Below are 67,342 nucleotides of genomic sequence, written 5' to 3'. Positions count from 1 at the left end.
ATGAACATCAAATTATAAATTTACCCCTGCAAATTAGGTTCTTCATCCCAAATGGGTGGTGCCCCTTCCATTTTGAACAGTGTATAAGGGGTATTATGGTTAGACAACACACATGTATTTTGATTAAAAAAATTCGCCCATACCATATCTTGATTTATTTACGGAAAGTGAACACCCTAAACCTTCCTGCTAAATCATATGTCAACAGAGATATATCTGGATTTGATATAATTCTGACGTACTCATATCAAATAAAATGAACACCCCCTTAGGTTACACACTACTAGGAATGATCAATTGCTAAGAGCATCTGCAGCCGTGCGGATGCCCCGGCAGACTTTTCAAAAACATCTTCTGCCACATTATAAGGACCTCTCATTGCACTGCCATGTCATAAGGACATCTCATTGCACAATGACGGACATCCCCATGACATCCACAAAAAAATCAAAAATCGGGACATCCGTCTTGGCACCGCAATGGCGAGCGTCCCGGAAAGCCGCGGATGTGCGGTGTCCGCAACCGACGTCCGCGTCCGCCCCTCCCTCGCCTAATGGCGGACGTCCCGCGCGGATGTCCGGCACGCCGGTCCGACGTCTGGCGGGACATCCTCCATTGTGGATGCTCTAAGGTCATCCGCAACGTTGTCTCTTATCCGTCTCTCAACTGTCTCATCTCTTAACTATTAATGGGTCTCACTGTACTTTTCACTTCATCTCTTAACTAAGAGACAAAACCTGCAACCCTCCATCTCTTTTCCGTCTCTTAACCATCTCATCCCTTAATTATTCATTATATTTCATTTTTTATTTTTATTTCCAACAAATTCAATTAATAAAAACACACTTCATTAAATAAAATAAAAATTACAACTTAAAATCCTAAAAAAATACATAATTAAATTCGTTGCAAAATAAATTAAAAAAGACATAATTTAAAATACAATTTTATAGAAATTATAAAATCTACTCCGCTGGCGAATCATCCCCCGGAGGCGGAATACCAAGTTGTCCCGCCAGATACACAATGCCAGCATGATGGGCTTCAAATTGGGCAGACGTCGTGCGGGAAGTGTCCGCCATCGTGGCGGTGAAGTACATAGACATTAAGGAGGAGGAGGGCGGCCCTTGGGAGCCCGCCTGGCTTGATTCGCCTCCGCCCCTCCTCCCTCTAGCCGCCTTCGCCGCCTTGGTCCCTTGCGGCCGACAGCGCCCACGGGAGAACCCCCATGCATTGTTCGTCGTGCCCTCAACCTCCTGCGAGGCAACCTCTTGTGCGGCGCTGCCTGAACCGCCCCCACTAGACGAGTATTGGCCACCCGCCGTGTGCTTCGTGCGCTTAGAGGTCGAGCCCGTGCTGGACTGGACACCGCCAGCCCACCTTGCCTCGTCTTTGACGACCTCCCAAATATCGACATGTTTGAATTCTTTGTCGGTGTCGTCGAAATAGACTCGCAAAGCCGATCTTAGAATGTCGGGTCCCGTGGCTCCGCTTTGGTAATGAGCCGCTCCAGTCTTGTAGATGCCGCATAATTTTTTGACCTCTCTGTCGACTCGGTCAAAGTGAGCGTGGAGCATCTTCAATGTGCGGTGGCGGGACCCCTTCGGCTTAAAGTAAAAGCTAGAATAATGTAGTAAAGACTATCCTCGTTATTCTCACTTTTACTTTTACGATGTATCTACTTTAACTATTTATTATGATTTTTCCAAAACAAGTACTCCATCCGTTCCATGTTAATAGTGACATTTTTCTATTTTGAGAAATTCCAAGTTAATTGAGTAATTTCTATTTTCAGCAAAAACTAATTATTCTTTTTACTTTGTTATCTCTTCATCTCTCTTACTTTACTCTCTCTTACTTTTTCCACCATCCATTTAACACACTATTCTTAAACTCCGTGCCTAAAATAAATGTCTCTATTAACAAGGAACGGAGGGAGTATAAAAAAAGAAGTGAATCAACTTTCTTGGGACACAGGGAGTACTAAATTTAGAGTTTTAGATCAAACTGTCAATATAGGTGGTGTTCGGTTTGTTAGATAAAATAGTACCGAGATATAATATAGAATTGAGTTGTGAGACTATTTTAGTTGAAGGGGCTGACTATGACTAATTATCCCATGATTATTTATCTAGAATTGAATTGTGTTCTCTACAATATTCTCTCTTTTACTTTATCATTTCTCCACTTTAATTATTTGTTACCAATTTTTATAAAAAGAGAACAGAAAAGTCAACGGGACTCCTAATGGTGCGGAAGGAGTATTAGGCCTTGATTTAAAGATCTAATGTCTATCATTTAGTTATAGTTAGCAATTTAAGAGTGACACACCCCTATTATTTGCCTAATCAACACTATTATGTTGAGTAATAAATCTTAAGAAAACTTAATAAAATATGAGTCTCACTTACATGTATATATATTACTCCATCTGTTTTACTCTAAGTGAACTGTTTTCCTTTTGAGATGTCTCAATTTAAATGACATATTTTCAAATATAGAAGAATCACTATCTCTACTTTTTTCCCTCTTTCTTACTTTATTCACTCCACTTAACTCACAAAATAATACTGCATAAAATCTCCTGTCGTGGTAGAAATGTTCCGTTTGAAGTGGGACTAAGGAAGTAGTTTTAAATTATATGTGAGATGAATGAATTATGGAACGTATATAGTACTCCATCCGTCCCATGTTATTTGCACTATTTCATTTCGGCTCGTCTCAGACTACTTATATTATTTATAGTTTAAGTTAGAATTAATGTATTTATTTAATATGTTAGATTAAGTTAAGGGCCCATTTATTAAGTTATGTCTTATTACACTTAAAATTATAATTCTAAATTTACGGCCTAAAATGAAAAGTGTGAGTAACACGAGACAGAAGGAGTATAACTTATCAAATTAAACTTGACTATATCTAGTGAGGAAATAAAACTTGAGGCTAAGTAAACACTTTTCAATTAAACCCTAAGGACTCATTTGATATAATAGTAATACCAAGATAAAGATTTGTATATGTGTATTTCTATTTGTTTGGTAGCAAAGGTACTTCTATCTCATGGCCTAGTGTTGCGTTACAACACTAGGCCCGTCTAGACCCGATGAAAATACACTATTTCAGTCATTTATGTATCTCACGAAATTGGTGAGATATATCACTATTCAACCTAGTTTTTCACGCTACCCCTCCTTCATTCACTTACCCATTACCCCATCTCATCCCGTTTCTTCCACCACCCCTCACCCTATCACCCATGGCGACTCTGTAGCTGAAGGCGGTGGGCCTTCTGACGGTGATAGTCAGCTTTCTCTATTTCTCTGCAACTTCATTTCTATCCTTCGATGTGTGTGATGGTGTATGTGCGGTTGGAATTGGTTGTCTCAGGCGATAGTGAGGTTGTTTCTCGGCGAATGCCGTCGCACCCTCATTTTTCACCGCCGTTCTTGAAGCAGCGATGATTACAATTCTAGATCTGAGCCTTTTTGTTTATGTTCTGTGTGCTATGTTTCTCGTCGAGACAGTGAGTGATTTAACAATTGATATGGCTTCCGTTTTGTGCTCTGTTTTCTTTCATAACCGAGCATTTGTATCTGGGTCTTTAGAGTATCCACTATAAGGCGGACGTCTCCAATAGCCCCACCCCTTTTTTCCCACAGTCCCAATTTTTTTGTCCGCCCAAAAAAAAAAGGTTTCCGCCACTATAGGCGGACACTGCCAATAGCCTCAAAATTTTATAACCAATTTTCATTTTAATTTTTTCCTTTAGTTTTACAATCATCGGAATTTAAATAATTATAAAACGAGGTAATTGGGACCAAATATTCGTTGTATTGGCAACGGTAAAATTATACAACGAACATTTAAAATAAAATATAAATAAAAACGCCACCACCGTCTAATCGGTGGTGGAGTCGGATTCCTCCTCTTCTTCTCCGTCTCCCTCGCTGCCAACGGCCGCCGCTGCCCCAGGAGCCTCATCAGCCAATCGTAGACGGCGTTGGATCCGACGTATGAGGTTCAAGTATATATCCTTGATGAACGGGTCGGTTGCGGCCTCGTATTTGCTGCAGACTTCATGCAGTTGTTGCATCAACTGCACAACTAGGTTCTCCATCAAGACCTCAATGGCAATAGGAACTCTGCGCAGTGGTATAGGGGCGGGGTGCGCCATCCAGACGCGGCCGACGATCGGCGGGAGGAAATTCCAGCTTCTCTAGCGCATCGGATAGAGGCATGTTGTCCCGGAGGGCGTGCACGCCTAGCGTGTATAGCGGAGGGCTCTTCGGCTTGCTCGTCGTTCAGGTCGAATGATTGCGAGCCGATGCCGCTGCTGTAGTCCCCGGCAATGTTGTGTCTTGTACGCTTCGGCCCAGGAGCTCCAGCCTGCTCTTCCGCACAGATGGCCTTGAATTTCGGACAGTCCTCGAGAACTAGATACTCCTCCCACATTGTAAACTTCGGTCAGCCCTCCGTGTTGTATTGGCCCATCGACAGTGCCTTCACGTCAACTTCGCTCCGGCCACTCTCAGCATGGAGCAAGTTGTTCTGGTATATGCCCGCGAACCGCTTGGTGGCCGGCAGAATCCTGGACCACTTTTTGCGGAGCTGTTATGCGTCACGCGGTTTGGCGCCGCGAGGTTTGAACTCGTTGTACGCCAACAGGACGCGCTTCCAAAAGCTCCCATCGGTCTGATCGGTGCCCACTATAGGGTCCGATGTGACGGCATCACATGCCTTCACCACAACAATGGATTCCACTGAGCCGCTGCCCTCGTCGCCACCACCGCTGCCTGGTCCGTCAGCGCCGCTGCCACTGCCCGAGCCGCCACCACCACTGCCCGAGCCCGCCCCTTCAGATCCGCCGAATCTCGCAGCAACGGGCGTATCCACGCGTGCTGGCGGCGTATCCGGTAAGCCGGAACTAAGCAGACCCATAATCGTATCCAGTGCGTCTTGATCTGCGTCAGTGAAAGGAGAGTGGCTGGATTGGAAAGGGGTCTCTAGATGCGGATGGTTAAGGGCGTCGAGGTTGGGTCTGTAATCTCCAAACGCCGAGCGGCTTAGATTCCTCTGCAAATGTTGGGGCCTGGGAGAAGACCTCCACGGCTGAGATGGAGGAGGAGTTGGACTCGATGCCCACTGCGGGGGAGATTGACTCCAACTCCATGGCTGGGACGGAGAGCCACCATATCCCGACGGCTGAGAAGAATAGCTGCCATATCCCGACGGCTGAGAAGGATATCTGCCATATCCCGACGGCTGGGAAGGATTGCCGTCATATCCCGATTCGTGCGAGCCGGGTGAGTCGTCGTCTCCACCGTGCATTTTTAGAGAGTGAGAGTGTAGATAGTGAATGAATGGAGAGTGTGTGAAAATGGTGTAAATGGATGGTGGAGAAGTGGTATTTATAGGGTTAATTTTTGAAAAAAAAAACAAAATTGAAGGGGGCGACCTGCGCGCCTATAGGCGCGGCGATGGGCGACCGCCGCCTCCTCGCACATATCTCGCCGCTCGCCCTTCCGCCCCGTTTTTTTTTCCGCTTCGGGGCGGACGTCGCCCCCATTATAAACCACCCCGCAATCGCCCCCTCCGGGGCTATAGCCACGACTATACTATAGTGGATACCCTTACTTCTTTATAAATTTTGTTATACGATGCTCTGTGTTCTTCGTCTATGTAGTGTTGGAATACGTGTCTAGTTTTAGTTTATGCCACTCCACTCCAAACAGACGAGTTCATATAACAGTATCTGAGCTATTGCTTGCAACTGGACTTGTCTTCCTCTCTGCTTGCAGGGACCGAAATTCTAAGGCATCTGGTTTTTAAATTTGCTCAATGAATTGGCATCATGTTGCTTTCTTGACTAAGGACTCAAATAACCTTCACCTTTTTAATTAATCATTGGTTATGGCTAATTAGCCACGCATTGACAATAATGACAAAATTCGGCAAATTATTAATATCTTACGGTGCAAAGGAAGTTGAATTGATTAGTACATATTGAGAACAAGGGGAACAATGTCTTTCTACTTGTATTTTAGTACATACTAGTATTAACACTCGTGCTATACACGGGACATAAATATTTAAAACTATAAATACAAAATAAATTAATATAGAAAATCATAAATCATGTATGTCTATATCTTTCACCCAACTATTACATTAGTACGCAAAAAAATAAAATGCATATACAAAATGCACAAATACACACAACGTGACAAATGACAAAAAAAACACTACACAAACATCTAAATTTAATACACGTTTTGTTTTGTGAGAGATATATAACAAAGACACATTCAATAAAAACACGTGTAAGATGGGGAGAATCATCTGCTGTGTTATAATATAACATAGCAGGGGTTGCTATGGTTAAACGTAACCACTATCATATGAAAAGCAGTATGATGGTAGAATTTTAAACACGTAGTACTATAATTCTATTTCTCTCATTGTTTTTTCCCTATTTCTTTCTTTAATTAAATATCTGGTGGGCCAATGCAACTTTTTTACATGGAATAGAATAGTCTTACTACCAATAAACTTGTAGAGCTTAATAGAAAAAATAAATAAAAACAAATTAGAGAAGGTATTGCTTCTTATTGAATGGTTGTAGAGTTTGATCTTTAAAATAATTTAGAATCATAGCATAAAGTATCTAAATTGACCAAATGCACATATTAATAGTTTTTTAAATTTAAACTGAAAATATTGAATGGCTTGGTTGATAGTATGAGATAGTAGTAGTTTTTTTCAAACTTTTTGAAAAAAGTTTCCAATATTGCAACGACGATAATCGTGAGCAATATTGATAAGTTTAAGATTTTTTATCAAACTTTAATACTCCATCCATCCCATAAAAATATATTTACGTTCCATTTTCGTTCGTCACATAAAGATATGGTCATTTTCATTTATGGAAAGTTATCCCAATTTATTACCCATATACACCAAGTTATTTATAACTTATACCACCATTAAAACATTACTTCAACTACTCTTCCCCTCCTCTCATACTTTACAAAGTTTATCTTAATTTCCATAGCATATTATATGCCTATATTTTTATTGAACGAAGAGAGTAATGTACATAAATATAATATTTTAAGAAGCATAAAAGAGAAATAGGAATCAAAGTTATAAAGAACAAAATCTTATATAAAAGAAATCAAAATCAAATAAATTGTAGCTTTTCATACTACCTTTAGTGTCCACAATCTTATCTCATGACGCAAATTATTTTGTCACAATCTCATCCTATGAATATCATCACCCAAACACTATCATTTTACTTAATTAAAATTTTAACATTTCTTGAATATATGTACTATGCAAGTTTAGAGAATTTGTTTTTCTTTCATCCAAAATAAAATTATAATAAAATTTTATATAGTTATACTATCGTAATAATAACTTATAAAAAAACTAAATGTCTCAATAAAAAATACTCAAATTGCAACAAATATTATAATAGTAAGTACCAAATGGATTTTTAACACTATAGGTTTTAATGATTTAGCATAACTTATGAAGTATGGCCAAAGACTAAATACATAGTAATTATTTATAATAGATAAAATAAAATCAACTCAATTAGAATTATGTATACTAAATTTAACTGTAGATATTTTTCCATAAATATTAAAAATAAATAATAAATTTTACTATTTTATATTACATATGATAGTTTTAATATACTAAAGGGTTAAAAAAATATTTAATGAATTAATGTTAAATTTATTTATTTAATCATTCATGGACTCGTTACTCTTGAAATTGCAACACACAATTGTCAATGACTAAAAAAATATCTTTTAAGAAATAGGCCAACACGAGCAAACAAATACAAAAATAAATGTTTTTTCACAATTAATATATTCGTTTTTGCCAAATTTAAATTCAATACAGGAAAATATACCTAAACATGAAAAAATAAACTAAGAAAGATTAAAAAATACTTGAAAATTTTATCGTCCCTCTTGAGTTGAAGTAACACTAAATTTACGATCTAATATAAAGAAAATAACGTATAGTATGCATTCGTATTAATAAAAATGTTAAGTGTGATGCAATATTGTTATTGGTTTGATATTGATATTAATTTAGTTTTGCTTTTATCATTATTATTTGGTATTTTAATCATTGGTTATGGCTAATTAGCCACGCATTGACAATAATGACAAAATTCGGCAAATTATTTATATCTTAAAAAGGAAGTTGAATTGATTAGTACATATTGAGAACAAGGGAAACAATGTCTTTCTACTTGTATTTTAGTATAGATTGAAGTATAGATTGAGAACAAGGGTAACCATATCTTTCTACTTGTATTTATGACATAATCTTGATTTACAATTTTATCTATCAAACAACAGTATAAAATCTTTATATAGCCCTAATCTTGACTTTGGCTTTTATATTGCCCTAATCTTGACTTTGGCCAAGGACAGACCTAGTTAAGGCATAGAAGGACATTTGCCCCACCTTATATTTTCTACTCCATGTGCATGTTATCAATTGTAAAATTTATTTTTTTTAATTTCTCACAAAATGATCCTCCTTAAATTCTTTAAATTTTCTTTATGAATAAATTTGCCCTCCTCCCTCCTCAAATTCTTAAATTTTCTTTATGGATAAATTTGCCCCCTCTCTGCACATAAAAATAATAATAATAAAAGTCAAAATTTTCCGGGGTGCTACATCTTTCCCCTCTTAACAGAAATTTCGTCCCGAAATTTGGTCGTCTCACAAAAACAAATCGGGGTACTTCTCTTTCATCTTATCTTTTAACTCCCACGTCATAGTACTTTCACACTTTCTCACACATAGCACACATTTACAACATCATGTCACTCATGCTCATGTTCCAACATAATAGTATCATCACATTAGCATATTCACACGTAACTTCCATACACATGCACACTCTTGCCAATACACCCTTATCATATCATCATCAATTTTATACATCGATCTCACATTCTTTCAACAACTTAGAACATACCTCACTTTCTTTGGTTGAGCGTGATGCTTTGGATGTTGAGCCTTCGTGACACTTCTAGTCTAAAGTTCACTAATCTAGACTTAAGGTAAAAGAAGACTCTCGGACCAGAGCGAAAGAACGAAGCTCTGATACAACTTTGTCACGGCCGCCCTTACTAAGGATAGTGAAGACGGGGAAAACGTGACGAGGGGAGGGCCTAAGGAGCGGGGAAGAAGAAGGGGAAAACAATGAAAGACAACATCTTAAACAAAGCTTCAAAAGAAAAGTTTTAATCAATTAAACAATTAAGCAGCGGGTTAATATCTCAAGGTAATTAATGTCATAAAGTAGTGTAGAGCAAAACGAAAGACTTTATCAAGAACGATTCGAAACAAGGCAGCGGAATAATGAGATCTAGAGAGTCATAGGATGACGTCTATGTATGAAGACACAACGCATCCAAATTTCCTAAGCCGACTCAACATCCATCGCAACACCCCGCTCAACCTGCACATAAAGAAAACATATGCAAGGGTGAGTACTTGATATACTCAGTGGACACACGCCAAAATATTTGATAAAAGTTATGTCATCCATACCATAGTGAACTCGAGTTTTAACATTTTAGAAAAGAAGTATCATCGAGTATCACAAAAACATTTCATAGCCTGGCCAGGCAAAACAATCTCCCCACTTTCTCAACAATCAATCATTCACATCCTCTTACCATAGTGCGACGAAAGTGTGGCCACACTATTCGCCCACGAGACCGGCCGACTAGCAAGGACGGCTCACGATCCCCTCTGTGTACACAGCCTGATAGGGTTTGAGGCCCTACTCAGACCCGAATTCGTTTATCATAGCCCTATAGCCTAATGGAGCGAACTCACAAACTAGGCATCAAGCACAATCTCAACATAGCCCTATAGCCTAACGGAGCAAGCTCAAACGAACTAGGCATCAGTCAACAATCTCAACATCAAAACAATCACGACATGACATAACACTTTAAACCACCCTTATAGCTCCAACATCGAAATTTTGAAACGTAAAAGAATTTAGTAAAAGAAAGCCCACATCGCTTGCTTATACCACACAATCACGACTTTACGCAACCTTTTTCTCTTGGTACCCTCGCACGTACAACAACCCTTGTCAATATCACCACACAATCAGGTTTTTCATTATTACAATTATCATGCATGTCCTATCGTTCCTTTCACCGTTTTCTTAGATTGCCCATCCCCAAACGTTCATCAACAAAAACGAAACAAACACTCAAGCATACATCAACGTGTAACACATAGTCACATCATAGGATACGTTTCTTATTCACACATGTATCATTTATTCACTCAAAACTTGACAACAAGTATTATTTTAACATGACAGAAATCTGGCAGAACTGCGCAGAGGTTTTGTAGAAATCATTAAAAATCCATCCGACCTCTGTTGGGGCTGAAATTTTATCACAACACAGTATACACATTAAAGATCATCCAGTTAAAATTTCACATCAAAATCACATCTTTAGGTCGGTCAAATAAAAAACGAAACTTACTGGACGAGAATATAAATTCTGACAAAACTGCGCAGTTAACTTTAAAAATTCATTTAAAATTCATCTTTCGTCAAAAGAGGCTGAAATTTATACATAACACAGAAGACATCTCAAATTTTATTCAGTTAAAAATTCGTGCCAAAATAAGATCGTTTGGTCGGTCAAACACACGTCGGAATCTACTGTCCGAACATCACAGTTTTCATGCTTCACAAATTCGAATTATGGTTTATCTATCATTCATCCAAACACATATATTCATGCTTCTAACACATAATCATGCCTCAAAAAGATCTCACAACCACGTTCTCATATATTCACATATCATTCACCAATGAATCATCCACAACCTCACACATACACATACATAAACGCATATCCACATACTTTCTCATGCAAAACATCAATCCCAACCGATTAATTTTTAGATCTATGATTTCTACACTCACTATATGCATGAGGGAATTAAGAAACATGGGTTCAATGGAAGTGATGAGAAAGAGAATTCAAATATACCTTTCTTGTTCAAAAACAATCGGTAGGAAAGATAATTGATGCGATTCTTCGATGAATCTTGAATTTCCAACCCCAAATTGATGCAAGAACAAAGGATTGGTGAAGAATTGGTGGAGAAGGAGAGGAAGAGAGGAAAAAAAACGTGCGGGAGGAGAGAAGAGAGGGAGGCGAAAAATATGAGGGCTAGGGTTAGTGTTCTTTTAATTTATAGTCTATGATAAATCCCACAATAAAATAAAATAATTAAATTGTGGGGGAATAAAATAAATTCCCACAATTAAAAATGAAAGTAGGCGTGTGGAATGGGAGAGATAAAAAAAATACTTAAATCCTCAAATCAAATAAGAATATGATTTAAATTTGGTAAGATATGGTAAGATTTAATTGGATTTTAATTCAAGGAAGGAGACAAACAAGATACCAATTAAATCCACAGAATAATTCCTTCTCCTAATTACTAGGAGAAGTTGAAAATCTCAAGGGATGGCCAAGGAGTCGAAAATCATGTAGAATAAAATAGAGACAATTTGGTTTGGATTTAATTTGGATAAATATCCCAAAACAATTAATTAAATTCAAGGAGAAAATATTGTTTCCAATAAATAGGAGGGTCGAAAATTTCAATAGAATGGCTAGAACAATTATGCATGATCCCATTTAATTTAATTACACATTGAAAGCTTAATCACATTAACTCACGTAACTCACAACAACTAATTTCACATAATTAACTCAAACACATAGAGACTCAATTTCCAAAAAAGAAATTCTTATTCAACATCCACATAAATTAAATAATAATAATAATAAAGTCAAAATTTTCCGGGGTGCTACAGCAACCAAGGATGCCGATGATGTCGGGGTGGGCACCCGGGATGCAGATGACGCCGGGGTACCCGGGGATGCATGGGACGCCGGGGGGGCGGGGATGCAGGGGACGCCGGGGGGCTCTGACGTCTATCGTCCCAGCTTTGATTTTGGTACTGCTTCTTCGCACACATCGACCCCAGCGGAGACGCAGTTCCAGGGAATTGAGACCTTCTCCTTAGAGAAGTTGGGTATAGATCTCGGGGCACCGGACACTCCCGTGGGGCGGGGTCGGGGCGCGCCCAAGAAGAAGAAGGGGAAGAAGGTGGTCGGCGAGTCGTCGCAGCCGGAGGTACGGAGGAAGTGGACAGATGCGTAGAACGTCGCGCTGTCCAAGGGGTGGGTCAGTGTTTGCGATGACCCCCTCGCCTCGAACAATCAGAGGATCCTCAACTTGTGGGCTAAAATAGGAGTAGCCTACAAGGCATTTTGCCCGGAGGGGAGGCCACGCAGCGGGGAGGAGTGCCGGAAGGGGTGGGACCGAATCCGGGCTGGGGTCTCCCGATTTTCGGGCTTGTACGCCAACGCCATCCGAATGAAGTCCAGCGGCCAAACTGACGAGGACTGCATGAGGCTGGCAGAGAAACAGTTCACCCAGCCCGGCCTTTACAAGGACTTCACCTACTGGAACTGCTACGAGGTGCTAATGGACTCCGAGAAGTTTCGGGCAGGTGTCGATGCTGGCTGGCCGAAGAAGCAGCGCCTGAACTATACCGGTGATTACGCCGGCAGTAGTAGCGGCGGTTCCCACGACCTCCCCGAAGATGCTCAGGAGACCCCGTCCCCTCCCGCGTTTACTCGCCGCACTCTCCCGGTTGGTCAAAGGCGGGCGCAACGCGATCGCCAGAGGTCCCAGGAGGTCCAGTCGGCATCCCCCCTGTTGGCAGCTCGACAGTCGACCTCGTCTTCTTGGCGCGTCAACAAGCGCGGGCTCAGATGATCAAGATCATAGATCAATGGAAGAATGCAACTGACCCCGAGGAGAAGAGTTTTTTTCACGCCGTGCTCGTGAGTATGCGAGAGGATTTGAATCCCGGCGCGGCACAGGTGGGGGGGCTCTGACGCGGGCTCAGATGCCGCAGATTTGGGGGGTCCCGGATAGCGGCGACGACGACGAGAAGTGAGGCGGCGGCGGGGGGCTCGTGTGTGGATTAGGAGTTTTTTTTTAAGTAATGTAATTTTTTTATTTGACTTTTTTTAATTAATGTACTTTTTAAAAATTTAATATTATTATTGAATTTTCCCGTATATGTATCGTAAATTTAATTCCGTATTTTGTGTGATTGTTTAATTATTTGTTTTTAGTGCTGATGATGTGGCTGAGCTATGGCTGGGCTATTGCTTGTCCAGTTACTTGTCCTGCTGATGTGACAGGAGGAATTTAGTGTTGTTGATGTGACAGAGGAGTTTGTGGCTGAGCTATGGCTGGGCTATTGCTTATCCACGAATTATTGTGGATGCTCTAACTATTTTTAATACTATAATGTTAAGCTAATTAAATTTTCATCCATTTACCGCTGTAGCAACATTTACGCTCAAATCTTCAAGTGGGCGTAAGCTGCAAAACTTAGTGTCCAGTATCAGCATCCTGCGGCGGCGGAGGATTAATGGCTGACGAAGCGGCGGAGCAGACGCCTGTTAGTCCGGAATGCGCAGAAGACAGCGTCAGCAACTGGCCGGCGGTTCAGTACGACGTCTCTCCCTACAAAACCTACCATTTCTTCCATCAGTTCAGAACTAACGAATCCAATCCCAACAATTTTCTCAAAGGCGTCAAATGGTAATCCTCCTTCCAAAACTTTGTAATTTTGTTGAATTTGGCGGCTTCGCACTTAACATTTCCTTGGTAGGTCGCCGGATGGTTCGTGCTTCCTGACCTGTAATGAAGACAATACCCTCCGAGTTTTCAGTTTGTAAGCTTGTGGACTAATGTCTTCTGTTTGTCTTTGGAAAGCTGCTAAATTTTATTTCCTTTTTTCTTCTCTCTTTCTTGTTAGACCTTATAATGACATTGGAGGTCCTGATGCTCCTACATCCACGCCTGATTCTGGTAATGTGCTTATCTTGATCTTTAGAAATTTCTGAAAGTTATGTTGGTACTTTTGTGCAATAGTGTCCAGGTTTCTAAATTATGGTTTATAGAGAAGGAATGTAGCTTCAGTGCTGAGTGAGCATAATGAAAGTTTAAACTTAGAGGTTGTTTATTTGTTCAATTGTAGAAGTTTTTACTTCAGCTCAGTTTTACAATTTGTTGTACTTTTGGATACTTGATGATGGAGCTCACATTCTCTTGCAGATTCATACGGGCCAAATGTAGTTGTGAGTGAAGGAGAATCTGCATATGACTATTGCTGGTACCCATACATGTCTGCTTCAAGTACATCTTCATGACATGCTTTTGTTGTTCCGTTGTATTATATTTTTGAATGTGTCAGTCACCGTCTTCAGCATATTGATTGTCTGGTATTCCAGATCCAGATCTATGTGTATTCGCAACATCTAATCGGGACCATCCTATTCATCTTTGGGATGCTAATTCTGGACAGGTGTGATCTAGTGGTTCTATGTATAATTGTTTATGTTCTTTGTATGTTTGTATGTAGATAACAATTAACAAGTATTGTCGAATTGTGAATTTCAGCTACGCTGCACATATCGTGCCTATGATGCTATGGATGAGATCACTGCAGCCTTTTCAATTGGCTTCAACCCTGGTGGAAACAAGTAAGCACCAACTATAAGGGGATGATATTTGATTCCAATTTAATCACTAGTTAGGTAGTAATAGCATTTCCATTGGGATCCTATGCTTGCCCTGTCTTTGTTGGTTTTAAGTATTTTCCTTATGATAGTCCTATGTCTTTCAAGAACTTCCATTTTTTTACACATGTAGCTATTTTATATTTTCAAGATATTGTTATTCTCATCAGGATATTTGCTGGATACAACAAAGCTATCAGAATATTTGATGTTCATCGCCCCGGGAGAGATTTTGAACAACACTCAACTGTTTTAGGAAACAAAGAGGGCCAATCAGGTGATTTTACCTAATTTACAGATTGATGGAACTTTGGAATGCATTGCACCAACTTTGGGTTGGCCCACCCTTCAGTACACTTTTATTTCACTTTAGGGGCTCGAGTCTTTGATATGTTATTTGTTGTGATCTATTTGTGTTTTAATGGAGCTGTAGCTATGTGGTGTTATGCAATAAATAAATTTACTTTCAGTGGTATTCTACCTAGCTTGTTTCATCTTATGGTCAGGTATTATATCGTCTATTGCTTTCTCCCCCACTTCTTCTGGTATGCTGGCTGCGGGTTCTTACAACCAGACTACAGCTATATATAGAGAAGACAATATGGAACTGTTGTATGTGTTGCATGGCCAAGAAGGTGGGGTTACACAAGTAAGTTGGTAGAGCCAGCTTCTGTCGAGTCATGTTTCCTTGAGTTCGTAGAAATGCTTAATCATTCAAAGTATGTATCTGCCAGGTTCAGTTTTCTAAGGATGGAAACTATCTGTACACTGGGGGACGGAAGGTAGAGTACCACCCCTTTTGACCGCATACTAAATTATTAATTCAAAATTAGATGGGCCTTTGATGGATGTTTTCTCAAATAATTGCAGGATCCTTATGTCATATGCTGGGATATTCGCAAAACTGTTGATATTGTCTACAAGTAGGTTTCCTACTCCTCTCTCTAAGTCCTCATACTAAAATTGGGCATTTCACTGCAGAACACTATGTGCATCATTAATATCATAAGTCCAGCTGTTGCACTGGTCTTGAGTTGATTTTCTTTCCTTTTACTTTTATTCGTTACTAACTTCTCTTCTGTATCTGGTTAGACTTTACCGATCAACCGAAGGCACAAATCAGAGAATACAATTTGATATTGAGCCTCTTGGTCGATATCTTGGAACTGGTGGCCAGGTACCTTTTTAGCTTCCAGATATCTTTTCAGGCAATTGATTCAACAAAAGTTAGGCCTCTAATTTTGTCCATGTTCTCTTATCAAGGATGGTCTGGTACATATCTATAATCTTCAGACTGGGGAGTGGGTATCAAGCTTTCAAGCCGCACTAGGTTCAGGCTTCAGCCATATCCTCTTGATCACAAACTTGTATTTCACTTTTTGTATTAATTAATAATCTCTTCATTGCATAGACACTGTGAATGGATTTGGTTTCCACCCCTTTCTACCAATGGCAGCCACTTCATCAGGACACCGCCGTTATATAGCTATTGATGACTCTGAAGAGGATAAAACTTTGAGCGGTAATATATATCTTGATGACTATGAATGATGCTAACGTTGTAACTGTTCTACAATCTACATTTCCAGACAGTCATATTTCAATGCATTCACTTCTTTTCACTGTTTCAGTGTCTTTGCAACTTAATTGATATGAGTTATTTTGTCGCTGTTTTCACATACGTTCACAATATCTTGGTGGTTTGTTATGTTAGGTGATGAAAATTGTGTGTCGATATGGAGCTTTTACTCTTCTGGAGGTGGTGATGCAGTTGAAGGTGTTACTGATGTTTCAAACTGATCCTACCGGGATCTCGTATTGAGCTATTTCAAGAGGAGTGCTCTTCCAAATTCCTTGACAAAAACTTGCTTGCCTTCATAAAAGGAAACAGAACAGCGCCTGAAATTTCTCTGTCAATGCTGTTTAATTTAATGCAATCCTTCAATTGTTAGTGATCTTAGTGTCAGTTTTTTGGGTTCTGGTCTTAGTACACGTGACAAACTGAAAGAAGGATGACAATCAATTAATATTACTATTTTATAAAATTAAAGAATTTGAGACTCGAGTGCATTCTCTGCGACTATAAATTAAAGAAAACGAGATAAGCCTATAAACAAAGACATTTCAACAGTTAAACCATGCAACATATCCATGGTTGGACACACGAAATTCAGTAGATATGGTCCTCTCACCAGAAACTACAATAGTAGCAGCTAAAAGCCAGTGACCGGCAACTAGCTCTGGAAAATCTAGCTGCTGCGATGGAATTGAATAAAAACATTAGCCCTCAAAGATACAAATAAACACTAATATGGAAGGCAACTATGATCAAACAATCTTGCTTTTACATCATCTCCATACAGTGTAGCCGTGTAGGGATGACAGGCAGTGGGCTCGTATTGCCTATTAGTCTCGGGATTTTCTTCACCTTTCGGCTGGGCCTCCCTAATTTGAGACTACGATTGCGTCGATGGAGGATCGGTAGATGCTCTCAATTGGAGGACGCGACATCTGGTAGACGGGCGTCGACAAGCCTTGAGACCCGAAGTCGGGTAATTCGACGACGAAACATGGTCATTGTTGAGATTGTTCAACCAATTATTCCAGTTCTATGGTCCTTGACTGGCCATATTTGTACAATGAGAATGAAAATTTTAAGAGAAAAATAAGTGAGATGAAGATATAGAAAGCTTGTTGGAGTGAAAAAAAGTGAGATAAAGATATAGAAAGCTTTTTGGTGTGAAAAAATGTCGTGATGAATGAAGTATTTATTGATAATTTTAGGATGAGTTGGATGATAAAAATTAGAAAAAATGGTAAAAAACAGTCATTTTTGGAAAAGTGGAATTTTTTTTATTAATTTTAATATTTTTTGAAATAAAAAAAATTAAAATCAAACTGTTATAATACGATGCCAAAAACACCAGCGTGCCATGTGGGGCGCGCTGGCTCGCCAACTCCCTCTCTCCGGCGAACCTCCACGAGACGAACTGATCACAACACTTTCTCGCCGAATCATGGACGAGACGCGCATTGGATGCCCTAATGGTGGACGGAGTAGGGGTGGATCTAGTAGGAGAGGACAAGTGGCATTTGCCCCTCCTCAATATATTCCACACAGTACTATTTTGTTATATAATTTTTAAATTTTTTTTGATATTCTTTATTAATGTTCCACCTTAAACTTATAAAATTTCTTTTAATATATTTTTGTCTCAGTTGAATTAAAATCCTGGCTCTAAGTTAAAAACAGCATAAAAAAAAGATAATGAAGAATGACGTGGCAGGCTGTGCTCCCATAAAAACGCTGACTATATTTAATGGAGTTCCCTTAAATTTAAATGGCAGCCTCAGAGCAGCACACGCTGTTACAAAATCTCCTTATTCTTGATAATATTGTGTGGATAAGATTGCTTTCTTGCATCTGCAACTCTAGTGATATCTCTCTCTCTCTCTACCATACAAATGTACAATACTCTGTTTTCACGTCCGTATTTTCACTTCCATGCAAATTGCATCTTCAGGTACACTTCTCACACACAACCTTCAGTTAAATTTCTTACATATCTTGGCTCTTGCGATGCAGTTAAATTTCTGGGGTTTCTGTTAATTATTGATGAGTTAATTGCTTGCTCAGTCCAGATTCTCGTTTGCATAATATATCGCTATCCCCTTGTGTGGCAACCTTTAAAAGTGTGAACAGTTGTTTATATGATGGATTTGATTAAAAAAAACCAAGCTAATTCGTTGTTTATTTGCTGGATTGATCAGAGTCATTATTAAGCTCGACATGTCATCTTCCTATTTAACAATAACGATTGGGAGTGTGAATTTTGCAACAAACCGAAAGGTGCTAAATCTTCGGGCATTTATAGGCCATTAATCATTATATGAATATCCTCCTGATCATTCACATTGTGAAAGAATCAGTGGGATTAGCCTAACTGTTTTCCTTCGACTTTGGGGAGTAGTTAATTTTAGATGCAAGTGATTCCATTAAAGGAGAATTTATCCCTGTCGTCAAAATCAGGAATGACTTGTGTCTTTGTAGGATTTCTCCAAAATGAGAACCATCTTTTACTAGGATGTTATGGTTTGTACAAGGAATTAGCATGCAAAATCAGCCAGAAAGGGTTACCCATTTTCTTTCGGTTGTCAGATATAACTGATGGCCGACTATAGAAGAGAAAGTATCCAGCCAATGGCAGTTGGAAAGCTGCAGAATGGGGCGATGACGAGCAGCTCCAAAGCTAGGCCATCAAACAAGACAGTAATACTTCATTTCACAAACTACTCATCTCATTGAAACTCTTCGTTCATTATCTATGCTATGCAAACTTGGACTTGTGGTAGTCTTATGGAAGGGTTGGGGCAGATCTATAAACTTTATCATTTGCAGCAACAACTCTAGTTTTATCTGCAATCTCTTTAATCTTGTTATAAAATCAGAGACGGATTTTGTGGGAACTTGGATGGATGCCTAAAAATCGTTTGAACTTAGAGAGGTTTGGAAATAGGATCCATTGAATTGATAAACAAGTAAAACTCATTCATCTCTTTGAATGAATCTCTATATTGTGTTGACATATTTCATCCAGGTATGTGTTGCTTGTGCAGGGGCCTCATACCAAAGAGAAGCAAATTCGTTCCTTTTCATCTCCTCTAAGTTCACACAACGAATCTCTCTGCTTGTCCTGCTTCAGTAATAACAGTTGCCAAACCGTTCGCTCAAGAACTAAGTTGATGAATGTTCTGATAGAGAGAGGAAAGCCTCGTGAAGTCCATGCCATTTTCAAAGCTTTAATCGAAGAGGGACACAAGCCTACTCTTGTAACATATACTACACTTTTGGCTGCTCTCACGCTGCTAAAACATTTCAAGTCCATTGCTTCTCTCCTTTCCAAGATAGAAAACGATGGACTTAAACCCGACTCAATATTCTTCAATGCAATGATCAACGCTTTCTCTGAATCTGGAAATATGAAGGAGGCGATAAAAATATTCAAGAAAATGAAAGAGAAAGGGTGTAAGCCAACAACCAGCACCTTCAACACTTTGATTAAAGGATACGGAATTATAGGTAAGCCTGAAGAATCTCTGAAACTATTGGATACCATGTTACAAGAACATGTGAAACCCAATGACAGGACATACAATATTCTCGTACGAGCTTGGTGTAACAAGGGTGATATAGAAGAAGCATGGAATATTGTGCAGAGAATGATTTCAGCTGGACTTAAAGCTGATGCTGTGACATTCAACACCATTGCAAAAGCCTATGCCAAACAAGGTGAAACTAGCAGAGCTGAAGCTATGATTATCCAGATGCAAAATGCAAAGGTGCAACCGAATGAACGAAGTTGTGGCATTGTCGTGAATGGCTACTGCAAGGAAGGAAACATGACTGATGCTTTGAGATTTTTGTACAGAATGAAGGATCTCAGAGTGCATCCAAACCTTGTTATTTTTAACTCACTTATCAACGGATTTCTGGAAAACAATGACCCTAGTGGGGTTGATGAGGTAATGTATTTCTATGTTTTGTTTTACCATATATGTTCCTATTATAGAAACATTTTGCATGATTACTTCACCAGTGGATAACATAGATTCTTCATAAAGTATATGTCTAATGTGTGGATATCATGGGCGTTTCTGTGATGTTTTATTAGATATAGTTGCTCTATTAAGTTGACATCATTTAAGCAGTGGGTATGCTGCATTATCTGTCTAATATTTACTTTTGATCTTATGGAATTCTCCTTTTCTTGTATTGTTTACTTCTGTAATGTTCTGTGACAGATGTTGTCATTGATGGAAGAATTCGGTGTAAAACCTGACGTTGTAACATTCAGCACCATCATGGATGCCTGGAGTTCCACTGGACTCATGGAAAAGTGCCAAGAAATATTTGATGACATGGCTAAGGCGGGAATAGAACCAGACATCCATGTATACAGCATCCTAGCAAAAGGCTACGTGCGTGCTGGGGAACCCGACAAGGCAGAGGGACTCCTGAAATCCATGGTGAAATCCGGGGTTTATCCTAATGAAGTAATCTTCACTACAATCATAAGTGGATGGTGTAGCGCTGGAAAAATGCAACATGCTCTCAGAATGTATGAGAAGATGTGTGAAATGGACGTACCTCCAAACTTGAAGACTTTCGACACTCTCATATGGGGATATGGAGAAGCGAAACAGCCATGGAAAGCAGAGGAGTTCCTCCAAGTTATGGAGGAGAAAGGCGTTCCTCCTCTGGAGAAAACAATACAACTCGTTGCTGACGCGTGGCGAGCCATCGGATTCTTGAGCGAGGCTAAGAGGATCACCTATGCATCAAATGGTAGCAGCAAGCTTAAGATCCCTCTTGAGCAGAATGGTTCTCATTCGAGTAATCTGGGAGAAACACTCGTAAGCCATCGAAACGGGACCGTTGCTGCTGCTGGCCTGAAATCGTCAAGATATTCTTGTAGACGCCTACTGATCAATCCTGTTTTTCTTCCCAAGGTGAAATTGTCGGTGGTATGGAAGATGCAGGTACAGTTCCATGGGCTAGATGCAAATTGTAGGTACACGAGTTCATGTAAACTAGTATTCTAAAATGCCATAGCTTGTTACAGTCATATTCAAGACATGCATTTTATGTTGTAAAAAATTGCATTTATAAAAGTTTACTTGATTATGTTGGCAGTTTGTGTTTATCTTGTACTAATTCTTTCAACAGCAAGATCAACTAGTTGGAGTTTCATTAATTATTTTTTCAATACCTACATTAATCTGTTGGTAGTTTGTGTTTATCTTGTACTAATCCAGAGATTTCGGAAAAAAAAACGGAATTTAATTCGTAGGTCTTTCGGAATTTGGGATTAAATTCGCAAATCTTTCTTAATATGGGATCGTGCGTTCCAAGGAAGATGACCCCTTCCTTGGGCGCACGGAATTTTATGCAACTTTATTTTGTGTGTTAAGTGGGGAGAGTAATGTAAGAGAGAGTAAATAAAGTAGAGATAAAAATGTTTCCAATTGTAGTAATGAGTCATCTTGATTGAGACAAACCAAAAAGAAAAATGAGTCAATTTTCAATGGAAATATGGGACGGTGAGAGTACTATTTTTTACTTCAAATAATTTCAACCCAAATCACCAAAACACCGCCAGCTCCAAAAATTAGCAATTGAAATCCTAGTACTTCTCCCTCTACAATTTGATTGTGAGGGAGCTGCAGATGGGGCAGGTGACGCTGCCATAGCGCACGTTCGAGGAAATGCAGGCGTAGTGGAAGGCGTGGGAGCACTGCGCCGTGAAGATCTCCTGGCCAGGGCCGGTGCCGGAGCTGTAGTTTAGAGGGTCGACACATAAGCATGGGTGGACCTACATGGTAAGTGGGAGGGGCTTTAGGCTTTAGCTCCCTAATGAATTCAATCTTTTTTCTATTATAATGTTTTAAATTTTATTCATATTCTATACACATTACTATATAAAAGCCTCTATTAATAATCTAAATTATCTGAAAATTTATTTTTAAATAAAATTTTTGAAAATTTAACCTCTACTCATTTTCATTTTTGCGTCCGCCCCTAGACATATGGCACACAATGGCGGCGAGCGCACCGACTAGCCGATTCCCGGCGCTGGCCGGTCCGCTCGCCGAACCATTGCAGCAGGCGAGCGCCAAATCAGCGAGCGCACGCCGATTCCCGGGCGCTGGCCGATGTGCTCGCCGATCGGCTGGCCGCCATTGTAGGCTCCCAATCGGCGAGCGATCGGCCAGCCGATTTTTTTATTTATTTAATTTTTGAAACACTATATATACGCGATTTGCACGTCATTTTCATTCGCACCCCTTGTTTTAACGAGTTTTCTCTCTATCTTAATTTCTGTACAAGAGCAACAACGAGTCTACTCCAGTGACGAGCGGGTCTCAAACTCTCACGGTACCCGTGGGAAGTGGATGAAGTCCGATGGCCGGGCACTACAACATGTACCCTTGACAGCAGATGATGCCCGAGATGGCATCCGGGGGTAGTATGCTGGCATGGCAGGGGATGCAGGGCGGGAAGGGGGTACCCGGGATGCAGATGATGCCGGTGTGGGCACCCGGGATGCAGGGGACGCCGGGGGGGGACAACGTCTATCGCCCTAGTTTTAATTTTTTGAATGCTTCTTCGCACACATCGACCCCATCGGAGACGCAGTTCACTGGGTGTGATACTTTCTCCTTAGAGGAGTTGGGGATAGATTTCGGGGATGCGGACACTCCCGTTCAAACGGGGGGAGTAGGGCGGGGTCGGGGCGCGCCAAAGAAGAAGAAGGGGAAGGGCAAGAGGGTGGTCGGCGAGTCGTCGCAGCCGGCTGATGATGAGAGCCCGGCACGGAGGAAGTGGACGGATGCGGAGAACGTCGCGCTGTCCAAGGCGTGGGTGAGTGTTTGAGATGATCCCTCCGTCTCGAACAATCAGAGGATTGTCAACTTGTGGGCTAAAATAGCAGCAACCTACAAGGCATTTTGCCCGGAGGGGAGACCACGCAGCGGGGAGGAGTGCCGGAAAGGGTGAGACCGAATCAGGGTTAGGGTCTCCCGATTTTCAGGGTTGTACACCAACGCCCTCCGCATGCAGACCAGTGGCCAAACTGACGAGGACTGCAGGAGGATAACGGAGAAAGCCTTCCCCGTGCCTGAGCTCTATAAGGAGTTTCGGGCAGGTGTCGATGCTGGCTGGCCGAAGAAGCAGCGACTGAACTATGCCGGTGATTACAGCGGCAGCAGCAGCGGCGGTTCCCACGACCTCCCCGAGGATCTTCAGGAGTTCCCGTCCCTTCCTGCGTTTACTCGCCGCACTCGCCCGGTTCGTCAAAGGAGTGCGCAACGGGCTCGACATGCGTCCCAGGAGGTCCAGTCGGCATCCCCCTGTTGGCAGGTCGACAGCCGAGCTCGCCTTCTTCGCGTGTCAACAAACGCGGGCTCAGATGTACAAGATCTTAACTGACTGGAAGACGACAACTAACCCCGAGGAGAAGAGTTTTCTTCACTTAATGCTCGTGAGTATGCAGGCCGATTTGAATGCCGCCGCGGCACAGTTGGGGTGCTCAGACGCTGGCTCATATGCCGCAGATTTGGGGTCCCGGCGGCGGCGACGGCGACGACGGCGAGGAGTGAGGCGGAGGCGGGGGCTCGTGTGTGGAGGTGGAGTTTTTTTTTTAATTAATGTAATTTTTTTTAATTAATGTCATTTTTTTAATTATTGTACTTTTTAAAATTTTAATATTATTATTGAATTTTCTCGTATCTGTGTCGTAAATTTAATTCCGTATTTTGTGTGATTTTTAATTATTTATTTTTTATAATTTTGTTTATTGTGGCTAGGCTATGACTGACCTATTGCTTGTCCTGATGATGTGGTTGCTTGTCCTGATGATGTGGCAGGAGGAGTTTTTAGTGCTGATGATGTGGCAGGTGGAGTTTGTATCTAGGCTATGACTGGACTATGGCGGACCTATCTCTATTGGAGATGCTCTTAGGCCATCCACAATAGGCGCCCAGCGACCGCCCAGCCGAGCGCCGGCGCTGGGCGGTTCGCTGGGCGATCTATTGCAGCCGCCCAGCGGGCGATTGGAGAGAGAAACCGCGCAGCGCTGGGCGGTCGCGTGGCGCTTGGCGGTGCGCTGGACGGTCCGTTCGGCTCTATTGCAGCGCCCGGATCGCCCAGCGCACCGCCTAGCGCGAAAAAATAAATTTTTTTTTTCGAAACACTATATATACGCGCTTTGTTCGTCATTTTCATTCGCACCACTTGTTTTAACGAGTATTCTCTCTATCTTAATTGTCACTCCTTTTTATTATTGTATTTTTTTTAAAATTTATGTACTTTTTTTTATTATTGTATTTTTTTTAATTAATGTACTTTTTAAATTATTGTACTTTTTTAAATTTTAATAGTATTATTAAACTTTTCCCGTATATGTCTCGTAAATTAAATTTCGCATATTGTGTGATTGTTAATTATTTCATTTTGTATATATTTGTTAATAGTGATGTGTATATTAGTGGCTAGGCTATGGCTGGGCTATTGCTGGGCTATTTGCTTGTTTTGATGATGTGGTAGGAGGATTTTTAGTGCTGCTGATGTGGCAGTGGCTAGGCTATGGCTGGGCTATTCCTATTGTGGATGGCCTTAAAGAATCCTTACTCGACCCGAACCCGTCTCATTCGGATTATGACCCGTATCCGACAAAGAGCCCACTCATTTTGGCAGCTGCTACAAATTCCATTCTCCTAAAGGATACCTTCTCCACCACTACCGCCAAACAAGAAATCTCTAGCACACTAATTTTGATCGCCGGAATAATCGTTTTACGGTAAGTCTCTGCCGCCCGATTCTCGGTTTTTTACGTACACGTATCCGTGTCGCTATTATTTATTTATTTATTTATTTCCGCTTTATTGTAGGGTTATAGTCGCTGGTTGATTTTATTGATTGAGGGATTTCGTGTGATGGGCTGTACTGTTAGAGAGAAACATATTCGTACTAATCGGAGGACCCGATCGGTTAAGCCCGAATCGGATCATTCCAGCACCATTAACACAAATGGTAATGTGGATAAATCTGGGAATTTGAAATCGGGGATTAGACCTAAAAATTACCACATGGCTCTGAATGCTCTGAAGCAGAGCCCGATGCTGATGCCAGCTGCAAATACGAGCTCTGTGTTTGAGGATAATGGGTGGGGTTACTGCACAGAGGAACAATTGGAGGAGATACTGCTGAAGAATTTGGAGTTTTTGTATAGTGAGGCGATAAATAAGCTTGTTGCATTGGGTTATGATGAGGAGGTGGCACTGAAAGCGATTTTAAGGAACGGGCATTGTTATGGTGGAATGGATGTTTTGACGAACATTTTGCATAATTCTTTGGCTTATCTGAATAGTGGGGGCAGTAATGAGGGGAATGGTGAGGAGCCTGAGCCTGAGCCCTCATTTGTGGACTTGAGGCAGCTGGAGGAGTATTCACTTGCTGGAATGGTTTGTTTGTTGCAACAAGTGAAGTCCCATCTGACTAAGGGTGATGCTATGTGGTGTTTGCTTATGAGTGATCTTCATGTTGGCCGTGCCAGTGTGATGGAAATTCCAGTTTTGCCATCCCCCAGTGGAGGTGGGAGCAGTAGTATTGATACTGCCATTGGGAGTGGGATTGAGGGTGTCTCCGCAAGTGGTGGTGGGAGCCCAGAGGGAGTTATTAGTAATGGGGGACCTGTTGGTGTTGCACCTGCACTCTGTAGGTTTCATGGTGGCTGGGGATTTGGGAATGGTGGAACATCAGAGTTTCCAATGCACGGAATGAACGGATTTTTGTCTTATGCATCAGAAATGGCTTTGCAGAGAGAGATTGAGTGTCCAAAGAGATTTAACCTCAGTCCATCAATGAAGAACCTATTGAAAAGAAATGTTGCTATGTTTGCTGCAGGATTTAGGGCAAATTCAAAACAGTTTCACAGCCAATCACAGGCCTGCCCCAGTTCTTTATCTGCTGGGAATACATCTGGTGGGTGTGGTACGACACCTGCAGTTCCAGTTGGGAACAGTGATGAATCCCAGTATGCAAAGAACCAAGATGTAGTTAACTCAGTGATGAGCAAGTTTCAGGACTTGAATCTTGATGAGAATAATGAACAAGTGTCATTGGATCAAAAAGATGAAATGATCCTTAGTTTGATCCATCAGATAAAGGACTTAGAGAAACAGGTGAAGGAACGTAAAGAGTGGGCTCACCAGAAGGCAATGCAAGCTGCAAGAAAGCTCAGTCATGATTTGACCGAACTGAAGATGTTGAGAATGGAGAGAGAGGAAACTCAGCGCCTGAAAAAGGGAAAGCAGACCCTTGAAGACACCACCCTGAAGAGGCTGACTGAGATGGAGAATGCTCTAAGGATGGCTAGCGGTCAAGTTGATCGTGCAAATGCTGCTGTTAGGAAGCTTGAGACCGAGAATGCAGAAATTAGAGCAGAGATGGAAGCATCGAAATTAAGTGCTTCTGAATCGGTTACAACATGTTTGGAAGTTGCAAAGAGGGAAAAAAAGTGTCTTAAGAGGCTTCTAGCATGGGAGAAGCAGAAAACTAAGATGCAGGAAGATATTGCTGCAGAGAAACAGAAGATCTCAGAGTTACATCAGGAATTGGCTCAGATTGAGGTAGCCACAAAGGAAGCAGAGGTATGCATAGTGAAAAGAGCTTTTCTAAAAATCAATCTCTATTCATATTATTTCTTCATACAAGAATGCTGGCAAATTGTTATAGCATTTGATTTCCCTAAGCATGCTACATGGAAATAGGTGATGGTTGAAAATATCCATATACCATATGTAATGATTTGACCATGCTCGGTGCACCTATATCCACTGAGAAATATTACTAACATATTCAGATACAGATTTCTCCAGATGCATATTAATAGCATACTAGCATATATTCATGGGTATATGCAATGTTATCAAATAGCGGATATGGCGGCGCCATGGCGCTATGGCATGGCGTTCGGTGGTGGAAACGCCATAGCACCCTGTCGCTGCCATAGCACCGCTATATCCGACATTTGACAACATTGCTTGTGTACTGCATTTAGGAATAGGGCATTATGCAAGAAACATGGTTGTTAGAGTGGTATATTATGCTTTATTAATTGTTTAAAGTGTTTTAGATGTTATATTTTTAATATTTTTTAATTTTTGAATTATATATAAATATGTATGTATTATTTTATTTATTTAATTTTTTACCGCCATATCCGCCATATCCCTGTGGCGGTTTTTAGGCAAACCGCCATAAGCCGCCATACGAGATTGATAACATTGGGTATATGTGACAGTGTGCAGACATATTGGGAGAAAGACTCTTGGCACCCATATTGAGAACATTTATGAGTCTCAGGGTCATGCATCTTGCCTTTTAGGATCTTAGTGAGATCTAATTAGAAATTGACATTGCTGCTAGAATTCTATCATAAAACCGACAACTTTTTCTTGGAGTTAAGTCTTCAATTCTTTTCCTGGAGCAACCGATCTGGTGAAGATATATGTTGTTTGATTATGTATTCTATGGTCTATGTAGCCATGCAGTATTAAGATATTGTTTCTTCTATGATTATCTTATAATTGTTTTACTAGGGATGGCATTGAATGTCATAACTGAAATCCATTACTTTGCCTGTAATGTATATTAGCAATTTTTTTATGATGTCTTTGATGTAAAACTAAATGGTTCTGCATGCTTCAGTTTTACTTAGCTTACATTATGTTGCATTTTATGCTAAATTCAAATCTTCTATTATATGTTGGGTTATGCCCATTCCATCTTCATTGTTTAACTCCATACATGTTTCTTTCTTCAACTATGCGGTTAGCTGACTTGTTTAAAGAAAGCTTTTTTTTTTTGGAATGGGTTGGTTTCTGATTTTACCAAATATAACTGCATACATGTTTCTTTCTGCATTAAAGTCAATAATCATCGATGTGGTTACCCAACTTGTTTAAGGAAAGCTCCTTTTTCGGAGTGGGTTGGTTTCTGATCTTCTCTTACCTAGAAATGCTGTAACTTGTTGCCCCATTTACTGTAAACTTGGGCTTACTAAAGTTAGTAGCAAATAATTTTGTGTGTTTGAACTTCCATATGAAAGGCAAAGTGGAGGCAGGAGCAGAAGGCTAAAGAACTAGTTGTCACACAGTTGGAAGAAGAGCGACGCCTTAAAGAAACTTCTGACTATAATAACAAAAGGAAGCTTGAGGCTCTGCGGCTAAAGATAGAGATAGATTTCCAGCGCCACAAAGATGATCTCCAGCGCCTTGAGCAAGAATATGCTCGCCTTAAAGAATCGGCACAATTAACTGAGGTAGAAAGTCAGGCCAATGGTTTATGGACAGAAAACTCTAATGGTGTAAATTCCCGAGGAGAAACCCTTGCAAGGTTGCTGCATGAACTCGATCAATTTGAAGACTCTTCAGAAAAGGAGGTCAGCTGTGATAGGGAATGCATGATTTGCATGAAAGATGAAGTTTCTGTCGTTTTTCTTCCTTGCGCCCATCAAGTGATATGTGCAAACTGTAACGACAACTATGGGAAGAAAGGTAAAGCTACATGCCCATATTGCTGTGTTCCAATTGAACAAAGGATTCGAGTTTTTGGTGCAAGCGCATAAATGCAATACCAGATCCAAATGTGTCATGCTGAGGGAGCTCTCTAAAGGAACACCTATGCGCATCTTTAATTTAAGCTGGTATATGAGCTTTACTGGTTTTCTTCCCAGAGATCTGTGTATAAATAAATAGCATACTCTTATGCGGCTTGTGCATTTGCTACATGATACTCTCCCACCTTGTGCGGGAAGCAGACTATTATGAGCTCTGCAATTTGCAGCTAATACATGTTTTTTTTAAACGTTAGATCAATACCTCAAATATTTAAACTTTTTCCAAATTCTTTGCCTAGTTAATTTTACTAGAATATTCATTATTGTTATAGGATTGGTGTTGTTGGGTATAACTAATGAATGCAGTTTTACTAGGATTGTCTTATTTTGTAGTTATGCACCACCACTATCCAAACATCTTCATTCAATCTTTTTTTGTGCTTATCACATGAATTCCAACTGGATCTTTTTCAGGACCGAATTTTTTTACAAAAGGTTTAACTGCTTAAATTCATTTTCTTACAAAAGTTTAACTGCTTAAATTCTTTTAAGTATATAAAAACTTTCTTTTGCAGCGTCACAAATTAGAGTTGTAGAAACAAAACAACTACTCTAGCTCAATGAAGATCTAAAGTCACAGGTTTGATGGAAAATGAGGCAAAAACCAAATTTAGGTATTTACACTATTACTTGTACAAAAGTATCATGACTTCCTATGAAAAAAAGCTATCGCTCTTTGATTGGTGTAAGTTTACTCTTCTAATGGTTCCAAGGCACGAAATATGCTATGTACATTAATGCAATACATAATCATATTATGATTTACAAATATGTTGCTCATATGTTAACATCAACCTACTCTTATGTGTTGCCCGATGTTATACTCATCCATGGTGTACAAACGTAAAATATCGTAAATATTTGTGCATGCCAATAATATTCACAATTGTATATATAGTGAAAAGAAAGCACTAGAAAATAGTATTCCCTTAACCCATGATACAGTAGCTCATTTTGCTATTTTGGGTGAGTGAATTGTTGAAATTTGACAAATTTTTTATCCTACATCGGTGGGTTAGGAATAGTTGGGGGGAGTTGCTACCTATAAAAGGAGCACTCCTCCTTCATTTGTAATGTACCTCAAACATTTGTATTCTCTTCTCCGTCTAAATATAAGCGGGCTCTGCAAATGGTGCTCGGAGACGTAGGAAATTTGGCCGAACTCCATTATCAAAGTTTCGGGTGTGTTCTTTCTTTATTATTTATTTTGTTTCGCATTTATTTCTGGGTTTATTTTCTGTTGGGATATTGTATTCAATATTATTTGCGGGTTTGGTAGTAGTGTTTTGTACGGTTCTTTTGGGTGTTTTTATGTTGTGATAAATACACCGACTGATAAATTCTGTTAGGAATCTGGTATTTAAGAGGGACAGTGTCCTCGCCAGTCTTTCCAAAGAATTTATTTGGAGAAGTGATTTTATCGAGTAGACCCCGTTGGGTTAACTTTGAAATTACTGAATCGGTTCATTTCACTATTTGAGAGAAAATTACCCGGTTTTCTCAACAAGTGGTATCAGAGCCAAGGTTCGTCCTTGGTTCTGTTTGTTTGTAATATTGAATACTTTATTTTGAGTCTGTAATGGCGGGTAATGATCAAGAAAACAAGGCTAGTTCTTCGTCATTGTGGTCGAGGTTTCCGCTGTCAAATATGAAATTGACAGTGGAGATATTTGACGGTACTGGCCATTTTGGTATGTGGCAGGGGGAGGTTCTAGACTCTCTTTTCCAGCAGGGTCTTGACATTGCCATTGAAGAAAAGAAACCAAAAGATATAGTAGATGATAAAGATTGGAGTACCATAAATCGGTTAGCTTGTGGAACAATTCGGTCGTGTCTGTCCAGGGAGCAGAAGTATGCTGTCAAGAATGAGACTTTTGCACATAGATTGTGGAAGACACTGGAGGACAAATTTCTGAAGAAGAGTGGTCAGAATAAGCTCCTTATGAAGAAAAGGTTGTTCCGATTTGAATACCGACCAGGTACCACTATGAATAAACACATTACTTTGTTTAACCAATTAGTAGCAGACCTGCTAAATTTAGATGTGAAATTTGAGGATGAGGATCTGACATTGATGTTGTTGTCGTCTCTACCTGATGAGTTTGAACATCTGGAGACCACATTACTCCACGGTAAAGAGAATGTGTCTTTAGATATTGTATGTTCTGCTTTGTATAGTCATGAATTGCGAAAGGCAGATAAAATGAAAGGCAAAGCAGTTACAGATGAAGCATTAGTGGCAAGAGGTCGTCAACAAGGCCGATCAAAGGAGAGAAGAGGAAGGTTCAAATCGAAAAGGCGAGTGGCCAAAGATGAGTGTGCTTTCTGTTATGAGAAAGGACATTGGAAGAAAGACTGCCCAAAGTTGAATAAGAAAGAAAAGGCTTCGCAAAATGCAAATGTTGCTGAATGCAAAAAATGATGCGGAGTCAGATTGTTCTTTGACGGTTTCAACTTCAACATCGCATCCAGACGAGTGGATATTGGATTCAGGTTGCACCTATCATATGTGCCCATCAAGGAGTGGTTCTTTGATTTTGAAGAACTCAATGGCGGACTTGTTTACATGGGAAACGACAGTCCATGTAAGACATCCGGGATATGCTCAATCAAGCTACGGAATCAGGATGGATCCACCAGAATTTTGAAGGATGTGCAGTACGTGCCCCAGTTGAAGAAGAATTTCATCTCATTGGGGGCCTTAGAATCTAAAGGCCTAGTCGTAATGATGCGAGATGGAATTCTTAAAGCAACTTCAGGAGCATTGGTGATGTTGAAAGGCGTGGGAAGAACAATTTGTATTACTATCAAGGTAGTACAGTTGTTGGGACAGTAGCAACTGCAACTTCGAGTAACAAGAAGGATGCAGAGGCGACGAAGCTTTGGCATTTGCGATTGGGAGAGATCTTTCTTCTTTTGTGCTAGGCGAGTAATGGAATTCCAATTTAATGAAGGAGAATAGAATCATTCTAAATGAGGGAGTGACGCATAATGGTTGTGCGTCGTTATTAATGAAACGCACAACCCTTATGCGTCTTTCTTTAATGACGCACAAGGGTTATGCATCGTTCAAAGACGCATAATGGTTATGCGTCGTACCATAATGACGCACAACCCTTATGTATCGTTCAGTCGGCTTTTAACCCTCAGAAGCCAGACGCAGCGCACAGAACACCCTTTCAATTCCTCTCTCGGCGATTTCCGGCGACTTCAGGCGATTTCCGACGATTACTCCATAAGATCCGGTAATTTGTTCATCAATTTAGCTACATTCATCATTATTCATGTTTATTTTGCTTTCATTTGTTAGTTTTACCCAATTTATAAAATTAGGGCTTGTAGGAAAAATGTCTATAATTGTCGTTGTTTTAAATGTTTTTGATGCAGAAATCATGCAAGTATTTGTGAGTTTGTATTGGGGTGGTAGAGTAGTTCAACTACCACATATGGGTATTGGTTATGAACCACCTCGTGCGAGGAGCTCCATCATATTAAATTCATGTGTTTCCTATTCTGAATTGGTAGCAATGATCTGTGATGCGATGAGAATAGATATGGACCAACACACAATTGAATTATTATGGAGACAATGTATAGTCTTTGCTTCCGGTATGAGTTATACATGTTCTGTGATTTGCGATGATGAAAGTGTAATGTTTATGTTAAACAATGCTCAAAATTCAAGTGGTTGTATTGAATTATTTGTTGAGTATTCACCGCTAAGGAGTGCAGAAATCCCACCAGTTGTTGATTACGGTATTGGATCATCTGCGAGGTTTGAACAAATGAGTTTTGACTGTGGTATTGGATCATCTGCGAGGGTGGAACAAATGAGCTTTGATCGTAGTATGAATGAGCAGAGAGATGTTGTAGAAGTTGTAGATGTTGCTGATGTTGGTGTTGGTTTGAATGATGAGGTAGATGTTGCAGATGATCTTGATGAGCCAAGGCCACTATCTGAGACAGAGCCAGACCCCGATCTCAGTGATGGTGATGGTGCTAATGATGTTGATGGTAGTTCTGATGATGAGATAGTACCATGTAAACCTGTTATGCAAGGTGAACAACCACTTCCGGAATACAATCCTAGTGGTTTAGATTCTTTCGTGAATTACCAAGTCATCCGTCCGGAGTATCGGATGATGTTGGTGGTAATGAACACAGCCTTTTGTATTGGAATGAGAATGAGCTGCATCGGATTGTGTTGGGAACAAAATTTGATTCCAAGCTACACGTGAAGACTGCTATAACTATGTGGAGTTTGTGGAATGAAAAACAGTTTAAGGTTGTTGAGAGCAAATTAAGAAGGTGGCATGCTGTATGCAAATTTTCAGCATGAACGACAGTAATAGGGGCAGGCATCATCAGCACCACCGACGCTGAAAAGCCGAGGGAATGTAAGTGGGAGGTTTCAGTTACACAAAGGTCGCATGATATGTGGTAAGTTAGGAAGCGGAAGGATCGACATACTTGTGTTGGCCATCGTGCTAATAGAGATCATGCTAACTTTTCATCCCCAATGATAGCTCTGTTGATTAGACATCATGTGCGACAATGTGCCGATTTCAAGGTCTTCTTAATAATAGCTGATGTTCAAGACAGATTTGGTGTGTTAGTCAGTTATAAGAAGGCATGGTATGCAAAGAGAAAGGCTATAGAGTTTGTATACGGTGGATGAGATGAATCATTTAGGCAGTTGCCAAGCTACATGTTTGAACTCCAGTCACAGAATATGGGCACAATTGTTGAGTGGAAGCATAACGAGGTGTTGATTCAGATGCGTACAATGGTGTTCAACTATGTTTTCTGGGCATTTGGGCCTGCAATATGAAAAAAATATATTGATCACGATAATGAGCTACTGAATGTCGGGGAGCATTTCCTATTTCAGTAACTCCGTGCCACCTACACATAATTTTAATGTCAAAAGTTACCAAAAAATACATAATTAAGTGAGTTAATGTAAAAAATATATTACTTGGTTCCACACGGGGTATACGGCGTGTGCATAGGCGATATCAAGAAGGCTGGCCTCAATGTAGGCATTCTTTCCCACGCCCACAGCTGCAAGAGTACCATAGGTCCACCCACATCTCTTCTCTGCCTGCCTACAGAAGCCTCGCACAAATAATGATACAGATATGCTAAAGCAGCACTACCCCAACTGATATTAGCCACTTCTTCCGGATCGTCAAAGACATTTAACCACATAAAGGGGACCTTGCACCCTGTGGTGTCCGGTAAAATAAGTCCCCCTAACAAGATCAGAGCATGTATACGTGCTCTTTGGATGTATGCATAAGCATGCAGCCCATCACCCAACGACATCGTCGCTTGGTGGATCAGAGATGTCATCAACAAACCACCGTGTTTCATTTCTGTCTCTGCGTCAGGTATCCATCCCAACACATCTCTACACTTGCTGGCCAATCTTCATATCCAACAGGGTAGTCACGGCCAGTGAAAACACGACCGTCTGCTCTCAAACCCCACAGGCTTTGCCTGTAAGGTTACGGTAACTTCACCAACTGGAAGGTGGAAACAATGTGTCTCAGGCCTCCAGCTCTCGATCAAGGCAGTTATAAGCTCATTGTCCATCCTCATCGGCCTTCCACATTTAACCACGCCTCTGAACCCCCATGCATCAAGCCAATACATCACATTTTCATGTATTGGCAATGCCCAAACCTTACTCTCCGTCCTACGAACTCTCAACACATTTGTTGTGCCATTCGCCAACAATGAGGCTGAAATGTGGTCGTTTTGATGAAATAGTAATGATGGATCCTCGGGTCCATAACATAACTGTTGTTCGGAACTTGCAGATGCCATATACTTCAAAACATTCACCCAAGATTCAATTTTTCATAAACACTCAAATCTAACTAAATTGCAACTTCAATTGACAATGACAAGCTATATTCCAATTTGGAGACTCCATCAAGATTCAAATTAGGCAACAAAAGGGTCGCGATTACAAAAACTTAATCAATTGCTTCTACCCATTTAATTATATGCATATGAAATACACAAATTATGCAAAATCGACCAACAAATCCATCAATATCATTATAAACCCTAATTTTGCTAAATTATATGCATATGAAATACACAAATTACGGAAAATCGACCAAAAATTCCATCATTTTCATCATAATCCCTAATTTCATCATAATCCCTAATTATAGGCAACAAAACAACCAAAATCGACCAAAAATCCGTCAATTGCATCATAAACCCTAATTTGGCTAAATTACGGATAACCTACACAAATTAAGCAATAAAGAATGTATTTAGCAAAATTGAAGAATAATTACCGGAATATGGTTGCAAAATGGTGGAAATTCACCGGAAATTGCTGGGAATCGTCGGAAATTGTTGTAGTTCGTCGCTGGTTCCGCGTCGGTGCTTCTTCTCTGTTTGCGTCTGAGATGCTTTTGCCTTCTGCCTGTTTTAAAACCCGACGGACGACGCATAAGCGTTATGCGTCGCTAATGAAAGACGCATAAGCATTATGTGTCGCTAACGAAAGACGCACAACCGTTATGCGTCGCTAAATAAAGACGCACAATGCTTATGCGTCACTAAATAACGACGCATAATGCTTATGCGTCTTTCTATTAACGACGCACAACCGTTGTGCGTCACTCCCTGAGTCGGAAGACAACTACAACTCTTCATTAAAATGGAATTCAATTAACATGCTTTCTCAAAAAAAGAATTTTTCCCGATTGGGACATGCTGGTGAGAGATCATTGCAAATTCTCGCCAAGCAAGGATTATTGAAAGGTACGAAGTCTTGCAAATTATAGTTTTGTGAGCATTGTGTTCTGGGAAAACAGCGAAGAGTGAAATTTGTCACTGCAATCCATAATACGAAGGGAATTCTGGATTACGCGCACTCAGATGTGTGGGGACCTGTCAAGACTCCGTCACTTGGAGGTAGACACTATTTTGTCACCTTTGTTGAAGAGCAAAAATGAAGTCCTTGCGATTTTTCTGAAATGGAAAGCTCAAGTTGAAAATCAGATGGGGAAGAAGATCAAGGTTCTCCGATCTGACAACGGTGGAGAATACAAGAGTGATCCTTTCCAAGATATATGCCGGGAGTGTGGCATAGTTCGGCACTTCACAGTGAGAAATACACCACAACAGAATGGAGTGTCAGAGCGTATGAATCGAACACTAGTGGAGAAAGTTCGTTGTATGATGTCTAATGCTGGGCTAGATAGGAAATTTTGGGCTGAGGCCATCACATACGCTCAACACATTGTCAATCGTTTGCCATGTTCTGCCATTGATGGCAAGACTCCTTTAGAGGTATGGTCCGGTAAACCTGCAACTGATTATGATTCTTTGCGTATTTTTGGTTTTATTGCATATTATCATGTGATTGAGTTGAAATTGGATCCACGCGCAAAGAAGGCTTTGTTTATGGGTTTCAATGCTGGTGTTAAAGGATATCGGTTATGGTGTTTGGAGTCTAAGAAGACGATTGTAAGTAAGGATGTTACCTTTGATGAATCTTCCATATTCAATAAGGTAAATCCAAATAGTAGTGATACTTCGCAGCACGAGGAGTATACACCGAAGCAGGTGGAGTTCGAAGAAGCAGTTGTGATCCCAACTACGAACACCACAAATGACTCTCCTACGGAAGAAGCAGAGTCAGATGATGAAGAGGTTCCACCCCAAGAACCTTCGCAGCAATCAGAGTCAATTGCAGTCAGGCAAACGAGGCGGGAAAATAAGAAACCTGCTCGATTTGCGGATATGGTAGCATATGCGCTTCCAGTTGTTGATGATGTTCCATGCATCTTTTCGAAAGCTATTGAAAGTTCAGAAAGCGATGGTTGGAAAGGTGCTTTGGAAGAAGAGATGCGATCTCTTCACAAGAACAAGACGTGGAAGCTGATACCATTGCCGAAAGGCAGGAAGACAATTGGATGTAAATGGGTTTTTGCAAAGAAAGAGTGATTTCCTGACAAAGATGATGTTCGTTACAAAGCAAGATTGGTAGCTAAAGGCTACGCCAAGAAGGAGGGAATTGATTACGATGGGGTATTTTCTCCTGTTGTTAAACATTCCTCAATTAGAATTTTGTTGGCTTTGGTAGCGCAGTTGAATTTGGAGCTAGCTCAACTTGATGTAAATACCGCGTTTTTACACGGTGATCTGAATGAGGAAATCTATATGACCCAACCGGAGGGATTCAAGGTTGCTGGTAAAGAAAATTGGGTTTGCAAATTGTACAAATCGTTGTATGGATTGAAACAGTCTTCAAGACAGTGGTACAAACGGTTTGACAAATTTATGAAGGATTAGATGTACACAAGAAGCAAATACGACCACTGTGTGTATTTGCACAGACTTCAAGATGGTTCCTACATCTACCTACTCTTATACGTTGATGATATGCTGATAGCATCAAAGAGCCAAGTTGAAATTGACAGATTGAAGGCTCAGTTGAGTAAAGAGTTCGAGATGAAGGATTTGGGGGAAGCCAAGAAGATTCTCGGTATGGAGATTATAAAGGATAGAAAGGGAGGCAAGCTTTGGCTGACACAGAAACAGTATTTGATCAAAGTACTACAGCGTTTTGGTGTAAATGATGATTCAAAATCTGTAAGTACCCCACTTGCTCCTCATTTGAAACTTAGTTCTCAATTATCTCCAAAACGGAAGATGAGCGAGAATATATGGCGAAAGTTCCCTACGCTAACGCAGTTGGAAGCTTGATGTATGCAATGGTGTGTACAAGACCAGACATTTCACAGATCGTTGGTATTGTGAGCAGATACATGCATGATCCAGGAAAAGGTCATTGGCAAGCTGTGAAATGGATTCTGCGATATATCAAAGATACTGTAGATATTGGTTTGTTGTTTGAGCAGGATAAATCACTTGGTCATTTTGCAGTTGGATATTGTGATTCCGACTATGCTGGTGATTTGGATAAGCGAAGATCTACTACTGGCTATTTGTTCACTTTAGCGAGTGCGCCAGTTAGTTGGAAGTCTACCTTGCAGTCAACGGTAGCTTTGTCTACGACAGAGGCAAAGTACATGGCCATTACTGAAGCTGTGAAGGAGGCGATTTGGCTTCATGGGTTGCTGAAAGAATTGGGTGTTGGTCAGAAACAACTTGAAGTATATTCTGACAGCAAGAGTGCTATTCATTTAGCAAAGAATCAGATCTTTCATGCAAGGACGAAGCACATTGATGTTCGCTATCATTTTATGCGGGAAATTCTCGAAGAAGAGGAAATTGTCATCAGAAAGGTTCCAACTTTGGAGAATCCTGCAGATATGTTGACCAAGGTGGTGACGAGAGCCACGTTTGAACATTGTTTGGACTTGGTTAATATTCTGCGATTTGGAGCTGGCGCTTGACTGCGCCAATATGAAAGCACCGCGAGTCGTCTGTTTGGGTGGAAAAGATTTGTGTTTGGTGGGATTTGAAATTTTTTCAAGGTGGAGATTTGTTGAAATTTGACAAAATTTCTATCCCACATCGGTGGAATTTGAAATTTTGTCAAGGTGGAGATTTGTTGAAATTTGACAAATTTTTTATCCCACATCGGTGGGTTAGGAATAGTTGGGGGAGAGTTGCTACCTATAAAAGGAGCACTCCTCCCTCATTTGTAATGTACCTCAAACATTTGTATTCTCTTCTCCGTCTAAATAGAAGCGGGCTCTGCAGAGGGTGCTCGGAGACGTAGGCAATTTGGCCGAACTCCGTTATCAAAGTTTCGGGTGTGTTCTTTCTTTATTATTTATTTTGTTTCGCATTTATTTCTGGGTTTATTTTCTGTTGGGATATTGTATTCAATATTATTTGCGGGTTTGGTAGTAGTGTTTTGTACGGTTCTTCTGGGTGTTTTTATGTTGTGATAAATACACCGACTGATAAATTCTGTTAGGAATCTGGTATTTAAGAGGGACAGTGTCCTCGCCAGTCTTTCCAAAGAATTTATTTGGAGAAGTAATTTTATCAAGTAGACCCCGTTGGGTTAACTCTAAAATTACTGAATCGATTCTTTTCACTATTTGAGAGAAAATTACCCGGTTTTCTCAACATGAATTTGGGACACATCACACATACACCTTCGATTATAAAAGTGGGACACATGCCTTATTAACTAATTCCACTTACTTTTCTTCATAATTCTTAAAATATGTGAGAGTCAAAACGTAACATTGCGAATACTAATTTACAACATAAGACACCAGTAGAATCTAAGATAGAGTTACAAATTAGGTGTTTGTCGCATTGCTAGAGCATCAAGAACCTTTGGCCTCTTATAGTTCTTCAACAACAGAGAGCTGCAAACCACGCTAACCGATGAGGCCGCCATAGCGGCGCCAGCCAGCCACGGCGGCAGGCGGAACCTAGTCCAAGGGAAGAGCGCCCCTGCAGCAAGCGGAATCCCTAGAGTGTTGTACCCTAATGCCCATATATAATTAAGCCTAATTCTCCAAAACGTTTTCCTGGAAAGATCTATAGCAGTTATAACATCCTCGAGGTTGCTCTTCATCAACACCACATCCGCGGCCTCGATCGCAATATCTGTGCCCGCACCAATCGCCACCCCCACGTCTGCTGCCACCAGTGCTGGTGAGTCGTTTATTCCGTCACCCACCATGGCCACCACATTGCCTGCAGCCTGTAGTTCCTTCACCTTTTGTGCTTTGTCTTGAGGTTTAGCTTGTGCAAAAACAACATCAATTCCCACCTCTTTTGCAATCGCATTCGCAGTTCCCAAATTATCACCTGTCATAATTATACTACTAATCTTCATCGATTTGAGAATGGAGATGGCTTCTCGGGCCCCCGGTTTCAATGGATCGGACACAAGAAGAATCCCATGCACTTGTCTGTCAAACGATATCAGAATCCCACTTTGGGCCAATCCTTCTGCTTCCTTGAGTTTCTCTTCAACATCTGTGGTGATATCGACGCTGTGATCCAACATCAAGCTCTTGTTTCCGATCAACACTTGTCTTCCTCGAACCACTGCCTTCACGCCCTGCCCTGTTATGGCCTCAAAGTCGCACGCTTCAGGCCATATGGGGCAGCTGCTTTCTTCTTCATTGTCTTGTTGCCAGCACTTTTTAGCGTACTCGACTATCGCCTTTGCTAATGGATGCTCACTGTTCACCTAATCACTCGTTCAAGAATGTTTATTTGAGAATACAAATGACATACTACCCCGCTGGAGTATATAAGGAGTAATATACGTACATACCTCGACAGCAGCAGCAAGAGAAGTAAATTCTTGAATGTTGATGTCTTTCAAGAGATTGGCATTGACTACGACCGGCGCCCCGATTGTGAGAGTTCCTGTCTTGTCGAAGACTATGCAGTTTACCTGTTGCGAAAGTGGAGTTAAAAATTCTAAATGAGACAATTAACAACGGACGGATATCATGGAACAAACCGAACCTTATGAGTGTTCTCCAAAGCATGCCCGCCTTTAATGAGAACGCCTTGGGAAGCACCAACTCCAGTACCAACCATGACTGCAGTTGGAGTCGCCAACCCAAGCGCGCATGGGCATGCTATCACCATCACCGATATCCCAAACTCAAGCGCAAGCTCAAACCCATCCATTGAGCCAGGAATCCAGGATTCAGGATAACCCTTCAGCTTCCCAGCCCAAAACCAACCAAACCACGTGCTTATCGACGCAACTATAACCTGCACCATTCAAATCAATATGTCACTTAACCATAATTAATTTTACACGCTCAGCGCAGCTAGTGTCGACATACGAGGGGGACGAAGAATTTGGAAATGAGATCCGCGAATTTCTGCACTGGAGCTCTGGCTAACTGCGCCGATTCAACCAGCCGCACAATCTGCGCTAGGGCACTCTCCGATCCTACCTTGGTCGCTCTAACGTGAAGAACTCCGTTCGCATTCAGCGTCCCTCCGATCACTGCGTCTCCCTTCCCCTTCGCCACCGGTCTCGACTCTCCGGTGATCATGCTCTCGCTCACATGGCTCCGGCCCCACACAATTACCCCATCACACGCCACTTTAGCACCAGGCACGATCTTCAACACGTCGTTCTTCTGCACCAACCGACTATCAATCTCCTCCTCCTCCCCCTCCGCTGTCATCAGGGTCGCCGTCTCTGGCGACAAATCCATCAGCTTCTCTATCGCCTCCGACGTCTTCCCCTTCGCCACAACCTCCAGATACTTCCCCAAGAGAATGAAGGAGATCAGCATCGCGCTTGTCTCGAAGAAATCCGTTGATTCAAAATCATCCGAACTCGCAGATCTGATCGCCGAATAAACCGAATAAAAGTAAGCAGCGTTCGTCCCCAACGCGATCAAAACATCCATATTCGCGGCCCCGCGCTTCAAAGCTTTGTACGCGCCGACATAGAACCGCCGGCCGATGATGAACTGCACCGGCGTCGTCAGAGCCCACCGCACAACCGTCCCCACGGTGAGCATATTTACGATTTTACCCTCCAACACGCGATTCACGCCAGGGACGTACATTAACACCATGGAAGTGAGAAACACAGGAAGCGTGAAGAATAAGCTCCATAGAAAAGATGTGTAGTATGCTTTGATTTCAATTTCGCGATCAGCCTCTCTTCCTCCCTTTCCGGAGAAGATGCTCACCTTCACATCCTCAAACGATTCAATCGTTTTAATAAAGTCTCGAGGTCCTACGAGATCGGGCTCGTAGGAAATCGAGAGCTTGCTGAGCTCGGCGTCGAAGGTGACCTCTTCGACGCCTTGCAGAGCCCCGAGGGACTTACCGATGAGTGTATGATCAGGGAGGCCGTCGAGGTGGAGGTGCACAGTACACCTCTCCTCGCCGGTGGTGAGGAGGACGCCCTCGAAGCCGGTGTCGTGGACAACTTGGAGGATCTGGGCGCAGTCGACAAGGCGTGGGTCGTAGTGGACTTGGAGGTGGTGGGTGGAAGGGGGGAGGGTTGCTTGTGCGACGCCGTGTAGGGATGATAAGTAGTATTGGAGGGTGATGGAGCAGGAGATGCAGTTGAGGTTGTTTATGAGGATTCGACAGATGAGATGGCGGTTGCCGTTTCTGGAATCTTCTCGTATCAATGTGGCTTGGAATCCTGCGTCTTCTATTGCTTCACGGATCTCTTCTTCCTGCATTTCATAAATAAATCTTGTTTTTCTGTCACCATCAAACATTTTTTGTCTCGAATCTCCGTTCTTAACTAATCTACAAAACTTACACTTGCCAAGCAACGCACGCACACCATATTCTTGCTATTTACTGTATCATCATCATCATCACTATTATTATTATTATTATTATTATTATTTAGTAGCATTAGTTAATGTTTTCAATATCCCGAAATGATAATAATTTATGAAATGTAATACGCATTGATTAATTTTAGTACTAGTATTTATAAGCATGTTATTATATGGGCTGGTAATTGAAAACCTATTAGCATAAGTTAAAATGAGGGAAAATGTATTGCATGGAAAAAATCTATTTAATTCGAATAAAGTATCTAGTTTCATGTAAAAAACAAAACATACTAGAGTAAAGTATTTTTTTTTATCAAAGATAAGCACCCATAACTTTGAAGTGAACTTGACGACGCCAGATATCGTTGTGGACAGCACTATTTTAATTAGAATTCTTTGTGTCAAAACTTTTTAGAAGAATAAAAAATACAAATCAGTTAAAGAAAAATAGTAAAAAATATAATTTGGCACTCTAATTTACGATATCCTATTTATGTAATTAAGAGAATCAGTGCATATTTACTTTACAAAATCTAAAAATATGAGAGTGTCAACATAAAGTGTTCAGCTAACAAATTATTTATACGTGTAAGTGGGTTTGGCCATAAAATATTCAAATGTATATTTGTACCTTATCTTCATATTTTTATCTATACTCTATGTATGGCATAAGTGTATGATTATGTTGTCTTATGGAGTAACAAACAAATCATAGCACTAGTGATATCCAGCTACTAGAAAAATTATGCTACCACAATTAAAATTCCTTTAGTAACTATATATATAGAGCATATTACAAAAACATATTCATATATTACCGAAAAGGCCAAACAAAAAACAATTAGCATCATAGTAATATGTTAGTAGACATAGAAAGAAAAAAGTTATTAGAGTTTGATCGAAGATCGAAACTAATTTAATCCTTTTCAATCAACACATAGTTATAACAAGGCTATTGCAATTTAATTAGCAGGTGCACATGCGTTAAAACAAATCTGAGTGATAAAACAAACTTACATTGACAAAAGCGGGGCAAAACACGACAAGCGAACGGTGGTTCAAGGCATCAACGGCGGCTTCCTTGATCCCGGGGAGGCGCTTGACGGCCTTCTCGACTGAGGCAGCACAGGCAGAACATGTCATTCCGGTGACGGAGAAGAGGGCCTTCGCCTCCAAACCCTCCATGCATTTTTCTTCGTCCGATGAGAAGCTCGTGCTCTTAGGGTAACTCGGCATCGATGGATACAGCGGCCGTGCCGACAAGCTCCCGTTTTCATTTCTTATGCATGCCGTTGACAGCAGCAGCTTCCCCGACATCTCTAACTTTCTCTCTCTCTGAGTATATGTCTTCTCTTCTCATTTAGAGCTATAGTTTTATTTTTATAGTTAAAATGTCGAAAACTTAATTAAAGATTATGATTTTGGAAAAAAAAGTAATGGTCCTGGTTGAATTGCGTTTAAATCAGAATCATGTTTTGTGGAATCGGTGTAGAATCACTTTGGGTTAAAGTGTTTGGTTTGGAGCATAGAATATTAGTTAAATTACTTTATAGAGGAAAACTATCATTTTTTATAGAAATTATTAGTGTTCTTCTTTGAAAAAGATATCTATATATATATTCTTAAGCTGCAAACTTTAAGCCATTATGTAAAGTGGAAAATAAGTTTAAAACAGGCCTTTGCAACCGCAGTTTGAGAAAATTGTGTCAAAATTAAATCTTTTACAGTATTCAGTGATACTAGTATATTTGCATTTAAATTTATATACAGTAGTATTATTTAAAGCCAACCTAGAATTGAATTTCATGAGGGGTTGTTTTTAGTGCAATTGATTAATTTTCACACAAGTAACTCTTATCTGATGCATATAGTATTACGTATATCGATGAGATGATATAGTAGTGAGAATAATACAGTCGAATTTCTGAAGGTTCGAAGACAAAAAGAAATTATTGAGGCTTGCTGCTTAGCCTTTTCTGTTGTTTATGATTCCTTTTGAGATTCAACATCCATATATATTTATATGGACAAGACAACACACAGAACCCCCACGATTATCGCTCTCCATGCATATAAAATATCATCTTTTCTGCTATGAGTTGTTGAGATCTGGATTTTGACATTTTGTTTTTCCATACATTTCCTTTTCTATTTTTTGACTGAATCTCCATTTTTATTTTGGATTTTATAAGTTTGGAAGTTTCAATTTTGGATAGATTGCGTCTTTCGTGAATCTCTTGAATTCAGTGAGTTAAGTAATAAATTTAGCATAAATTAAAGTGTTTAAATTATTGAATTGAAAATAGATAGGTTAGGGTTGTCAAAATGAGTCCTAGGTTTGTGAAGTAATAGAAGATATTATATAGAGTGAGCGTATATTGTTTCTATCTAAATAGTAGTACTACCAAACTTCATATCACCATATATCCAACTTAAAATATACAATCGATTGTAAAAATATACACATATATTTAGCAGAAAAGACCCAATAATCTTAAAGTATGCTTCTTTTTTGGTGAGTGGGAGGGGAGGGATACTTTTCTTGACAAGAGATTGGCCAATTTATTCAAATGCTAGATATAAAGTTGTTCCTCAGCTTAATTAATCTATTGTGCATTTCTACTTCCCAAAATAACATTGTATTTCAAATATGTATCGGAAGATGTTATATGCCATGAATGATTCTTTCCCTAAAATAATACTCCATGAAGCATATCGTATATAATTTGTCTTTCGGATAAGTGTATAGAGATGATAACAAAATTGAAAACAATACATCGAAGAAAGAAGAATGGGAAGGATTGAGGTTGCAGTTTATATCAGCAAAAAGTTGTGGTGGCCACCAATAACACTTTATGATTAATCATGCACCTTAATATTAATATTACTAAAAAGTTCAATTATTGGTCACACTCTAGAATTTATTTTTGGACAAGTATGATAGTGCTTGTCATTGTAATTATGCAACGAATTGGACCACGAGTGATACCAATATAGAGGCAATTAAAATTTGGGAATAAGCTAAAGGTTGATTACTTTCATGTATCGTTAAGGTGGATCACTATTTGCATTATATAAAGATGAATATTTTGACGTTTTACTCGATAAATTGATTGAGTCATTAGGGAAAATTTTGCCTATAAAAAATGAAGAAGGCTATCTTAGTTGTGGCAAAATCCATATAGTAGTACTTAGCTAAAAGTGTTTAGATATGTCAAAACAGTGAAACACTCATCTTTACATGACCGACAAAGTATTGTGATACTGAAATCAAAATGGAAACGTCACAAAAATAGTTGAAGCAAACGACGCAATTAGTTGCTAATAGAAGGGATTTATTTAAATGCCTAAAAGAAGGCTTCTTTATTTTAGTGGGAATTGATAAGCTCCCATTCATATTCAAGACAATGATTTGATCCCTTTGTACTACTTTATGAGGCTCACCTATGTTAGTGTCCATGGATCTAATTAGTACTACAATGACAATACAAATAAATCAAGAGAATTACGTGGACGAGACAATTTTCTCTTTTTTTTTCCCTTTCATAATGCACACATTTCTAAAGCAATGAAATGTGACACTACTAAGTAGGATTGGACCTTGTATCGTGTACGCCCACGATATTCGAAAAGGCAAATCGATTCAATTTGCTACTTTGAAAGTGAGTATTATTAATATTGACTAACAGTATGAAATCAAGAAAATTATTATAAACGGAGTATTTTTTTTTAAATTACCATTTGACGTATATATAGTAAAGGTCCAGATTCGTTGAAAGACTTGGTTACATGAACTATGGAAAGGCGGATGCAGCAACGCCTAGCCACACTCGATTAAGATATAACCAAAAAGGAAGTTGTGAAACTCAAATAGAATCGAAACTTGAAGACGTTGCTAAAAGTCAATGCCGTGCCGAATTCCAGAGGGACCACTCGGCTGAGTGATGGCGAGTCAGAGGCCATCACTCAGCTCAGCGTCCGGGTGTCTCTATGCACCCAAAACTCACCTAGTTAGGTAACAGCCTATTGAAGCTGAGAGCATCGCCCGATCAGTGGTTTTATTTATATACAATAATTAGTCAATCGTATTTAGCCATAAGCCGATTGTGGATCACAAAAATGGATTTTTATTAATTTTGTTAAATTGCCCCAATTTATATAAATGATTTTAATTGGCTTGTTTAAATAAATGAACTGATATTTCAAAAAAATGGGGAGATAGCAAACAGATGGGCTTACTCCAAAATAGCAAATAAAAATCCGGCCCAAAGACATGTCAGACCCAAAACCAGCTTAAGTTCTTAGGCAAAAATTGTAAACCTGATTTCCAAACTAAAACTCAGGTAGAGTCATTTCCATAGGTAACATACTCCCTTATTCCCATAAGAATATGCATTCTTTCCTTAGCTCGTCCCACAAGAATATGCACTTTTTAAATTTTGGAAAGTCTTTTCTCACGGTGTGACTCATTCTCCACTAACAATACTTTAATTATTTTTTCTCTTTACTTTTCTCTGACTTTACCAATTTTACATTAAAATTTGTGTTGAACCCAAAGTGCATATTCTTTGGGGACGGAGGGAGTAACATTTTTCTCTTTCTTATTTTCCTCTCTCTTACTTTATTCTCTCTACTTTATCACTTTTTACTTTATTCTTTCTATTTTTTCTTCTCTCTTACTTTTTTATCTATTTATTGAACACATCAACCTTCCTTCTTAAACTGCATAGCAAAAAGTTTCGCTTTAATTACGAGGGAATTGAGGGAATATTAAAACTGTGTATGAGTTGGTCAATTCAAATGTTAGAGAGCTAAATTAAAAAACTGTTTCTCCAGTATTATATTTTCTTCAGTGAAGTTACATACGGTAAATTTCTTTGATAGAGTGATATATTTAAAAATATATATTTTTCTCTATTTTAGATGTAGTTCGATTGGCTTATCATATTAAGTATTATCTATCTAGAATTAAATTCAAATAAAAGGATTATATTAAAGAAACAAATATTGGCAAAATGAAAAGTGAAAATTCGGCTTTACTAGTGAAACCATTACTGAAGTTCATTTCTGCAATTCATTATTATGTCCAGATTATTATTTATTACACTTTATTTGGCTTGATCTGCTTGAAAAGTGGAAAGATAAGTGTTTGATGTCTCTTCAATAGTTCTTGCTTATGATGCTTTTTCTTTTTCTTTTATTTTTGGTCTTTTGGTGTGACTGTGGTGATCAAATAAAAATGGACTGTGTTACTTGATATGTGTTGTGTTATTTGCAGTAAAACTCATAGTGAATTCTGTGTAGATTCTTTATGCTTCACTTTCATGTATGACTTCTTCTAGATTAAGATTAGTAGTGTTATTCCTCTCAAGAAAAGGAAAGAAGGATAAGATTTTTAAATTAATCCATTCCGTTTCAGCTACTGATTTGTATTGTGAATTAATTCAAGTTTCTGACTAGCTTAGGTTGTTATTTCCATTACTGAAGTTCATTTCTGCATCCAATTTCACATATCAGTTCATTTCTATTTCAGGTTCCTAAAAACCATTTCTCTGCAGTAGTTCTTGATAGCTCGGTAAGCAGCACGATGACTGTTGGAAACCTAAAGCTCGGGGTAGATGTTGTGAGTGCTCATAACCTTTTGCCCAAATACGGGCAGGGTTCTTCTAGTGCTTTCGTTGAACTTTGCTTTGATGGCCAGAGATACCGGTCCACAACCAAAGAGAAAGATCTTAGCCCCGTGTGGAATGAGACTTTCTACTTCAACATATCCGATCCTGCCATCCTCCACTCTCTGGTTCTTGATGCTTACGTCTATAACAATGTCAGAGGCATCCAGTCTAGAACCTTCATCGGAAAGGTTACCATCAATGGGACTTCCTTTGTGCCCTACCCTGATGCAGTTGTCTTGCATTACCCTCTGGAGAAGCATGGTATTTTCTCACGTGTTAGGGGAGAGCTCGGGCTCAAGGTTTACATCTCGGACGATCCATCAATAAAGTCATCTGCCCCTGTTTCCATGGCTGAGGAATCCCATTTGTTGTCAGAATCAGGTCACAGACCGATATCAAGCTCGGGCCATCATCATGCGAAGCATGAGGCGGCAAGGCATACGTTCCACAGTATCCCAAAACACGTTGACACTGAAGAGCAGACCTCTCTAACCGGAGAGCCTCATCATGTTACAAAGTACATGGGTGATGAGATGAAGGCTCCTGAACCAATGCCTCCGAAGCTTGTACACATGCACTCGGTATCATCAAGACAACCCGTTGATTTTGCTCTGAAGGAGACGAGCCCTTTCCTTGGCGGGGGAAGGGTTGTCGGGGGAAAGGTTATCCGAACTGACAGGGCAGCCGTAGGCACCTATGATCTTGTTGAGAAAATGCATTTTCTGTTTGTTAGAGTTGTGAAGGCACGTGAGCTTCCTGCCATGGACGACACTGGAAGCCTAGATCCCTTCGTGGAGGTGAGGATCGGAAACTATAAAGGAATCACTAGGCACATCGAGAAACAACAACATCCTCTTTGGAATGTAGTTTTTGCTTTCTCAAGGGAAAGGATGCAAGCATCTGTGCTAGAAGTTGTTAAGGATAAAGATCTCTTGAAAGATGATTTGTTGGTTTGGTCCGGTTTGACCTTAATGAAGTCCCATTGCGAGTTCCACCCGATAGTCCCTTGGCTCCAGAGTGGTACCGTCTTGAAGACAAGAAGGGCGAGAAGATAAAGGGTGAGCTGATGCTTGCAGTCTGGATCGGCACTCAAGCGGATGAGGCCTTCCCAGATGCATGGCACTCTGATGCAGCTACGCCCATTGACAGCTCAGCTGCTGCATCAGCTCTTATACGCTCCAAAGTCTATCACGCACCACGCTTGTGGTATGTTCGTGTTAATGTCGTTGAAGCCCAGGACTTAGTGCCAACGGAGAGGAGCCGGTTCCCTGATGTTTATGTAAAGGCACACATAGGAAGCCAGGTCATGAGAACGAAGCCAACTCAGGCTCGGAATTTCAACCCTGTGTGGAATGAAGATCTGTTTTTTGTAGCTGCTGAGCCTTTCGAAGACGATCTAGTTCTCACGGTCGAGGATAGGGTGGCTCCCGGAAAAGATGAGATCATATCATCCCGTTGAATATGGTCGAGAAGCGTGCTGATGATCGCATCATTCACTCTCGTTGGTTCAACTTAGAAAAGCCAGTTCTTGTGGATGTTGATCAGCTGGACATGTTGAGGCACCAGGCTGTCAACATAGTGGCAACGAGGCTAGGCCGGGCGGAGCCACCCCTGAGAAGGGAGGTAGTGGAGTATATGTCCGATGTGGACTCACCTATGGAGCATGCGGAGGAGCAAGGCGAACTTCTTCCGCCTGATGTCCGTCTTCAACGGGCTATTCGCTGTCGGGAGATGGTCCGGAGACATGCATGTGGAAGAACCCTGTGACAACAGTGCTTGTCCATGTGTTGTATCTCATGCTTGTTTCATTCCCTGAGCCGATCCTGCCAACTGTTTTCCTCTACATGTTTCTGATAGGGATATGGAACTTCAGATACCGGCCGAGGTATCTGCCCCACATGAACACAAAGCTCTCGCAGGCAGAGGCAGTGCACCCGGACGAGCTTGATGAGGAGTTTGACACGTTTCCTACGAGTCGCAACCCGGACTTGGTGAGCATAAAATGTCTAAACTTGGTTCAAACGACCAATACAATAAACAATGTAGTTAGATGACTATGCCAGCCAGAATAGGATTTACTTTTGTTATTCAGCTACTTCCTCGTTGCTTTGAATGTTCAAATTTCGATATTTATGCAAGATTGTGCCTAATCTTTTCATTACTTGAAGCTAATAATGAAATCTTAAAATGGATCTTATAGAGTAGTATATAGTATTTAGCTACATTCTCATGCAAATTGATTATTTGTGCACAATTATGTAATTAAGTGCCACGCAGAGCATCTTTTTATAATAAATGGTTAGGTGCATTTAGTCCCCCCAGCAAAGTACAAATACTCCTACAATGTAAACATAAGTTGAAATCCGATATGTTGTATCTAGTCAATTGTTCGTGTTCATAATAGTCAACGACGTGCTTCCATCTATCCATCCACATTTCTGGTGCGTCCCACACAGGAAAAAAGAAGAAGAAAGAAAGTATAGTGATTCCACCAACTATCAAAAATGGCTGTTTCTGTGTCTAGGAAGAAGAAGCAGAGAAAATCAGAGGCTAATGAGCTAGGTTTCTTTGAAAAGATTATGGTGAAGGTGCCAGCAGCCATTTTCATGCTAGCTTTCATCTACATTTGGTCTTCTTCCACCACCATCCTCTCCGCCGACATTGTCCACCTCTGCGTATCATCTGAAGCTCAATAATCGCTCAGCCCAACTCTTCTCTCCTAAAAAACGACTCCTCTCCTCGGGCTGTTCACGGCGGCTGAGTTCTGCTTGCAGCCCACGGGAGACAGCCCCACGAGGAAATCGGTGTTTGATTCGCTCATGTTGGAAAAGAAGATGACATTAATATGCCGCCCACCTTCATTATGGAGAGTTCCTAAGTAGTGTAGAGTTCCTATGTTTTATAGAGTACCAACTACATTTAGTGATGTACTAGAATGTTCTCATTCACCCTATAAATACTAGGGTAATGAACATTTGAACGCACAAGAAACATTTACAGAAATACATCTCTACTTCTACTTCCATATCCAAAATGCCTTATCAATCTTCAAATATCTCTCTCGATCACCATCTTTAAGAGCTCATCTCCGGTTGCATTCCTGTTCTGTTTGATCCGATGGCGGCATACTATCAGCATCCGTGGCATCTGCCGGAAGATTGGGGGAAGTATTCAGTGTTCATCGATAAGGAAGAGGTCAGGAATAAGAATGTGAATGTGGTGGATAGGCTGATGAAGATTTCGGCCAAGGAGAGAGAGAATATGAGGAGATATATCGTGTATGAGCTCTTGCCTGGATTGGTTTATGGCGATTTCGATTCCAAATTTGTCAAATTTCAAGATGCTTTTTCGATATCCGTAAATAGTCTTCTCGAAAGAGCTACCAGATTGAATGATTTGTGAAAATTCTGTTTATATAAATCATCTTTGTCTATTTTTTTCATCCCCAAAAAGTCTATATATGGTTCACTTCACCATTGTAATTATCTTCAATCTTCGTTTACGGAACTGTAAATTTAGTTTAAACAGCGGAACCAAATGGCTATCCAATCGAACCAACCTCAATCGATCCATGATTTCATTGTTGAAGGTATAATCGGATTCTTTTTCACTTCTCATATATTATTAGTGTTGCTCCTCTGCGCGATTATATGCATCCCTGCTCGGAGACTGTTGATCACATGATATTCGTTTGTACCACTCGACTGTTCTTTCAGTGGACTGAAATCATTCTTTTGTATCGATGAAGGTGGAAGTGAACGGTTCCAATGCTGCCTCGATATACAAGTACTTGAAGTCGGCTTGTTTGGGGACAAAGATGGACATGTTGTTGGTCGCTATGCTCCTATCCATATTCCGAATTTCTCGTCCAAGTACATGGACGGGGTCGCTAGAATAAATGGTGCGACTAAGAACGCTACCTGTATCCTTTGAGTTTTCATCTGTGATGTTGTCTGAAAAAAGCTTCAACATTTTCAATATGTATATCATTTGTAAGATGTTTAACATGCTCTACTTTTATCAAAGAAGGATTTCTTGGACTGCATGAATAAGTGTCGAGTAGATCTTATGAAAATTGATCATTTCGAATAGGATAATTCATATACTCCATTTGAAAAAGTAAATAACAAAAATCGCAATTTTGCAAAAATTTGATTTATGTCGTGCTCGTGCTTAACATAATTTGAAGACGGAATGATAAGTTAACTTGTTGAATTGTTACATATATTAGTTTAATTGAGGTGCAATTTTGGGATTAATCATAGTATTTCATATCTCAATTCTCGACTTACTGTGTTTCAAAGAAAATGTTGCTAACAAACAAATAGATGTAAATAGGACCTTTACCATAATTAGAGATTTTTAACTGAAAATGTCAAGGTTGGACAGAACTTGATTATCCCAAAAAATATCATTAATTAAACTATAATTCATTCAGAAAATGTTTATAACAAAGAACATGGAATTTATACCAAAGTTCGAGACTTGAATAAAGCATTACATGAATATAAAACTTCTTGCATTTGAGTTTCTTTAAGAAATAGTACTACTGCTGTATAAAATAAATTTGAGGGTTTTGCCCTTAGATTATCTAATACAAGTGAGTAATTATCATTCCAATATATTGGATTTTCTTCTAAACCACAAAATATCCTAAAACAATTAGAGCACAAATTTAATCCAAAGGCAGATTATTTACAGCAAGTAATATGCAAACTCAACAAAACACAGTGTTAGAGGTGCAATGCCAAGCTGGAATTCCAAGGCTGTCAAAAGGTTCTACAATTCAAGTTAGGTTTATAGCTACAACAATGGCCACAACAAGAAACAAACCCCGCCAATTTTACTAGGAAAAACAACACAACCTATAAAAATGTCAATCCACCCTTTCTCTTTTTCTCACTTCAAAATTCTCCATCCATAATTCTACTAAATCCCAAAGATAATACTACAAGGATGAACTTGTTAGCACGAAACTAGCTGCCTGACGCGCTTCATTTACAACAACACATATAGTATACAAAAAAACTTACATGTGCTTATTGCTGTCCCTCTCATCCGCGCATCAGGTCAATATCTGTCTGGGGATTTTTTACTTCCGCCCGAGCAACTGGCGGCCAAATACTTGTTGTTCCAGTGTTAGGTGTATAGCTTTGAGTAGCAGCAGCAGTTATTGGGGTCAACGACTTTTCTGCAGGTTTCTCAGGCAGATGTTTTTCATCTTCAGCAGCTGGCTCAACCTTGCCCTTTAGCTTAGTACCACCATAAACGAAACTGCATGCAACAACCTGCACAGACGATTCTCGACAAGTTAACTTAGGGCTTATAGCAGAAAGGAGTTACAAATTTTCTAGTGGACGAACTGCATGGACTATACCTGTACTGGGTTTGTTGCCACGAGTCTACCACCTATCGCGCCCCCAATGATGTGCCCGTCGGGACTGCAGACTGATATGCTTATTCCACCAGTACGATTGCGAGGACCTCCGTTTTCAGCAACCAAGTAGGACCCTGATAAGCAAAGTATCTCGAAACGGCCCTGACAAAAAGGACAAGCCAAATTAGCTTCTTGCAGACAAAGCTAGAGCAAAGATCTTGCGTGAGCTGGAAAAACAGTAATTTTGAGAAAAGCTCATGAAGATGACCGAGGAAAGACAAACAAAGATATTTCGAAACGTATTCAGGTCAATATCTATCAGGCCAGATGGAGTGAGTCAATTATCATAATAGCTTAGATTATAACAATTTTCTGCAAGAAGAAACAATTAGATGGGTAATGTTTAGAGTTCAAAAGCTAACTTTTTTAAGTGCGTGATCCTCAGAGCACGTTTATTGAATCAGTTGCTTATACAATTGGCTCTTGTGAATCGTATACAACATTTAACAAAACATGTATAGTTAATCAGCAAAAAAATAAATCATGCAAAACGATGATATTTTTCATAGGCTGAAGTTTGAACAGAAGGAAAAACTATCAGTTCTCATTGGACACAAATTGGTGTAACATCATTCAGCTATTAAAGAACCGCTGATGTAGTAAACTTTGAACTGCTAACCATCAAATATGATACTTTAAGAGCATTAGTAGGTAAAAGAATTTAGAGATATCTGTCATTCATCGCCAACAATAACACCATAAGGAAAGCAATTTAGATGTGGATATCTCTTTAGCCAAGATTACTCTATGTAAAAAATGAACAGATGCTTCAAAACCTCATAAGTAACAGTGCTATTAGAAGTTGTAGGTTGGCGGAGTGTAACTGCAGAAACTGATCCGTTTGCAGACATAATGCATAGAGCTCTTGGCCTCTGTTGTGCAAATGCCAGAATTTTCTCTGCAACATCCTGCTAGGAAGAGCAATCAATAGTACTTCTCTTGCAACATACTTAATATGATAGACAACATAAGATGTTCAGAAACTCAAAAGCGTAGTTCGTTAATGGCCAGAACAGAAATGATTACAGTAACTCGAGATGAAATATACCTCACCGACGCCGACATGCAAGACATGAGGTGTAAAGGCTAATCCAGCTGAGTTGTTCATCCATTCACCTAATCAAAGAAAAATCTTAAGCTCAACAAGATACCATCTAGATTACTGGGAGTATAAGTACAATTTATACTGCCGGGTACAACCAACAATTCACATTGATATCCCGGCAAAAGTGGAGCAACGTTTTCTCGTGGAGTCAGGGTAGTAATCAATGCATCATCAAAAATATATAGCATTTTTGGAAATGCAAAAATAGTGAAGAATGAAGCACCATGATCATGAGATCAGTACATCTATTACGGCCACTTTTAGTAGATCACAGATAAGAATCTAAATTGGGTAGTGAAAGTAACACTGCAAAAAAATCATGGAATACAACCTAAATCTTGAATCTATAGTATCTGTTTTTTCATCTCTTTCTAACCACATGACACCATTAATCTCAGTATAGATTGCAATAAAAAAAGGAAATGTGAAAAGAACTATAGTCCATAGAACAAGTAATCAACTAGAACAAGAAATTACCAAGGGGAGCAAGCTTCTGCTTCCATCCACTGCCAGGAGGCCGGCCTCGTCTTGCCTTTTCCGCAGGGCTGACCACCAAAGAGGAAGAAGGCTTAGGTGCAGACATAGGGGATAATCCTAAGCCCGTGTTAGCTCCATCCGGGGCATACTTCCTCGGCCTACCTCTCTTCTTCTTCTGCACGGGCTCGCCACCTGGCAAAGCAACCATGATGCTTCTGCCGCGAGAGAAATTCTGAGATGGGTTCTCAACATGGAATGATGAACTGCTCGCAGAAGCACCAGCACTCCCTGCATTGGGCTGCATCTGAATGCTTGAGTTTGCAAGATTCTTGAAAGCAGGGGAGGAGTGCATTACACCAGGCTGCGGGGCAGGGGAGGCGCCACCGCCATGAACAGCATGGCCAGGCCCTGAACCACCAGATCCACCAATTCCCCCTCTATGAAGGTAGTATGGTGCAGACCCTTGTAATGCCATCCCTTCTCTCCCATCCATGAGCAAAATTCAAACTAAATTATTCAAAATCCCACTCGTAATATACAAACTCCACAAATCTGAAACCGACGAAATAACACAAAACCCTAACTGCAAATGAGGAACATGCACTACAACACATAATTGTAACATAAAACCTAAAAAATGTCGTCACGGACCAAACCAGCAGAAATTACACTAGGCTCAACCTACAAAATTGCAGTAATGGAAAGAAAAGGGAACTCAAAAGACTGAAATTTGAAACAAATGGACTGCCTAGAACACACATCTAAGCTCATTCTGAAAATTGTGGAGAAAATCCCCTGTCCACCAGCTACTCAAATGACTTAGCTCAGAATTCCCCACTGATAAAAGAAGAGGAGACAACAATAAATGAAACCCTAGATTTAGAATGTGCAAGAAAGGGAAAGGGCAAGAGAAGAAGATAGAGGCGCAGAGAAGTTTTGGGAAAGAGGAGGGAGGGTAAAAGACAAAAGTGAACATGAATAGAAAATTTTGAGCTTTTGAATTAAAAGGGACTATGGACTCTCACCCTTTTTTGTTGTGTAGAATTGAATAAAAAATCGATGAAATTCAAAGGGATTGAAGGGGGCTTCACACTCCATTGGAGTACAGTTGGGTGCACCTACATACCTAGATGTCCTAAGGGCACCCGCAATGCGTCTCGCGGGTGTCCCTTATCTCGTCTCTCCGAGACGAGACGGGCGTGGAACGCGTTGCAGCGTCCAGTCTTGTCCCCAGCTCGCCACGCGCCTGCGCGACGTGGCGCGCGCTGGAGCCACGCGTGACGCCCACTCGCCGGCCCGCGAGTGAGCGTCGTCACGCTGACGCAATAAATCAATTTTTTTAAAAAAAAGTGAATTTAATAATAATAATAATAATAATAATAATAATAATAATAATAATAATAAACGGGCATATTACCGTTCAACGGCCATTTTTAATTTTTTTTATTCTATAAATACTCATCTTTCACACACACAAACACACATCTATTCATCTCAAATCATCTCTCTTTCCACTCCAATTTTCATCTCAAATCATCTATTTTATTCTTCTCCCAAATTTAAGTCATTCATTGATCCATTTGAGCAAATGCGTCGAATAATGGAAGAATCACTTGAAGAAGATCGACGTAGGGAAGCGGAGGAAGTCGCGCCGCCCCAAAGAAGATCCCGGACTTACATCCATCGTAACCGGGAGGAAGCCGCCGCAAGGTTAGTACGTGACTACTTCTGTGATAACCCGGTATGGGGAGATACCTACTTCCGTCACCGTTTCCGCATGCGGAAACCGCTATTTCTCCACATCGCAAATACATTAGCATCCCGGGAAGAGTTCTTCCAAGAAGGGTTCGACGCCGTTGGCCGTCTCAGCCACACGACGCTGCAGAAATGTACTGCAGCAATCCGTCAGCTTGCTACTAGACAAACGGCGGATTTGTTCGACGAATACCTCCACATTGGAGAAAGCACTGGGAGAATGTGTTTGATGCAATTCTGCAAAGGCGTCTGGGCAGCCTTCACCGACGAATTTCTCCGGAAGCCAAGCACGACAGATTGTCAGTTTCTGCTCCACCTTCACGAAGAAGTGCACGGATTCCCCGGGATGCTTGGCAGCGTCGATTGCATGCATTGGCAATGGAAGAATTGCCCTATGGCGTGGAGGGGGTCATACACGAGCGGCCACAAAGGCACCCACCCCACCGTTATACTCGAGGCCGTTGCCGACTACCGGCTATGGATTTGGCATGCGTACTTCGGGGTCCCCGGATCGAACAACGACGTCAACGTGCTCAACCAATCCGACCTCTTCGCCGAAGTTTTGGACGGTAAAGCGCTGCCCATCAACTTCATCGCTAACAACCGGCGGTATAAAATGGGGTACTATCTAGCCGACGGCATCTACCCGAAGTGGCCAACCTTCGTGAAGACGTTCAACAGGCCGGTGAACGAAAAACAGGCTCTTTTTTGCGCAGAAGCATGAGGCTGCTCGCAATGATGTGGAGAGGGCGTTCAGGGTTCTCAAAGCGCGCTTCAACATTATCAAAGCCCCGGCTCGTACGTGGTTCATGGAGAGTATGGTCGACATCATGTATACGTGCATAATCTTGCACAACATGATTGTCGCCGACGAAGGACCTGAGGCGGGGAATTGGTTCGACCCTGAAACCCTCAGAAGGACCTGGGGGTTGGTTCAACATTATCAAAGTCCCGGCTCGTACGTGGTTCATGGAGAGTATGGTCGACATCATGTATACGTGCATAATCTTGCGCAATATGATTGTCGCCGACGAAGGACCTGAGGCGGGAAATTGGTTCGACCCTGAAACCCTCAGAAGCTCTACCGCAAGTAGTCCACCTCGCAGTGGAGTGCATCCGTCTTTGCAAGATCGGTTGTCTATTCGGGCAAGGACACGTGATTCTACCGCCCACGCCCAACTCCAAGATGATCTAATGGAGCACATTTGGAAAAAATTTGGCAACCGGTAGAGAGAGTGAGCGGAAGAAATTAAATTATGTATTTTTCATTTTTTAGGATTTTTAATTATGGTTTTTTTTATTTTTTAAGAAATTTAAGTTGTAATTTTATTTTATTTAATGAAGTGTGTTTTTATTAATTGAATTTGTTGGAAATAAAAATGAAATTGAATGAATAGTTAAGGGATGAGATGGTTAAGAGATGGAGGGTTGCAGGCTCTGTCTCTTAGTTAAGAGATTGAGTGAAAAGTATAGTGGGGCCATGAATAGTTAAGGGATGAGACGGTTAAAAGACGTATAAGAGACAGCGTTGCAGATGGCCTGATCAGATGAAACATAAGTTGGCTCTCAAGTGTATATTCAATAATTTCTTTTTACTTCCTCAAGTCTTTGAACAGATTTCTTCATCACAGCTGTTCGAACTTTGACCATAGAATTCAGGCCATTTCGTACGGTGGTTTTTGGGGGAAATTTTTTTAATTAGATCAACGATTTTACGGAGTACTAACATTCTATGAGATAGTTCATGAAATATTTTATTTGAACATGAAAATTTTATAAATTGATATTTAATGCATTAAGTGGGTATTGAATTAAGTAGTTACAAGAGATATAATAAAATAGATAGGTATAAAATGAATTAAATACGGATAAAATAAAATAAATGAGATTATAATGGTTAATTTTTGCCAAAAAATTAATTGCGATACTTATATTGGGATGACAATACGAATTGCTTATTTTTGAATAAGGGAGTAGTACTAAATTAGCGAGTAGTAATCTCACTGCATGCATGATTTAGTTTATAATTTAATTTCTCACTCTACTATATTTTGATTTAAAATTATATAACAAGGGGTTTTTTCGTCCGAAAATTATATTTGAGTCAACTCGTTTTGACTAATTTGTGGTGAATTAAATCTGGATTAGATTAAAAACAGAAGTCATTTTTTACTTCTTAGATCCTAGATAAATTCATCACCTTTATATCTCAAATGCTTTAAATATTACTACTACTTCCATTAAGAAGTTTGAACTACATGTCAAACTATAAGTTCAAGAGAGCTCGCTATAGCCCTGACTTTTTTTTTATTATTTTCAGATCAGCATTTTATTCCATTTATTTTTATGGTCTATTTCTCAGCAACGAAATGGCCTATCCCACTTTCCATTTCGTTTTCACATCATCAATATTAGTATATTTCAATTTTAATTGTTTCACTCAAATAAAATGCAATAAAATGGTAAATAAGAAGTATATAGTGAGACTATTGGTGATGAATGTGAATAATGGGTTATGGAGGTATATATTGAGAGTTAAAAAAATAAAAATAATAAAAATCGATGCTCAATAATGGATGGCCGATCAAAGACCCTATGGGATTGGCCAAAGCCGAAACAACGACTCTTTGGGGTGATGGTGGAAAGGTGGATGGTCGGCCCCTCTTCCATAACGGGGGGCCGATGGGGGGAGCCAATTATAGGCTTAATTGATCGGCCCCATTGCAAATGGCCTAAAGAATATTCTCCTATAATGGTAATAAGACTTTTTTTAACATGTGCATTGTTTTAGGTAGGGAGTACTAAATTAATGCCATTAAAACCCAAAAACATCCTAACCCATTTAAAACTCGTTTTGACCGGCTCAGGACCCACATAACATCCAATTTGACCAATATTATCACCGTAATAAATTCACCAACTTTTTAACATTAGTACTATTATGTCACAAACATTTTATAATTAAAAATAAAAGAAAACTATAATTGGTAATTAATGATTTTTTTCAATAATTTTCTCGAGGGTAAGTGTTCCCTAAATTACGCGTATTGGTGAAGAAACTGGAGGAGTGAAACGAGTCAACACTTTCTTGATTAATTTAATGTCATAATCACTTTGCTTTTCGAAAGTCAGACAAACAAGGTAAAGGGTCGAGACTATGTCGATTAACAAGACCCATTCAAACATGAATACATCATTATAAGTTGAATTAGAAAATTATATTGTAAGTTCAGATCCAAAATCTTAGCAATAAAGTGAAATTATTACTTTATCAAATACTATGAAAATTGAAGAAGAATGTGAATCAAATGATACAAATTGACCTCTGGAAATCACATCATAAAAAAATGCACAATAATTTAATCGATGCATGCATAAATTAAATATCATTGCAATATAGAGTACATCAGTACTTGTTACGTAAGATTAAAATAATTGGGCTGTGCCTAATTATCTGCTGGACCTTTTTTGGGTGATATTTGGTTCTTAAAATATTTGGTCCTAATTGAAATTCATAGTGGATCTGTAAAAGTAATGTTGTCCTTTATAATAGTGGGCCGAATTCTCATTACGTATTTAGTTTTAATTTTAGTGCTACTAATATACTGACAGTTATGAAAAATACTATCATTAGGTTAATTTAAATATTATATTTAAAAAGTTGTCAGATTATTACTGGTAAAAAAAACATTTTAGGTAACTTTGTATCATAACTAAGAACTACATACAATGCATGATTTATTAAACGTAACTTGCATAACTACGATCGAGCATAGTTAATTAATTACTAAAAATTCTAAAACATTTTTTATATCCATTAAATCTTGAATATCATATTTTAAATGAATTACAAATTTTCTAAAACATTTTGTTATCCACTGTAGCCTTGAAAATCATAGTATTTCAAAGTCACAATTCTATTATATCCATATTATGTTATATTATATTTATATTGATATATAAGAATATAAATATTTTGTAGAAAGGTGATATTGCAATTATATACTCCTATATTAATATATGGTGAGAATAAAAAAATACTACTCCTTAATTAGAAAAAGGAACACAGAATGGCAATAATGAATATTATGTCGGTGGAAATTGTAATAAAAAATCGCACCTGACGTCCTAAATAGATCTACACACACCACACGCACACATCTGTATCTATTGTATATCTATCATTAATGTTCACCTGTCTCTACATCTTCTCCGAATCATTTTCTCTCTCCGATCTCCCTTTTTGAGCCTCACCTCACCTACACATGCATATGCAAAAACAAATGCATACACAAATTTAGCATCAACTACTTTCGCTTCTGCTGCTTTGACTAAATCAAGAAACCTCTTTTTAGGTTCTTCCTTTTTCCTGCTTCAATTATGGGGTTTTATTCAGATTTTTGTGGATGATGTGTTTTCTCTTTGTTTAATCTTTGATTTCCTGATAATGGGCCTTCGTTGATTTTGTCTCGGGATAAGGGTTTTGTGACATTGACTTTGATGGCATAGTGTATTTACTTTTCTTAGGTGAATTACTGAGCTGAAACAGCTTAAAGAGGAGCTGCTTTGCGCTAAAGTAGGGATTTTTGGATTCAGGAAATGTTGAATTTGATGCCTCGAGTTGACCAAGATTTGCTAAAAGTAACTTTCTTGAGATTCAACTTGTCCAATTAACTTACATTTATAGTATTTGTGAATAGTAATGAGATTCAACTTATTTGGAATAGAACTAGTTGAATGTTTGTTCTTTTACTTGCAAGACTTCAGTAAGACTCAAGTTTACTTTCTAAACATTCGACGTTTGTATGACTTCTTTACAGTTGTCCTTTTACAGGCAACTTCTGGCATGCCAATATGCTGCATCTGTTCAAATGCATGCAATAATGCAATTGACTTCTGACAATTCTGACTTATTGTGCAATCGAAATCTGTAGTTAATTGTATTAAGAAGGTGCGTTTTTTTATTCGTAATTCTTTATGTTTGCAGGTTTGTTAACTGAGGACACTAAATCAGCATTGGCGCTTGGGCACTTGTATCAAGTGTTACGTAAATGCATAGTGGACGTGTGGAGTCATAGCCTTTGAGGAACGGAGTTGTAGTTTTTGCATAGTGGAAGATTGAAATTCCTTATCTGTTTGTATTTAGTTTTATTTGTTGCATTGGGATGGGTTGTCGCTGTTCAAAGCTGATCTTGTGTTGTTTTAGTTCAGAGCATAATGGACCTATTCATGAAGCCAATAATGCTGGTTTGCCCAAATAACTCTCTATTAGTACTTTTTATTGATTCTCAAACACCAACTTAAGTTTGTGATGATGATGCAGAGAACGAGGAGAAAAGTGAAATTGGTGATTTACCTACATTTCGTGAATTTTCTATTGAACAACTTAGGACGGCTACATCTGGGTTTGCAGTAGAGAACATAGTTTCTGAACATGGGGAGAAAGCTCCAAATGTGGTTTATAAGGGGAAATTGGATAATCAGAGGCGGATAGCCGTCAAACGGTTTAATAGGTCTGCTTGGCCTGATGCGCGTCAGTTCATGGTGAGAGTGGACTCCATCTTAATGGAGATCCTTTTCATGATGCTCTTTTGTGTACTTAACTTGTTTCAGTGATATGTTATACTGCGCCTAGATTTTGTTAGGATCTATTCTTTGATTTCCTAGAGATACATGGAATTAGATATGGATTGCTACAGTTTCTGCAATTTTCTTATATTTTGATTGGTTGGACTATCACTTGGTTGATCACTTCAAATGAACATTACTTTATACACTTCAGGAAGAAGCAAGAGCAGTTGGCCAACTGCGGAACTACAGATTGGCTAATTTGCTTGGCTGCTGCTGTGAAGGTGATGAGAGGTTACTGGTTGCTGAATTTATGCCCAATGAAACTCTTGCAAAACATCTGTTTCACTGTAAGTACATTTTGATTGATGTTAAAGACTTGAAATGCTTCTGTTATGCCCAACTTAGTGCAGTTATTGGGGGGCCGGTCGTTAGATAAGATAACTAGATAAGAGTGTAAGGGCTTACCTGGCATATTCTGCTGGTAATTACTTTTCGATATATGTAATGCTAAAGACAGTCTGGTTGGCTAGTTTTGATGTATAATCGAGTTTATTGGATCAAATGTGCTTTAAGTTGTGAACGATGTGATCTCAATTCAGATATGTATTCAGTTCTTTGTTCTATCATTATTCAATAATTTTATGTGAACTCAGGGGAAACACAACCTATGAAGTGGGCAATGCGATTAAGAGTTGCTTTATATATTGCTCAAGCTTTAGAATATTGCACGAGCAAGGGTCGGGCACTTTATCATGATCTAAATGCCTACAGAATTGTCTTTGATTACGTAAGCTCCAAGTTAGCATTTGTTATTTTCTTTTACTTCTCAGTTGTCTGCATTTTGATAGTGTTTCTTCCTATTGGGTTGTTTTGTATCTTATAGGATGGGAATCCCAGATTGTCATGCTTTGGATTGATGAAGAATAGTAGAGATGGGAAAAGCTACAGTACAAACTTGGCATTTACTCCACCAGAGTACCTAAGGACTGGTATAATATCTCATCTAGAATGAACTACCGTTACCTATAATGGTTTGTAGCAATAATTTAGGAATTTCTAGAAGATACCATTTAGCTTGCCCACAGGAATGTGCTCATGTCTAAACTGTGGATTGTGCTCGCAATTCGGAAATAAAGGTCAATTAGTTTACTGCCTGTTATGATTGTATCATAGATTATTTGAACTTTTGAAGCTATGTAGCATGAATAAGTAAATTTTTTGTTCAGGAAGTCTGCATTTGGGTTATTACTTAGTACTATGTGGCTGTAGGTCAATACTGGTCGACATGCTGGGTCTTATAGAGTTAGTAGATGGAATTCTTGACAGAATAAGTCATCACCCATCACAGTAGTACTCTTCATCCCTGACATTTTGGATAGCATGATAGTTTTTGTGTGACCAATCATAGATGTAAATGAGTGTACAATGCAATATAAGCATGCAACACCACAATATTGCAGACCTGGGGATTAGCTAATGCCTAATAAGTCCATCATAGTTCCATGTCCTGAACATGTGATATGCTTGAGAGAAAAATAATGATAATAGAGATCCACAACATCGGTTTTTGGTAGATTATGCCCCCCTATGGCTTTTTTTGGACAACATTTTGAATCTTATCTGGAATAGAAACTGTTTTGAAATCTTATCTGGAATAGAAACTGTTTTGAAATCTTAGCTGGAATAGAAACTGTAGCCTTTCTATTTAAATAATGGGGGATATTTATAAATTATTGTTTATCATGCATATTGCTCTAAAACTTTGGATTATATTATAATACATCTTGAAACTTTTGTTACTCAGTCTACTGCATTCACCACCATACTGATACTGTTATTTTGTTTCCAAAAGATTTATGCGCTGAAAGTGTAATTTACAACTTTGGAACACTTTTGCTCTTGTCTATGTTATCTGAACTGACACTTTTGCATTTTAGGATTTGTAACTGACGAGCACTGACCTTCTGTTTTTGTTAGGAAGAGTTACCCCAGAAAGTGTAATTTACAGCTTTGGAACACTTTTGCTTGACCTTCTAAGTGGAAAACACATCCCACCAAGTCATGTAAGTGTTTTGTGCTGACTGTTTTGAAATGGCATAATGACATAATCTGGTACTATTTTTCGAAATCACTCTATGAGACATTTTCTAGTAATCTAGTTTTTGGAAAAGAAAGTTCTGGTTGTCACATTTGAGCTCAGGAGTCAGGACCATGTCATCTTGTATGTGCAATATCGTCCTCAAATTGCACACAATCACCTGCTGAATGGTTATAGTTAAAAATGTCCTATCAGGGTTTGAAAAATTTATACTACTTTAAGAACCACTTATGTACCTAGTACATTAATAGTCCCAGAAAGTTTATTCCAGAATTGGCATTTTGGATTGTGAGGGAAACATTGCCAGGTGAAACATAAGAATTCACAATGTCAGTTTCACCCTAGGAAGCCCTTTCTGCCATTTATGTAAATGGAACGCAAGTCATTTGATGGGCTGTACACCAAGCTGTCCATTAATTTGATTGTAATATAATTCATCATTAATTATAACTGTATTTCTTAGTTCTCAGTAGCTTGTGATTATGTTTTTCAGTCATGTTGACATTATTATTTTATATAACTGGTGCAGGCCCTTGATTTGATTAAGGATCGGAATCTTCAGATGTTAACGGATTCTTGTTTGGAAGGTCAATTTTCTAATGATGATGGAACAGAGTTAGTCCGCCTGGCTTCAAGATGCTTACAATATGAACCCCGTGAGAGACCAAATCCAAAATCAGTAGTTGCTGCATTGATTCCTCTTCAGAAGGAAACTGAGGTTGGTTAATTTCTACAAGATATCATAAAATCTTTTCATTCATTGTAATTGAAATAAGACATGTACAGGACATAGTTGTACAACACTTTCTCTTAAAATATCATTTGGTTAATGTAACCACGAAAATGTTTCTCAATGAAAGAATTTAACTTTGGTGGTTTCTTGGAGACATTTCTGGCATTTTTCCTCAAAAAAACTGGGATGGGCGATATTAGAGACGTTGATCATGTGCTGAATAATTGCTATGTGCTTCTTAGGCAGCAACTCATGCAAGCATGTTTATATGGTCTCATCATTGTATATATTTATTGTGGGATAGAAATGGACGAGTCTCAAATTCCTATTATTGCAGTACTTGACTCATGTGTTTATTTTATTTGCTTATATGCATGGAAGTTACAGGTTCTAATGTTCACTTCGTCTGCAGGTTCCTTCTCATGTATTAATGGGTATTCCTCAAGGTGGAGAGGTAGTGTCTTTGACACCCCTTGGCGAAGCATGCTTAAGAATGGATTTAACTGCCATTCATGAGATATTGGAAAAACTTAGTTACAAAGATGATGAGGGAGCAGCAACTGAGGTTTGCTTCTTGATAATTTAACAGGAATTTACAAATTTACAAGTTTCATCACTTTTTCATCTTGTACCTCGTATAATTGATGCACAAGCACTCTGGTGAAAATCCCAAGAAAGCCTGAATACTTTCTCTACACACACTCCTGCCTGAACCTAGCGAGAGAACTTTTAACTACCTGCCTCCATCCTGTTTGATGGAGGGGAAGCTGCAACATGTTTTCCTGATTGTTGTAATTGTAGATCTCAATCGTCATTATTGTTTTGTGTATTCTCTCAACTATTTAATAAAACGTATATATTACTACTAGATCGTTGAGAAGATGGAATTTGAAACCATAAACAAATGTTAAAGAGTTTCTTGTAATTATGAAATTCCATAGTACATTTTATGGTTGCATAATTTGTGTAGCAGATCATGAGAATCGAAGTTTGCTGATTGGCATATAACATTATTTTTCTGAATTTCTGTTCATTTTACATTTCCCTTCTCAACTGGCAACCAGCATTCTGGACTCCTAAACGTAACTAACTATATTCCATGTGTGCAGCTTTCGTTCCAGATGTGGACAAATCAAATGCAGGATACATTGAACTCAAAGAAAAAGGGTGATGTGGCTTTCTGGCATAAAGATTTTAGGGTTGCCATTGATTGTTTCACGCAGGTAAGAACTTGCATCTCCCTTTGGAAATCTTTTATATATGTGTGTGGCATTTTAGCATCCCCCAATTGGTGTATGAAGCGTCATATCTCCTATTCCTGTGTCATTTATGCAGTTTATTAAGGTTGGAACAATGGTCTCCCCAACTGTTTATGCTCGCCGAAGTTTGTCATATCTCATGAGTGATGTGCCACAGGAGGCCCTCAATGATGCAGTGCAAGCACAAGTTATATCTCCTGTTTGGCATATAGCTTCGTATTTGCAGGCTGCTGCTCTTTTAGCTCTAGGGAGGGAGAACGAGGCACAAATTGCACTCAAAGAAGGCTCCATACTCGAAGAGAAGAGAAACGTAACATCCTGAGAGACAGGAAAATGTGTTGAGGGATTTTCAGGCGCTGAGAGGCATGATTGGATGGGCTGTTTCGTTGGGTTGATGCATCGAATGCTTTGGCTTTGCAGAAGCAAGGCAATATGATTGAGTGGCAGTGAAAAGGGATGGATCACCATGTTGATAAAGAGACATGCTGTATTTCTTATTTGTATTTTGTCACACATATATTTCTTGTTTGTTGGTTTTTAGATGATTTTATTTGCTTCAGTATATTGTTTGTATTTGGCATTGTTGTTAAATGAGTGGTTGAAAATTATTTGAGCCAATTATCTTTATATGCTCTTGTTTTAAAACTAGAGTACAATTTTCCTATGATTCCTGAAGGCATTACATGTCAATTTCATTGGATAGTCAATCAAAATGACGTCATGTTTATTGTATTCTGTTAGTAACTTGGTATTGATTCATATTAGCTGAGGAGAAATCATTAGCCCGCATGGCGTGGCGCAGTTGGCAATGGAGGGGCAGATCTTGTTGCAGTTGGCAACGGAGGGGCATATCTTGCTGCAATGAGTCTGAGTTCGAATCCCACTGCGGTCGTGTAGTTGCTTCCATCTCTCAGGCACAAGTGTGAGGCCTTGGGAGATGGGCTTCTGGCAGCCAGTGGGTTAAGGCCTCCTCCTTAACAGGCTACTGCGTACCCTGATTGAACCCCCTCACATGATGTCGGGCCGGAGTGTGGAGCCGCCAGGCCTTGGGA

General features: G+C 39.7%; 6 protein-coding genes and 1 pseudogene across 11 annotated transcripts; 5 read left to right on the top strand and 2 right to left on the bottom strand.

The window, feature by feature from the left end:
• The first annotated feature begins 13,461 nt into the window (after positions 1 to 13,461).
• Positions 13,462 to 16,753, top strand: LOC121785178 (telomerase Cajal body protein 1). Its single transcript, XM_042183556.1, has 14 exons — positions 13,462 to 13,713; positions 13,784 to 13,846; positions 13,931 to 13,983; positions 14,230 to 14,310; positions 14,406 to 14,479; positions 14,575 to 14,657; positions 14,864 to 14,970; positions 15,200 to 15,342; positions 15,428 to 15,475; positions 15,564 to 15,616; positions 15,786 to 15,870; positions 15,957 to 16,023; positions 16,105 to 16,215; positions 16,408 to 16,753. Exons 1-14 carry the CDS (start codon positions 13,541 to 13,543, stop codon positions 16,491 to 16,493), a joined length of 1,227 nt encoding a protein of 408 aa, XP_042039490.1. The 5' UTR covers positions 13,462 to 13,540; the 3' UTR covers positions 16,494 to 16,753.
• Positions 16,754 to 18,060: 1,307 nt separating this feature from the next.
• Positions 18,061 to 21,386, top strand: LOC121783702 (pentatricopeptide repeat-containing protein At5g21222-like). Of its 3 annotated transcripts, none has more exons than XM_042181850.1 (4): positions 18,080 to 18,217; positions 18,745 to 18,963; positions 19,311 to 20,216; positions 20,496 to 21,386. In XM_042181850.1, exons 2-4 carry the CDS (start codon positions 18,862 to 18,864, stop codon positions 21,294 to 21,296), a joined length of 1,809 nt encoding a protein of 602 aa, XP_042037784.1. In that variant the 5' UTR covers positions 18,080 to 18,217; positions 18,745 to 18,861; the 3' UTR covers positions 21,297 to 21,386. The 3 variants fall into 3 exon arrangements, with proteins under 3 accessions (XP_042037785.1, XP_042037784.1, XP_042037783.1); XM_042181849.1 differs by having other exon boundaries at positions 18,082 to 18,217; positions 18,853 to 18,963; XM_042181851.1 differs by lacking the exon at positions 18,745 to 18,963 and having other exon boundaries at positions 18,061 to 18,217.
• A 3,527-nt stretch (positions 21,387 to 24,913) lies between these two features.
• Positions 24,914 to 29,126, top strand: LOC121784805 (MND1-interacting protein 1-like). 2 transcript variants are annotated; one of them, XM_042183042.1, is made up of 3 exons: positions 24,914 to 25,051; positions 25,143 to 26,903; positions 28,364 to 29,126. In XM_042183042.1, exons 2-3 carry the CDS (start codon positions 25,188 to 25,190, stop codon positions 28,880 to 28,882), a joined length of 2,235 nt encoding a protein of 744 aa, XP_042038976.1. In that variant the 5' UTR covers positions 24,914 to 25,051; positions 25,143 to 25,187; the 3' UTR covers positions 28,883 to 29,126. The 2 variants fall into 2 exon arrangements, with proteins under 2 accessions (XP_042038976.1, XP_042038977.1); XM_042183043.1 differs by lacking the exon at positions 28,364 to 29,126 and adding an exon at positions 27,557 to 28,017.
• Positions 29,127 to 39,067: 9,941 nt separating this feature from the next.
• On the bottom strand, positions 39,068 to 43,681 carry LOC121784968 (probable copper-transporting ATPase HMA5). Its single transcript, XM_042183260.1, has 5 exons — positions 43,201 to 43,681; positions 40,708 to 42,072; positions 40,379 to 40,633; positions 40,182 to 40,304; positions 39,068 to 40,094 (listed from the first exon to the last, which is right to left on the bottom strand). Exons 1-5 carry the CDS (start codon positions 43,498 to 43,500, stop codon positions 39,183 to 39,185), a joined length of 2,955 nt encoding a protein of 984 aa, XP_042039194.1. The 5' UTR covers positions 43,501 to 43,681; the 3' UTR covers positions 39,068 to 39,182.
• Positions 43,682 to 47,315: 3,634 nt separating this feature from the next.
• LOC121783534 lies at positions 47,316 to 50,005 on the top strand (annotated as a pseudogene).
• A 2,583-nt stretch (positions 50,006 to 52,588) lies between these two features.
• On the bottom strand, positions 52,589 to 55,906 carry LOC121785472 (AT-hook motif nuclear-localized protein 5-like). 2 transcript variants are annotated; one of them, XM_042183917.1, is made up of 5 exons: positions 54,875 to 55,906; positions 54,341 to 54,408; positions 54,117 to 54,200; positions 53,233 to 53,394; positions 52,589 to 53,143 (listed from the first exon to the last, which is right to left on the bottom strand). In XM_042183917.1, exons 1-5 carry the CDS (start codon positions 55,365 to 55,367, stop codon positions 52,910 to 52,912), a joined length of 1,041 nt encoding a protein of 346 aa, XP_042039851.1. In that variant the 5' UTR covers positions 55,368 to 55,906; the 3' UTR covers positions 52,589 to 52,909. The 2 variants fall into 2 exon arrangements, with proteins under 2 accessions (XP_042039851.1, XP_042039850.1); XM_042183916.1 differs by having other exon boundaries at positions 54,069 to 54,200; positions 54,875 to 55,903.
• Positions 55,907 to 60,770: 4,864 nt separating this feature from the next.
• On the top strand, positions 60,771 to 66,917 carry LOC121785503 (serine/threonine-protein kinase BSK7-like). 2 transcript variants are annotated; one of them, XM_042183955.1, is made up of 12 exons: positions 60,771 to 60,984; positions 61,157 to 61,270; positions 61,617 to 61,876; positions 61,953 to 62,173; positions 62,412 to 62,547; positions 62,854 to 62,987; positions 63,084 to 63,189; positions 64,178 to 64,263; positions 64,828 to 65,016; positions 65,444 to 65,596; positions 66,141 to 66,254; positions 66,367 to 66,917. In XM_042183955.1, the coding sequence occupies exons 3-12, from the start codon at positions 61,795 to 61,797 to the stop codon at positions 66,610 to 66,612; spliced, it is 1,467 nt and encodes a 488-aa protein (XP_042039889.1). In that variant the 5' UTR covers positions 60,771 to 60,984; positions 61,157 to 61,270; positions 61,617 to 61,794; the 3' UTR covers positions 66,613 to 66,917. The 2 variants fall into 2 exon arrangements, with proteins under 2 accessions (XP_042039889.1, XP_042039888.1); XM_042183954.1 differs by lacking the exon at positions 61,157 to 61,270.
• Positions 66,918 to 67,342: the final 425 nt, after the last annotated feature.

The sequence above is a fragment of the Salvia splendens genome, chromosome 21 (genome assembly GCF_004379255.2).
Source record: "Salvia splendens isolate huo1 chromosome 21, SspV2, whole genome shotgun sequence".
Lineage (NCBI taxonomy): Eukaryota > Viridiplantae > Streptophyta > Magnoliopsida > Lamiales > Lamiaceae > Salvia > Salvia splendens.
The sequence above is the reverse complement of the archived record's forward strand: the minus strand, read 5'-3'. Positions and strand labels throughout refer to the sequence as shown.

Bases quoted from the DNA above. Each gene is read 5' to 3' on its own strand.
- LOC121785178 (XM_042183556.1), top strand. From the start codon at position 13,541: ATGGCTGACGAAGCGGCGGAGCAGACGCCTGTTAGTCCGGAATGCGCA. The intron at 14,971-15,199 runs GTGATTTTACCT...TCTTATGGTCAG, and splicing joins AAACAAAGAGGGCCAATCAG to GTATTATATCGTCTATTGCT. The intron at 15,476-15,563 runs GTAGAGTACCAC...AAATAATTGCAG, and splicing joins TGTACACTGGGGGACGGAAG to GATCCTTATGTCATATGCTG.
- LOC121783702 (XM_042181850.1), top strand. From the start codon at position 18,862: ATGGCCGACTATAGAAGAGAAAGTATCCAGCCAATGGCAGTTGGAAAG. The intron at 18,964-19,310 runs GTAATACTTCAT...TTGCTTGTGCAG, and splicing joins CTAGGCCATCAAACAAGACA to GGGCCTCATACCAAAGAGAA. The intron at 20,217-20,495 runs GTAATGTATTTC...GTTCTGTGACAG, and splicing joins ACCCTAGTGGGGTTGATGAG to ATGTTGTCATTGATGGAAGA.
- LOC121784805 (XM_042183042.1), top strand. From the start codon at position 25,188: ATGGGCTGTACTGTTAGAGAGAAACATATTCGTACTAATCGGAGGACC. The intron at 26,904-28,363 runs GTATGCATAGTG...TCCATATGAAAG, and splicing joins TAGCCACAAAGGAAGCAGAG to GCAAAGTGGAGGCAGGAGCA.
- LOC121784968 (XM_042183260.1), bottom strand. From the start codon at position 43,500: ATGTCGGGGAAGCTGCTGCTGTCAACGGCATGCATAAGAAATGAAAAC. The intron at 40,305-40,378 runs GTTCGGTTTGTT...CTTTCGCAACAG, and splicing joins CTTTGGAGAACACTCATAAG to GTAAACTGCATAGTCTTCGA. The intron at 40,095-40,181 runs GTATGTACGTAT...ACGAGTGATTAG, and splicing joins CTCTTGCTGCTGCTGTCGAG to GTGAACAGTGAGCATCCATT.
- LOC121785472 (XM_042183916.1), bottom strand. From the start codon at position 55,367: ATGGATGGGAGAGAAGGGATGGCATTACAAGGGTCTGCACCATACTAC. The intron at 54,409-54,874 runs GTAATTTCTTGT...TTCTTTGATTAG, and splicing joins GCAGAAGCTTGCTCCCCTTG to GTGAATGGATGAACAACTCA. The intron at 53,144-53,232 runs GTATAGTCCATG...TCGTCTGTGCAG, and splicing joins TGGCAACAAACCCAGTACAG to GTTGTTGCATGCAGTTTCGT.
- LOC121785503 (XM_042183954.1), top strand. From the start codon at position 61,795: ATGGGTTGTCGCTGTTCAAAGCTGATCTTGTGTTGTTTTAGTTCAGAG. The intron at 62,548-62,853 runs GTAAGTACATTT...ATGTGAACTCAG, and splicing joins TGCAAAACATCTGTTTCACT to GGGAAACACAACCTATGAAG. The intron at 65,597-66,140 runs GTTTGCTTCTTG...CCATGTGTGCAG, and splicing joins ATGAGGGAGCAGCAACTGAG to CTTTCGTTCCAGATGTGGAC.